The 72,089-nt window shown below is 41.8% G+C and overlaps 1 protein-coding gene across 2 annotated transcripts; it reads right to left on the minus strand.

The window, feature by feature from the left end:
- Window positions 1-26,204: 26,204 nt before the first annotated feature.
- On the minus strand, window positions 26,205-53,836 carry Tbx18 (T-box transcription factor 18). Of its 2 annotated transcripts, none has more exons than XM_051140470.1 (8): window positions 52,398-53,836; window positions 51,318-51,522; window positions 49,048-49,149; window positions 45,985-46,156; window positions 37,476-37,643; window positions 34,359-34,423; window positions 28,723-28,817; window positions 26,205-26,960 (listed from the first exon to the last, which is right to left on the minus strand). In XM_051140470.1, exons 1-8 carry the CDS (start codon window positions 52,705-52,707, stop codon window positions 26,266-26,268), a joined length of 1,812 nt encoding a protein of 603 aa, XP_050996427.1. In that variant the 5' UTR covers window positions 52,708-53,836; the 3' UTR covers window positions 26,205-26,265. The 2 variants fall into 2 exon arrangements, with proteins under 2 accessions (XP_050996427.1, XP_050996426.1); XM_051140469.1 differs by having other exon boundaries at window positions 26,205-26,990.
- Window positions 53,837-72,089: the final 18,253 nt, after the last annotated feature.

A 72,089-nucleotide genomic window follows, 5' to 3' on the forward strand; every position in this document is an offset into this window, starting at 1 on the left:
CTTACGGTGTTATGTAACATTTAAGCCATGTGTAGAAACCATAATGATTAGTTCAGAGTGATTGGCACACTCATCATCTCACACATGTATCATTCTTATGTGGTGAGAACATCCAAATCCTAGTCTTTTATTGACAAAAAGAGTTTTTTCTCTTTTGTTTTGAACCGTACATAGCCCGGCACTCATGACGCTCCTGTCTCAGCTTTAGAATGCTACAGGCATTACCAGACCTGGTTTGGTGCTCTCATTCTTGATAGATGAAGATACTGAGGACAAAATTAGTGTTTGGCTCCTAGCAGCACTTCAACATCCAGATCCTGGAGCTTCTGTTGCTGGCTTGGAGGCCATCTTTATTCTGTTGTCCTGCTCTCCGTGGCCTGCCCACTTTCCTCTGAATGCCCTCTGCACTTGCTTCTTCTTGTCCTGTGTTTTGAATTTTTTTCTCTGATGCATTTAGGATGGATTTCTTTTCCTTTATTATGATTGGGTGATGCCTTACTTATTGAAATGTACACTTCTACTACTTATGAGTTTTGTAGAATTCGTGACTGATCTTTGATATATATATATATTCTGCTGCTCCTTCTCTGGTCTCTTCAGAAACCCCTCAAATATGTGTTAGGCTGTGTCCATCTTCTACATGATTCCTGACATGCTTTATATTACCACTCTTCGTGTCTTCTGAGTAACACATAATTTTCCTGTGCACTCTTTTTCCATTTGTGTCTAGTGTATTATTTTCAATTGCCCATTGGGTCTTTGTAAAAGTTGCAATATTCTTCGATGTTGTTGTTGTTTGGAGGCAGGGTTTTTCTGTGTAGCCCTGGAGGTCCTGGAACTTGCTCTGTAGACCGGGCTGGCCTCGAACTCACAGAGATTTCCCCAGCCTCTGCCTCCCGAATACTAGGATTAAAGTTGTACACCAACCCACCTGGCTACATCACATGCTTCTAGAACTTAAAATTTTAGAGTTTTTGTTGTGATTCTTAAAGGTTCCTCTCTGTAGTTGCAGTCCTCATTTTATTAAATGTTTCAAATGTGATTGTTCATGGCAGTCCAAAAATGTTGTTTATTCTTCATCACACTTAACTTCTAGTGTGTTTGTAATCTTTGCATGTGAGCTTGTAGTATAACGTTACTCTCCACTATCTGCAGTGTTAACTGAGGAAATGGCCTTCCAGAGAATATTTGATCTGCTTCTGCCGGTGAGGATGGGCACCTATAACCCAGAAGTAGTTCAGTTCTGAAAAGTCTAAGGTCAGAATGAAACAAAATGCCCAACTATTTAAAAACAATAATTGAGGATATTATTTTGAGCAATTAATTATTTCAAAGTATATGCATTTTTATTTATTTATTTCAAGTCAGCATGGCACTAACTTCACATGTTTGAAGGCTGTATCTGTCTTTCTATTTGCTTCTAGAAGTCCTACAATGAGCAATATCTCTTCATTATGACCTGCGACCGTGATGTTCTGACTCACCAAAGGCCCAGAAACAATATTTCCAGATTTATTGGAATATAACTGACAGGCACAACTTGTTTATATTAAAGTTGGTGCTTTCATATACTTACAGACTGTGATGTGATTCCCATGAGCAGCCTAGCATCACCCTCGGTTTACTTTTAACCAAATTGTTTCAGACCAAATTAATCTCTACTCCTTAGCCACCACGGTAGATGTCACATGGTTGTTTGTTGTTTGCTGAGCCAGAGTCTTGCTGTGTAGCTCAGGCTGGCCTCCAACTGGTGATCAGCCAGCCTCTGCCTGCTTCAGTGTTGAGCTAACAGGTAAATGTTCATCAAAACTCTTCCTGATCTTACTTGCTATCACTGGGGACTTTTTTCATGAATGCCATCTTCCTCTGCGAGAAGATATTGCAATTTCCACTGTGTACTTCAATAACTATGTGGTTGAGTTTCAGTCTTCACTCATAATGATCCTACTTACCCGTTTTTTTTTTTTTAATTTATGTGCCCTATTAAAAGATGAGTGTATGGTTAAGTTCCTCAAAATGTATCTCACATCCAAAAGTGAATAATTTGAATTTCCTAACTATACATTTAATGTCAACAGCTTGATAAGCAAAGCTAATAATGACCATATTTGTGTGTGTCTCTTTAAGAGACTTGTCACCATATCTAAACTAAAATATCCAAATTATTCAATAGAAAAAAATATCATTAATATCAATCCCATTTTAGAAACAAAACACTTCTATTGCTATTGGTGTGCTTGGATATGAAGTGCTCTCCCCCAAATGACTCATGTGTTGAAGACTTGGCTGGTCCCCAGCTGGTGGATCCAACCATTAATGAATAGTTGGACCATGAGTAGTCTGACCTTGTACCTATGAATTAGTGGGTTAATCCTCTGATGACTTTATGACTTCAGTGGTATACTGGGAGTTATCGGAAACTTTTAGAGGTGGGGGCCAAGGAGGAGGAAGTATGTCAACAGGGACATATGTTTGAAGGCTGTATCTGTCTTTCTATTTGCTTCTAGAAGTCCTACAATGAGCAATATCTCTTCATTATGACCTGTGACAATGATGCTCTGACTCACCACAGGCCCAGAATCAATGAACTTAGCTGATAAGGTCTAAAACCTCTGAAACCATGAGCCAAAGTCAACTGTCCCTGATTTTGAGCTGGTTATACTAATGCTAAGCCACTGGTCCTTTAAAACATTGACACAATGGAGAAGTCCTGCTTAGGCTGTATGGCTATCACTAACAAACCAGTAAGGGAGGGTGACAGGTCTGGTCCTGCTAATGGACATGTTTCCTTTTTAGATGATTCCTGACTGGCATAAACAGAAGGAAACAGGTAGAAGTGAACATAAAGCCTCTAAGATTTATCCCTATACTTTTTATTCTTTAATACAGATGCTGAATGAAAGAAAATATGACAATGAAACCCAACATATAAAACGGTTCATTAGTAAAGTATGCCCTCTTTTCCCATGTATTAGAACTACCTACCTTTAGAATCTCAGATATCCTGTGTAATTTTAAATAAATGCCATATTTTAAGGGCTCGATGAAAAGTCACATGCAAATAAAAACTCCTTTACAATGAAAATACAGTGATTCTGGTACACACTTGACATGATGGCAGCTTTTTTTTTTTTTCTTAACTGAATCTATTAAATAACCCAGGGACCTTTATCAACACCTTCTAACAACTAATGTCATCCAACTTCTTCTTTGAGGGAATACTTTTGCATTTAATATAGTGATGCTGTGAATGCACAGAGCTAGTTCTATGCCTGGAATTGTCACAGTGCTTTGCATTTACAAAATGATTTAATATAGCAGCTTCTCTATGATGTATACAACATTATCAGCATCTTTTTGTCTGTATTTATTTATTTTAACAATATTTTTATTTTTATTTAATTTTTAAAGATTTATTTATTTGATGTATATGAGTGCTCTATCTGGATGTACGCCTGCAGGCCAGAAGAGGACATCAAATCACATCATAGATGGTCGTGAGCCACCATGTGGTTGCTGGGAATTGAACTCAGGACCTTTGGAAGAACAGCCAGTGCTCTTAACCTCTGAGCCATCTCTCTAGCCCTTAATATTTTTCTTTTTTTTTTTTTAACATATACAGTTATGTTATTACACATATGTAAAATAAACTACATACAGCAAGAAGAACCATGAAACAATTAGGAATTATATTAATGTTACATTCATAGTGTTTTGGCTATTTGTATTTGGTAACCTTGAAGAAAACACTTTCTTATCTTGGTGAGAGTTATGGGTTACTTTTCAGGCAGCAAACTGTCTCTATTATTGTTTTTCATCTTGGAAGTTGCTAATCTGAATTTCCTGTTTACTCAGGTATTTAATTTTATTGCTTCTCAAGTCTCTGATGGGGTTGAAGACCAAATAGTTTAGTTTCACAATTAAGCTTAGTTGTTTAGGGGTTAAGATGATTTTAGGTCTAGGTAGATGTTTTAACTTGATAGAGATGAGATGTGATAGATACTGATTTACATTCAGAATTTTAGACTCACTAAGATATCAGCATCTTATAAAGTTAGTAACAAGATACTTAGAGGTGTTAAGGAACCACCTATGGTTTTACTCTGCAAAGTATAAGAACCTGAGCTTATAAAATAGCCTCACCAGGCAGATCGCTGTGAGTTCTAGGTCATCCTGGTCTACAAAGTGAGTCCAGGACAGCCAAGGCTACACAGAGAAACCCTGTCTCGAAAAACCAAAAAAAAAAAAAAAAAAAAAAAGCCTCAGAATTCTTATATGAAAGCTGTAGAGAAAGTAATTGATATTTTTCTATGCTTGTGAAACTAAAGGAACTACCAACAAATGTCATATGCAAAACTGGGTAACTCAGGACATAGCAGAAAGTCAAATTTTAGTTTGACTCAGAAACATGTAAGTTTTCAGAACTATCAGCTTTTCTTCACTTCCCTTCTCTTGCAAAGACTCCTTGAGCCTCTATAAGAGGAGATGGGTGAGAGGGCACTCATAAAGTTAAAAACAGTGTGCACCTCTCATTGAAAGCCAGGGAAAAATCAAGTCATTAATATATCGTTATTAGATATATTAATAACTGAATCCTTGCAGGGATATTTCAGCATGTGTCCTATCTGACTTCAAAGTGAGCAGCACTTACTTTTCCCCCTTTAGATAATAAGTTAGAACAGCCACAGATCCCGCCCCCAGTCCATTTTCCTCACAAAGAAAAGATTTGAATAGGCCCAGAAGTTGTCTCTATACTAAGCCTTCCATTTTCTTTCCACCCTCTTTTCTTTAGCACTTTACTGTTTTGTTTGTTTCTTTGTTTGTTTTTTGCTGTCCACTGGGCAAGAGCAGTTAACTTAATTTTAAGGACACTGTAGTGACTTCAGAGATGAAGAACTCAATCACCGTTTAGTTTTCCAGTATCTTCCACATCCCGTACTGGCTTAAGATGTACCCCCACAAAATGTGGTGACCAGAAAAAAAACACCAGTGCATTTAAATACCACAGATATATAAGTCAAACACTAAGTCGATGGTATTTGTGGGTACAGGGTTAGAATAAGTACCCATATTGTCAACAGTTGTATTCAAGGTGAAACACCTAAATGTTTGGCCCTCCGGGAGGATAAGGCCTCTACAAGACAAAAAAAAAAAAAAAAAAAAAAAAAAAAAAAAAATGAAGTGAAGTATTTCTAGCTCAACAGCATTTGGAAACAGTTGAATTTGGAGAACAGACTTCTGATGGATTGGTGCTTGGGTCAGCCAGGCAATCAACAAGGGGTGATCTAGGGAGGGGCCGCATCCTTCATTCCACTGGAGGCAGAACGGTGTTGATGTATAAATGTATGTCCTGTTTTCTGACTGTTCTCATTCAGCAATGAGGCATGAAGCCTGGGAAACCACAGATACTTGGATCTAAGAAAGTATTTATTTCACTCTCTAGGGCTGCGGACTGGAAAACACACAGGGCACTTTATCTTAACCTTGTGAGTTCTCACAGCCTTACAACCTTCTTCCTCTGAGATTCAGGTTCACTAATTAGATCTGTACATAATTTCGTTATCAAAAAGTGGCTTCTATGCTGGGCCAGGCAGAAGACAGATGAGATGGCGTCCCTCCTCACATATGGCACACCTTGCCTTCCTGGCTTGTCAGATGCCTTTAATTCAAAGCAATAACAATCTGTGTAGTTACATGTTTCTCATAGAAAATGATTCTTCCCTCGACCAAGACAGACAGATAGATAGGAACACACATGTGCATGTACACACATACATACACACACACACACACACACACACACACACACACACATTTTCTCCTGCAATCCTCCATCGTCCTCTATAACTCCCTCAAGACTGAATCTTCTATCAGAGTAAAAAAAGACAGAGGGATGAATTCAGGGCTTCGCAACATGGAAATCCGTGGAGACCTTCCTCTACAACTTTTTTCCCAGCTGTACTTGGAAGCTGTAACAGATCCAGAGACCATTTTAGAACCCCATTTGTATTGGCCTGACACTTAGGAATCTAGTTTCTGTTCGAGAGATGTCATCAAAGTTGGTGGGCTCAAAACATGAACTACTTTTTAAAGCCCATCTGTTAGAAGCCTATAGATTTCCTTGGTTTGTTTGTTTCTAGCTGTCTGTTGAAATGGTAACAACAGCAGTCTCAATTTCCAAGCCCAGCCCACAAACAGCAGTAAACCGAATGCTTATGACAAGAGGCAGAATGTCTTCCAAATATGAAGCAGACATGCACCCACTTACTTACTTACATACATACATACATACATGCACTCAAAATAAACATATAAATAAATGTTTGATAAAATATTCTTTCTCTTTAGCCAACTCTCCACTGTAATCTATTCAGAGTAGACACTGTTGGGATCTCTCTAGCCCTCTGGGAAAAGCCCAGAATCAATGCTTTGACATGCACAGCCCTTGCCAACTGACTTAGGTCTTCAGTTTTAAATTTATCTTTACTTTGTTTCAACTATTTTGTGCTCACAAAAATAGTTCTTTGGTCTCTAGGATTATGGCTGTGCTTTAAGTAGAGAGAGCTGAGAAATAAGAAGAAAAACTAAGCACTTTAAGGGATTTCTAAATCACACAAAGGTGCCTCTACCTTGGGAGCTGGAAGTGTTCCCATGGTTGCCAAGAGCTATGACTGGGGTGTCTTCAAAGACACCTGCAGTACTGACAGTACTGACAGTAAGGAAAAGGAGAGAAAATGAGAAATCACTAAATCAAATACTAACATCTTTATGATCATTTTTTTCTCATTTATATGTCCTAAAGTCACAAATTGCTAACAGACTTGGGATAAAATGAATGGACTAAACTACCATAACATCAGCGAGTCAACTATTCTTCCTAGTTAAGGGCATTATAACTTTCTCCAGGTATAAAAATGGATATGGAGGTTGTCCAGTATTTTAGATGTCTGCATGTAGGCACATTAAGCTAATTGATATTTATTTTTAATCAGAAGAAAAAAGTGACAAATCTTTGCCTAAAATAATGCTGCTAATAGAAAGGACTATAGCAAAAAAAATTTTTTTTCTATATAAGAACCTTCATGGAAGGAACCAGAAAGTTCAGGAGCCCAACAAGGAGACCATCAAGGCTGGTGGATCTGGACCCAGGGGCCCTGCACAAACTGTTGCAGCAACCAAGGACAATGCATGCAGTGAACCCAGATCCCCCTGTTCAGATCTAGCCAATGGACAGCTCATTCTCCACGATTGTGGGGGAGAGTGGTTACTGCCTCTCACATGAACTCTGGTGCCCCAATTTGACCATTTCCCCTTGGTGAGGAGGCCCAGCAGTGGGCACACAGAGGAAGAGGAAGCAGGCTATGATAGGTCATACAGTGGGGGAGGAGGTCCCCTTCTGTCAGAGGTCTAGGAAGGGAATCGGGCAGAAGAGGGAGGGAGGGTGGGAACGGGAAGATACAAATGAGGGAATAACAATTGGGATGTAATCTGAATAAGTTATAATAAAAATTTTAAAAGAAGAACCTTCATGGAAAGTATAAATACCACTAGGTCATCTCTGTGAAGGTGTGTGGGTTCTCTAACATTCACAGGTCAACTGTAGAGATAAGAACGCACAGGAGAAATTGCCTCTGGGATCACGTCTGTGATTCATCATAGTCTTTATACTTCAGAATTTGGCAAAAATGTGTAGAACTGTTGCCAAGAGGGTGGAAATGAGTTTTCCCATAACCAAAGTCGACCTGAAGGGACCAGAAAAGAAATCACTGGACTTTGCTTCCTGTAGAGAAATGCCATCCCCTCCCTTCTCCTCCCTCCCCCCCCCCCCGATCTTTCACTTTGCCACCAGTACCTACTAACTCAGGATGGTCTTCTCATGCTTGAATTATTACTTGTGGCTTTTACGCCATGTTCACCTTAAAATGTAGGCTCCCAGAAGTCTGTTCCTTTTCTATCAAGCCTGAGTCCCATGCCCAAATCCAAAGAAAGCAGGCACAGTCCGAGGACTCAGCCTTCCTTCCGCATCAGGCCTCAGGCAGCTCATCTCTCTTCTTCTGCCTCCTTCATTTCTGAATGGGAATAACACCAGCCAACCTCACTTCCAGCACTGTTTCCTCTGCCATTACATATTTATGAAGCATCAGTATGCATGACACAAAGCTGGATTGTACAGGCTAAACCGACAGAGCTGCCCCTCACTTAAGGGAACATTTATGATGTGAAAGATAAGCAGTCTTGGGCAACATGAATAAAGGCAAGAGTGTGCAAACTCTTGTGTCTGCAGACCGAAGAACAAAAACTGGAAACGCATTCCATTTGCTGTTTCTCTGGGTGTGTTTGCCTTGATTTTAGATTATCTTTGGAGAGAAATAAATGGAAATAAATTTGAATTTCAAAAATATTGGGTTTCGTTCCAAGAAACGAGCAGATTCTACCTCCTTTTCTTTTTTTTCCCCAAAGGGCATTCACTAGCATACAGCCAAGCATATTCACGTACGAGCTACTCACAGCAACTCTACAGAAGAAGAGTGTGTCAATAGTTGAAGTGCCAGGGAGAGTCTGGGTGCCAGTTACCTAAGCACATAACGTTATGGTAGCATTTGTCCATTATGAAAGAGTCAACATGAGACTACTGAGAAAATACTTTCTCTGGAAGGAAGAATGAATTCCAATAAACTGGTAGCCCAGAAGGTGTAGAATGTTAAATATTGTGCTAAAACATCTTCATCCGTGAAGCATCGGCCTTTCTCACTGACACTGTGCAAAGCTGTAGAGTGAAGAGACAATGGTTTAAGCGAGATACCTTATAATTTCGTAAATGAGCAATGGCTGGAAGTGTTCATCTGGGCTCTATCTGTATTCCTCTTATTTGTTTAATCTAGGCTGGTTTTCCTGAAAGATGAAAGTCTGCCATTTTGGCCTCAATGCCTCATAATATATGTGTTAAACTCACCACTGCCTCATTATTTATTAACGTCAAGTTATTACACTTCAGTGGAGGATGGGGGCTGAAGCCACACAGTGACAGATGTTCCAGCAGATCAGCTTATATAATAAGAAGCTGGGCCAAAACTGTCGAAAGGGGTGTTTTTTAAAAAAACATACAGACTTCAAAGAAATGAGCGGTGGCATCTGCAGCATCTACAGAACAGTGCCAGGGGAGGGGGCGGGTCTGCAGGCATGCCGTCGGGTCATGAGATGATGTGAGCTTGCAGCCGGGGACTGGAACAACATCTGGGCTGCAGCAAGCTGGCCAGGACATTTAAAAAGAGCTCCTGTGGTGCCTCAAACTTTGATTTCACAGAGCTGACGCAGGGGGGGAGGCAGGCTACCCTCAAGAGCTCATGTGTTTTGGCTCGCATGCTTTCTCCTCAATCACTGCGGAGGGCCACACTCAGTTACAGAATTGGATGGACACTCTCAGACAGTCTTTCTCTAAGCACAGGGCTGTCACTGTGGGGTTGTGCCGAGGTCTGGGTAGGCCATTGCTGCAAAGAGTATAAAATAAGGAATGTCATCATAAAGCTGTAAAAGCTGTGCATGCCCTTTCTCAGCAAGGAGTTCCCCAAATTCCCAGAAGATGTACGCCCATGAGAACGTAGCACTCATCAGTTTGAGGTAATATATATGCCAATTAGAAACTAATTATGAGAGAGGGAGAGAGAGAGAGAGAGAGAGAGGATGCTACACACCACACGGGAAAATGAAGAGTTTCCTTTGCCAGCAGCACAGTGCTTACGTAGCACTAGCACCCAGGCTCTTCTCTGGAATGTTTCCTTGAATTGAACACATATTGAGAAACTGTATATGACACCCAGTAGAAAGTGTCCTGGGTGGAGAGAGGACTTGGTATCACAGCCCACCAACTCTTGAGTCTCACTGACGGCTGACAGGCTCTGCAGCCCCAGAACCTTATAACACGGTGAAGGTCATAGGGCAGAAGAGTGATGACAAGGTACTTGGAGTCCAACACTAGACCCTTGGGTGCAAATCTTGACTTTTGCTCTTTGTTGGGTATGTAACCTTGGGCACCTTAATCTCTCTGTGCTGCTCTGTGCCTGCACCTATGTGACAAGTATCGAAACAGTAGAATCCACTCTAGAGGCTTGTTGGCTTACAAAAAAAAAGTGTCTATCATGTGATGCCTTTAAAACCGTACTTGATACAAAGCTTTATACACATGTTCTGTTAAAGCCACTCTCCCTGTATCTCATATGAAAGATGATTATTTCACAACCCAAGCCATCAAACTTTGCCTTTTTTTTTTTTTCACCTTCACTTGGCCAAATTCTGTCTTGGATTTCCTGGTTCCTTTGTTTCTCCCAAACTTTTGTCATGATTTAATGAACAAAACTTATTCTTCCTTTTCAATTTTTTGTATGTATAAAGTTTATACATTTGCAAAACTCAGCAAGGAACCGGACGCAAGAGAGGGTGCTGTTGTGGTCCTTGTGACCTGAGGAAAGGTATAGTAAAGGCTGGGTATATGTCACTATGTCATGGAAGCTTTGCCTAGCATTCATAGTGCCCTGGACAGAAATAAAGGTGAGGAGAAGCCAGTCAGTCCAGAAGAGGCTGGTGGTATAGGGTGGCAGGCTTTTATACTCTCTTTGACTTACTTAACAACAGTCACATGCCTCTGATACAGCAGCTTTGACAAATCACAACCACAGTGGGAGAGACCAAGCCATGTGACTTTGATCCTTTCCCTTCTCTCCTTCTTTCTCTTCTCCTATGCTATAAGCCAAAGTGGAATCTATGCATGAGCACTTTCCAAGCCACAGCGTCTGCTTAAATCTAGGGAGGAGTCAGGGTGGGGAGCTTTTTTTCTATAGAATGGAGAAGGCGCAGGAAGAAGACCTCCCAGCTCTTTGACATTTTTCAGTTAAAGCCATGGGTGCTTACCTATCTCCAAGTGCCTACTCTCATTTCCGATAGAAACGTAGGTCAGCAAGACACCTCAGGCTACTCATTTGGGAAAGACACTTGTCTAAAAAAGGAGCTATCATGAATACCAAATTCCAGGTGATTTATAGGAAAAGCTACTCAATTTTCACATCAATGGCCCCTGTACCTAACAATGCAGCTAAATATGTCAACAGAATAAAGGATATCAAAAATAGCTTGAATGAGGTCATCATCTTTATGAGATATTACATGTGACTCGACCTCTAAAAGTGGCAGTCATCCTGATGGGACACTTTATGTTCACGTGCTGTTAAAATCTTAGAAAAGAGCCCCCAGTGTGGTAAGCCATAAATGAGTCAGTCGGAAGAGCACGGCTTTCTTTTTATAAACTCAGTAACGGCAGAAACACATCATGCTCTCTAGAAGCCCCAGTGGTAATCTTCCTCATCCAAACTATTTTCACTTCAGGATGAAAGATGGTGTTGGGGCCCAGCAGATTTTTCTTGAAGTTTATGGTGGGTCAACTAAACAGACAAGGCCGGCCTTCCCTTTGATATCATCCTTTTCCCCCTTATCTAAGCCAGTCCAACTCTGTGTTTTATTGGATTTCCATTACTTCAATGTTCTTCACAGAGTCTCAGTTCCTGTAACTGTTAGAGCTTGTGGTAATTTAGTACTTTGAACATCATTAATTAAATTATTGCATCATGCAAGCCAGGCATATTTCCATCAAAAGTTGCTGTCTTGTCCTCCAGTCTAGAAGCTTGGCATGGGGATTCCTGCAGAGCCTGGATTGCATCTAAAACCATGTGGCAAAGGAGAAACCAAAAGGACGCCCTTAAGAGAAGACTCAGGCTGAGACTAAAGTGCTACTCTCTGGGGACTTAGCACACACTTGCAAACCAGCAGTGCCGTAACTTCTCCATCAGTCAGCAACCAATGGCTGCATGTGTCTGAGCAATTTCACCTGCTGCATACCACCTGCCCAACTCATTCCATTCAATAAATCCAAACCATGATTTCAACTATGTCCTCTTCAAATATGTATTTTTTCATATATATGTATACCATATGTAAAAGTTGACATAGACCTAGTACTGCTAACAACACTATTACTATTAAGCCAAAATTATTTTCATGGAATATAAAAGAAATTTCCTTTTTTCAAAAATATTTTAAGGGTTGTCTTTATAGGAAAGCCCATCTTGAGTCACAGCCATTATTCATATATATGGATAAAGAGATTTGTTTTTATTTTAAATTGTGTACTATTCCACTACTTTGATAGAATCAGATATAATTTGTCAGTCATATTTTATAACTTCATAAAATCAAGGATCTGATATTTATATGAATAATATACACTACTGACTTCACAGTAGTGGCTGACACCTTTGAAGAGAGTGTATTAATACCATATTCTAGGTCATTCTTTTTTAAAATTTTTAAATAATTTAGTTATTTTTTCATTTTATATCCTGGTCATAGCCTCCTCCCTCTTCTCCTCTTATTTAGCTTATTTTTTGAGAATGACATACATGAGTAATGTATTTAAATTATTTTCCTCTCTCCATCTCCTCCCATGTCCTTCTCAAATTCATGACTTCTTATTTTACACACACACACACACACACACACACACACACACACACACACCTATTGAGATCACTTAGTGTTTCTCATTTGGGGATTGACTAGCCTGTTAAGGAGCTCATCCCTGGAGAAGACTGATTCTTTCTCTCCCAGCAACCATTAATTGCCCGTAACTACTCTTCTAGGGATGAAACCTTGTGAGAATTCTTCCATCCACCCCCATTCCAAGTCTGTGTTGTATGTGTACACACATATATAATATATATATGTATGTATGTATGTATGTATGTATGTATGTATGTAAGCATTTTTAAATGAAGTTAAGAGCCATAGACTAACAAACAAAAAATCGTTCCAGACATGGGAAACCTTCTTACAAGTTATTGATCAGAGGAGTTCAGAAGGTCCCCAAAGCCAAATGAACTAGCATCATTTTCCTTGGATGCCTCCCAGACACTTCAGACATAGGACTTGGAGGAACTGGGACAGAACTGACCTAGAAGTCTCCTCTCTGGGCACTAGCCCTCATAGCATCATGAGTAACTATGCAAGCTAGCAAGGGAGAAAAGCAAGCAACAGTCTTACCCAGCTGTAACAAACATTCTCAGAATGGTGCAGTAGTGGCACACATATCCTGGGAACAACCTATAACCATCTACATGGACTTAAGGCCCAGTCAATAGGAAGGAGTTCATGCCTAGTACAGGAAACCTAGACTACCACTCATGGAGCCTAGGAGATAACCTATTTCCAGCACTTTCATAGCCTAGCATAACTCCCAACTGCAATCCATGCCCACACATAAGTGCATCTCCCACCCTGCACCAAAGAAGCTTCTTTGGGCATCACTCAGAGACGAATGCGGGAAGCCACAACTGATCAAAATAAAAACAAAAAAACCCACAACAGATTGTGGGAGCCCAGCCGCCTGTGTCAATATGTCTACACAGCCGCTACACCTAAGGCTCAGGAAACATCTGAGACGAAGAAGTGGAAAGATTTTCAGAGCCAGAGGACTAGTGTGGAATGTGCCTTCTTTACATGACAGGGAAATTGCACCCAGGAACTCGCAACAAAATAGTTGCCCAAACAAGATCTTTAAAATGGCCATTGGCATGCCATTGTGGGCTTCTCCTTTCAGTCCTACTTGTCCTAGTTCTAAGACTCTATCGAGGCCCTAGAAGCCACAGTGTACAGATGTCTCACTTCCGCAATAATTTAGCATCAACACTGCACACGTTAAAATGTTAGAAGAATTAGATGATGTTCACAGCTACATAGTTACAGCACCATTTTCTCATTGACCCTTTAATTCTGTGTTGCCCAATATGGCAGCCATGCGGCTATCGAGTACTTGAAATGTGGCTATTGTAATTATAGAATTTGATTCTTGCTTATACTCAATCTTAATTAAATTAAGTTCACATTTTAAAGAACTGAGGGCAACATATTTTTCTTATTAAACACAACTTTACTGTTTAAAAGGGACTATATTGAAAATGTAGTGTGCAAATTAAATGTGCTGCAAGTGTCTCTGGAGTTCAAACTATGAATTTTTTCTCAATACAAAAAGCAAAACTATGTTTTAAAAAATCTCTCATTAATATGTTTTTCACTAATTTAATTCGAATATGCTTGGCTAAGTACACTACTAAAATTTATTTCACCTGTTTTCTTTTTTAAATATGCCATCAGGAACTGTAACATTGTGTGTGTGGTTCACTTTCTGTAACCAATTGAATAATGATACTCTAGAAGAGGAATTTTAAGGAGAAAAGAACATACCTTCCACATTGAAATGCAGACGATGGCTAAAAATGAGAAAATATTTAGCCCAGATAACTGAATGAAAGAATAATCTCACTTGAGACTAAATCATGGGCCTTTACCTCACCGTAGGGCTAATCTTTTATCAAAACTGACCTTGAGGAGCCTATACTGGCAACTTCCAGGACGAGACTGCTCTCTGAAATGCCGATCGCTCACTGTCTGGACAGGACATGCTCCCCGTCACTCATCAAAGGGCTTGAAATGGTGCAATAAACACATAGCACACAGACATAGTATTAAACGTCCTCCCCTCTGGTATTTGTGAGGGCCTTAATGAAATAGAAGGACTACAGGAAAAGTTTGTGTCAAAATAATTCTTTAAAGTGAAACCACAGATCAAAGTTCACCATTACCAAATATACAACTTGAGGACCAACTCAAGTGCTGCTATTAATCACGGATTCTCAGGATCTGATGACACAGATTAAACGGCTGTAAAGAACACTGCTGTGCATCATGTTCTTGCAACTGTCATCAACGCTTCTGCCAAGTGTCCACAGATCAGGCGAAAAAGGCTGCTCGGTATTTATTGAGGTGTCTCTAGCCGAGCCTAGCCAAGAATCTGGACACCAGGTTTAAGTTCATGACAACGCCTCAGAGGTATCTTCCAGACCTCTGCTCCCTTAGGAAAGAAAAGCCTGCAAAAAATGAGCAGAGTGTGGGGGTGGAACAGCGTGGGATCTGACAGCACATTAATTTCATTGACACTTATCTTTCAATCATGATATGACTTTCCATAAGTATGCCATAAAACATTCTAAGTAACTTATAATGTGCCAAAGTTCAAAGGTCTGCAGCTTTGTGGTTCTTTTTTTTTTTTTTTTTTTTTTTTTCATTAAAAAAATATCTCCCAAACAGAAACACATCTTAGAGTGGACAGCAGCTCACAAACACTATGGGACAGACAGCATGCAGCTCTGATTTTTATTGACTTCTTTGCACAATTGTCACAAGAACTGAGTTTAGCTGTCAACTGAGAACATTTACATGAGGACATAGCATGGAACCAAAGGCATGTACATGTGAATAAAAAGCTTCAGAAGTGAATAATAGGGCATGAATCTGACACTAATGAAGCAAATAGCTATCGTGGAAGGAATGGTGCATGTTGCACATTTTCTTATAAAACAGCAGTTCAGTACCAGATGGGACCAAACAGGAGAGGAAGGAAACTTTAATTCTATTTGAGACAGGCTCAAAGGAATGCCTACTTAGCATAAGAAGTATTTCTCGTCTTTTCTTTTTATTTATTGGCTTGCTTCTTGAGATGAGGTGTGGCCACACATGCCAGGTTGGTTGTGAGCTGATGAACCTAAGCCTCTGAGTGCTGGAGTTATGGGAGTGTACCACCGTGCCTAGCTGGTAGAACATGATCACCAATGTGCTTTGTTTCCAGAAAGAGGAGTTGGGTGGCTACTGTTTTACTAGCTATGGTAGGAGCTCCTCACTGTGTCCAGGACTCCAGTGTACACTTGGGAGATTCTGTGTAGTGTCAAACATGCATGCTCCTCCTTCAGTCACGTGCCCCCAGAGTACAGCATCACAGCTCACCAATGCCTTTCCCAGGAATCACTGACTCTGCAGTAAGTTCATACTTATTTGAGTCAACAGATGATTATTCTGTTTCTCTAATGGATTTCACACACTGCGTGTGCAGGGAAATCCTGTGCCTCCTTTGCCACAACTTCCCCAACATTTAGAAGTATGCCTGATTCATAACTCAACACATATTTTAAAGGTGAAATGAATGGACAACTAATGGCATGATTTAGTTTCTGAAAGCCATGGCCAGAGGTAAGAATCAGATCTCCCAGAGCTGGAGTCAGGAGGTGGTTATGAGCCCACCAAGGGGTCTGGGAACCAAACTCTGGTCCTCTGCAAGAGCATCAAGCACTCTTTCAATGCTGAAGCACATCTCCAGCCCCTTAATGATTTTAAGTGCTGTGGCTCTATGGAGTCACCTGGCGTACAATAACCACCTAGCTGCCTCCATCTCTAGAAACTTCACCTTCTGTCTTGGCCAAGGTTTATGTTGCTGGGATGAGACAGCATGGCTGAAGGCAACTTGAGGAGGAAAGTGTGTATTTAAAGCTTACGGTTCTTTATGGTTCTACATCACAGTCCGTCATCAAAGAAAGTCAGGGGAGGGACTGAAGTCAAAAGCCCGGAGGCAGAAACTGACACAGAAGCCATGAAGGAGTGCTGCTGACTGGCTTGCTCCTCATGGCTTCCTCAGCTGGCTTTCTTATCGCATGGAAAACTACTAGGTATAGGAAGCTGGTCCCACCCACATCTGTCATCAAACAAAACTATGTGCCACAGGCTTGTCTACAGGCCAATCTGGTGGAGGCATCTTCTCGAGTGAGATTTCCTATTCCCAGATGAGTGAAGCTTGTGTCAAGTTGACATCAAACTACCCATCACACCTTCTCAGACTGAAATTTGGAACTCTCCTTTCCCTTCTTGCAGCTCTGGTCACGACCACTCCACTTCTTATTTCTATGCTTTTCATTTGTCTAGGTATGTCACGTAAATGGAACCAAAATATTTGTCCTTTGTGTATACATATTTCACCTTAGCATGTTCCCAAGGATCAGCCATGTTGTAGTAACAACCATCAGAATTTTATTTCTTTATGAGACTGAAAAGATGTATCACTAAGTAATAATGCTTTTGCAAGCCTGTCTGCCCAGATTCGAATCCCCAGAACCTGCCTAAAAGCCAGATGCAGTAGTGCAAGTGTCTGTAGTCCCAGAATACTCCTATGGAGAGATGGGAGGTGGAGGAAGGTTGCAGACCTCCAGGTAGCCTGGCTATCTGGTGGCAAAGAACCCTGTCTCTAAAAAGAAAGAAAGGCAAAGACTGACACCAGAAGGTTGTCCCCTGAACTCCACACTTGCTCTATGGTATGTATGCACCCACAGTGGTCACTTTCACACAGCCACAGACATGCACATGTGCACATATATGCGAGCACTCACACACACACACACACACACACACACACACGCACACACACACAAACACAAACACAATTTTATGTATATGAGTGTCTACCTGTGTTATGTATGTGAGCCACATGTGTGTCTGGTGCCAGCAGAGAGCAGAAGAGGATGTCTCATACCTTGAAACTAGAGTTACAGATGGTTGTAAGTCGCTATATGAGAACTGGGAATTGAATTCACTTCTTCAGGAAGATCACCCAATTCACTTACGTGCTGAGCTGTCTTTCCAGCCCCATCATGGACCTTTTTGAAGGGACCTGGAGAAAAGAATTGTCTCTAAAGACTTCACTATTGGAAAGAACCTTCCCATAGCATTGTGGACTTAAATACGCCTATCTCCAAAGTGCCCAGTTTCATAGGAAAGAAGGTTTGCAGCTTCATTTCTCCTTCCCAATCTCTAATAATAAGCTCTTAACATCATGCAAACTTCCTAGTGGCAGCTATCCATTCAAGGGGAAGTATTCACTAAACTCAGGTGACAAGCAGAAAAGTTGTGTTGAAGGATATATGTTGATGACTGTCCCCAACATGAGCTTCCCCCTAAGAGGACATCAGTGGCTAGGTCATCAGGTACCCACTGGCCTCTCTCTAGCATGCTTTGGGTCCCCAGTAAGAAAGAAAAAAAAAGAGCAAAGAGGATTTTCTCCTGCTTTTTCTTTTGTTTTGTCTTCTTTTCTTTTCCATTCTCTTTGTTTTCCATCCTCCCTAAGGATTATTCCCCAAACTGATATTATTACTCTAATCAATCTCCTTTTCTTGCTGCTACACAGCATTTCGGCATCAGACAGCTTAGGCTTCATCCTAACTTTCATTAGTAGTCAAATGCCATTAATAGTTAAATGTCATTTATAGTCAAATGTCATTAATGATCAAACTCCTATAATTTTTAGTTCTCCTGTTAGTAAATCATGGGCAAAAACACCTCCCACAGTTGTTAGAAACAATAAATAAAACAATGTTCTATGCACTATCACTGTGTAAGCTCATGCTGCTATCTAGTATTAAACCTTCAAAATTGATCCCCCCCCACACACACCTTTTCTGTGAATAACTTTAATAGAGGAGGGCAAGAGGAACAAATACATTCGCAAGTAAATGATTGGTCTGGCTTGACATGGGAGGAAGATTTTAAAGTAGCAGACAAGTGTGTGTCTAATGTTTCAGCAGTGGGTGCTCTTTAGGGTTAAATGAACATGGGCTGAGGAAAAAGAAATTCAAGAGGAAATGTCACATTCCTGACATCAGGAACATGATCCAGAGATGCAGAACTGTGGGAACTCCTGCAACACAATATACCCTTCAAAGACCAGCTCCAGGGACGCACGTCTTCCATCCACGTCCTACCTCCTAGCTTACACTACCATCCAAAGTCATTATCAAATTGTGAATCTATTAGTGGATTCATCTTCCAGAGCCCTCATAATCCAAGCACCTCTCAGGGGTGGATATTACAAGCTAGGAGCACGTCTCCAACAATGTGCTGTTTGGAAGCCTACTTGCCATTCGAACTGTAATAGAAATTCTAGTAATTAACTCTCTAAATGTATATTTTAAATCTCTGCCTGTATGCTACTTAGTATTTGGTGATGATGCAAAAATACATGTTCATTAGCTTTGGATTCCAATGCTAGGTGGGCTGGTTGGCCTACATGAGAAGCATGCATTAAAGTATTCATATACTCTTTAGGAGAAATATGCAGGGCAAGCAAGTTGACTCAAACAGGTAAGGGTGCTTGGCCCTAAGCGTGACACCTTGAGTTCAGTCTCTGAAACCTACCTGTGGAAGAAGAAAGGTAGGAGCCACTCCTTCAAGTCCCCTTCTAGCTTTCACACAAGCAGCCATACACAGAATAAGCAAGCAAACACAAAACCACAAGTGGGCAGAACGCTCTTACAATGCTTCACAGGAAGAGCCATTGTCTCCTGGGGGACGTTTCGTATCTCTTGTTGGGAGGAATGGAAGTTGTGAAGAAGTCCCTGAGTAAGTCCTTTAAGCTGAGAAGGCAGCTGCAGAAGGACATGCAGGACAGAAGATGGCATGGAAAGACAAGGAAGACCGGAAATGCTGATGGAAGCTGTCAAGGAGACTCGCTGAATTTATTCAAAGCTTTCCAGTATTTGCAGCAGCTGCGCACAATGCATCTCTATGCCTCTCTGCTATCGGATCTCTAAAGGGTCTTCCAAACAAGAACTTTTGAGGTTTTCTGGTGCCCTTACTGACCTTGGGGTAAATCTGAGCAGGCAGCAAACATTCTGATGTAAATGACATCACAGATCCTTACACCAAGGTTATCAAGCTTAGGAAATCGAATGCCCAAGAGCTTCAGAGGGTTCCAGTGTGTGTCCATTCCTTGCCAAGGCCTCCTGGCTGTTTTCATTTTTTTTATGGCAGCCTCTTTAAAGAGTTCCTTTCCTGCTGCACAGTGGGTGCTTCTATTTTGTATGAAAGACATGTGGCTCGACTCATTTTGCCTTGAAACTCAATTAGGCAAATTAAGAAAAAGGAATCTGTAAGTCTCTGCAATCCATTCCACCAAATACCTTTAAGAAAAATGTGCAGTTTTCCAAAACCCTAAATAAGCAGGGTTTTTTCCTTTCCTGCTAATAATGGAGAAATATCCTGTTACTATTCTGTAAATAAAGTCAATTGGAAAAATGAATTCTAAATGATGCTAGGATTTCCAAAGAAAACCACAAAACAAACTCTCGGAGTTAAGGCGATAATGCATCCCTCTTGTACCTTGGTGCATGAGCAAGCAGTTTTTGGTGCCCATCTGGGATCTGTAATGTCAGGACAAAGGCATCAAATCATAGAAAAGTCAAGCAGCAATACGTCTTTCTTGCCAGCTGTGATATATTGAAGAGTATTGTTTCTTCAGAAACCATTTTTGCAAGGCATTGATGGCACCAATGGTGCCATTCACAGCTGCTCATGTCTAAAATAATGCCAGGCAAATAGTTAAGGCTTAATAAACAGTCAGTGATTGAATATATATTGGAAGTGCTGACTGTTTCCTACGGTAATAAAAAGTCCATGACGCTTTAGGATCCGTTTATCAAGATCCTGAAAGGAAGATTTATTTCCTTAAGAACATTTCAGACCTGTTGGGAGGAGAGGTAATTTATCAAGTACTATTAAATTTACCTACTCTAAAAGCACTTGTGAAATGTGTATCAGTTATCACCACTGCTAGTATTGAGGATGATGATAGCACTAATAATAATAACAATAATATAAAACATCAGATTAAAGGAGTTCATCAAAATATCTTGGTCTTAACATCAAAAGAACTATCAAGAGAAGAAAAACAAACTGGACCTCCCAAAATTAAGGGTTTTTTGTGCTGCAAAGGACACCATTAAGAAAGCTCAAAGACAACACACAGAATGAGAGAAAATATTTGCAGATCATATATCTTATAAGGGGCATGGATCTAGTTTATATGCAAAGAAAACTTATACTACAAATAAAAAAAAGCAACCCAATTAAAAAGTGGGCAAGGAATTTGTATGACTATTTCTCAAAAGAAGATATACAAATAGCCAATAAAGCATAGGAAAAGATGTTCAGTATCATTCTTGTCACTGAAGAACTGCAAATCAAACCACAGTAAAGCAGCACGGCATGTCGACTGGGCTGACTATCATTGGAAAGACTGATAATAACAAGGTCAGCAAGGATATGTGAAGATCATAGCTCTGCATTGCTGGCAAGCGTGAGAAGTGGGGCCTTCAAAGAGAGTAAAAGAGTAATTCAGCATCTCCTAGCTCCACCCCCAGCTATACACCCAAGGGAAATGAAGGTGTGTGTCCTCACTATAATATCTGCAGAGTTTACAACAGCATTATTCATGATAGTTAAAAGTAAAAAGGGGTTCAGCATGTTAATTCACACCTGCAATTTTAGCCCTTATGAGGCAGAGGTAAAAGAGAGACTATTCCGAGTTTAAGGCTAACTTGGTCTACGTAATGAGTTCCGGGACCTTGATAAGGCTGCACAGTAAAACTGCCTCACAAACAAACAAAATGTAACAATGAATACACACATGGTGGTTCATCCATATAATAAATGTATTTGTCATTAAAAATGGATGAATTTTTAAAATTTGAAAGATATCAGCCCCAAAGGACCACACGCTATATGAATCCACTCCCATGACATGGTCAGAATTAGGAAGTTAACAGTTGCCTAGGACTTGGTAGTAAGAAAGGCATGGAGGAAAGGGGAGAAATGTTATTAAGGAACAAAATGTGATTTTAAAAATGTTTAGAATTGATGATGGTGATAGTTTTACAGTCCTGTAGATATACTGAAAGTCTTGAATTGCTCACTTCAGAAAGATAACTTGTACGATATGTGGACTATATCTTAATAAAATTGATATGTGGAAAATGTCTTGGTATTAAGAGAAAGTCTTTCTAGTGACCGTAATAATAGGATTCAAACATGGCCATGGAATGTCTGTGTAGATTTATCTAGTCTTGTACAAACTCAGCAAATAAACTGCTTGATATTATTGCATCTGAGTTTTGGCATGAATGAAATGTCAGAAAGACAAGTTGAAATGTCTTCCCAAGGACTTGAATGGGCTTAGAAAGATGTCTAGACACTTTAAAAGATTTCCATGCTTGTTCCATGTGATGATGTAGGCCATGCAATTTGCAATTAAGGGTAATATGAAAGGGGATATATTTTATGCATTATCAAATACATTACTAAATATAGTTTCATTAAAATGTGAAAACATTAAAATTTGTCCTATATGTTGTAACTGAGTAAAGCTCCATGCCATTTAAAAGCCATCTTTAATTAAACCAGTATACTGAAAATAATTCTGACATTACTATGTTCTTTGTAAAGATATAGATAGATAGATGTGTATATGTAGCCCAAAATAAAGATAAACACACACACACACACACACACACACACACACACACATTTCAATAGAACAAGCTTTCTGACAGTAAGCTAAGTAGTAATAAATAGGTATTACATTAATTCATACTTGAAAGAAGTGGTCAAGATTCTCCTTCTAACTATACTTTTTACACACCAGAAAACTGAGACTCAAAGTGATTTTTTTGCATAAAATTTCTATTGAGACATCCATGGTGTGCAACCAACTTATCCAATTAACAAGACAATCATGTTTTCACTCTGCCAAAAATCACAAAGATAACAACTCACCTGCAAATCTACCAAGCTCAACATCTGTTGGAGGCTTCTGTACTTTGATTACTTATATTATCTACTTCTTATCTCAGATTGTGTTGATTTTAATCTGTCATAACTACAGACATCAACTTAACTGCTCACGTATTAAACTCCATTCCCAACTTATCACTTATTTTCAGAAAGGATGATGAAATTAAAATACCAGCATGGTAATCATTCGAAGAAACTCTAATTGCTAATACAAAGTGTGGGAAATCCTCTCTGTAGCTGAGCCAGCGAGCACTGATGAGGAAACCTGCTCTGAAATAAAGTATTCTTTGCAAACACCTACCTAGAGCACAGCAAGGCCCTTTGCAGATCTGAATCCCCAATCTCATGGGTGGTTCCTTTAACGGTCCTACACTAGACTGAGGAGAATCTGTGATTTCACTAAGGATCTCCTCTTGGACTTTCTTTTTTCCCTCAAATATTCCCAGAAGGGACCTGCTGCAAAAGTTACTCCTCCTCTCCCCCCACCCCCGCCCCAACACACCAAACATCCAGTCATCTACTAAAGCTGCTGTTTATTATTTCAGCTACTAGTAAGTTTAAACTTGGGAGTGGACAATGAAGACCTACTTGCGTTTTTAAATGTCTTTTTTTTTTTAAATCTCTCACAAATCCATGAATCGACTAGTGAGTCCTTCCTTATATAGGCCACACTCCGCCTCCTCTGGGAGGCAGGAAGATCTCCTGACCTGCTACATTCCAGAAATCAGGGGTCAGCCATAGTGTGCCCCACTTGTGAAAGGCTGTGACCTCTGGGGAGGGGGCTTGTATGGACGCAAGTATTAATTTTCAGAATGTGACTGGTCTTGATAACGACACCCTCATCCCATCTCCATGTGCCCTGGAATGTTTTCCAGTCAAGAGGCCTTGAAGTAATCTGTCATCACTGGTTAGCGGCTCAAGCAGACCATTCCTACATCCTTGCCTTTCTCCCTGGACCAGAACAAAGCATGCTATTCCACCTTCTCCTCTCACATCCAAGCTGTCACGTGTTCAACATTTGTCAGGGCCTTCACCCTCAATGACATGGTCACCACAGCGAGACAGTATATTGGACACAGGAAAAGTGATCGTCAGACCCATTTCTCCAGGCTTTGTAGTTGAGAGCTACAGAAATTGTGTTTGGGGTATGTATGAATATCTTTATTCTTTAAAAACTGCTTATAAGCAACTAAAAAGATTACCCTCCAAGACAGTAAAAGGGTTTCATAATGCACTTTAATATAATTTCTTAAGCACTTCTTAATAAAATACAGATACATAATTATAATAATCAATGCATGTATGTCATTTAGTACAACAATAAAAGGTTAGTATTTGGAGTGGCATGGTGATTGTTATTTACAGCAAAACCTAAAAAAACAAACAAACAAACAAACAAAAACAAAAAACCAGCATTTGTACAATATCGCTAATTTTACCAAAAGTGATTAATAGAAATGTCTACTTGCATCATGGTGTCATCTCAGATGACTAACAGCAAAAGGAGAAAGGCTCCACTTGAGTTTTTCTCAGGATAGAAAACTATCCACCATGAATTATAATAAGACAAAGGTTGGATGCATTCTTAAGGTCTTTATTTCCATATCTCTGCCAAGTTAATAAGGCCATGCACAAAATCTTACCTAGATCTACCTATGGCAAACATTTCACATCCCCTTATGCTAATCTTAGACTGTAAAATTGTTATTATTTGATGACAGTCTTACAGAACCCATGGGGAAAGTTGCCAGTACGTATAAACAGAGACAAACCCAGAATGCATTCTGTTTATGCGGAACGCTCCCCTGAATACCCAACAATGGCCCTGCCGATCCAAATTAGGGATCCGGTAGAGCAAGTCTGTGGATAAACAGAAGGAAACCGTTCTCGGCATTGTTGAACAGGAAATGTAAGGAACAGCTGGGCAGACACATTGCTTTAGCTTCTCAGTAGAAGGAGCCATCCCTGCATGCCTCACTTTTTTCCTGTGTATCTCAAGACCCACAAGCAAAGCTCCTCCTTTTTGAACTCGTAAGTCACGTGTTCATTATAGGCACTTTTAGAAGCCAATCCTGTTTTCATTTCTTCACTTCCATGGTTAAAATGCTGTTGAGGTTAAAAGTTTTATAGCTCACTTATCGTAATGAGTATCTTCCTCCTTGGTCCTCCTAGGAGGCCTTTCTGGTAATGTACTTTGGCCTTTGACTACAACCACAAGACAGATTGCTGGAGATAACCCTCTAAAATTCCTTGCAGCGCTAGCACCATAAAGGCAAGACCTGTGTGTTTTGGAAAAGAGTCAGACAGGGAGATAAGGCTGAGAGGGGGGAGGGGGGAATGGTTCAATTTGTAGGAGTTATGAGACAGAAATAAGCAGTAGAAATGTGTTTCCATTACTCACAGACCAGGGGTCAAGCAGCTCAAAGATGGAAAAACCTTCCTAAGTCTAAAAAAACCAAGCCTAAGGGGTGGTTGACATTATTCCTCTAATTAAAAATAAGTAAATAAACATGACTCATTGGGACAAAAGAATCTGAGCTGTACTTAATTTTCTTTTTCACAATTTCTCATAGCATACAATCCAGTCCCTACCATAGTGAAAATTGGAATTTAAAAATGTTTACAGGACATTTGTAATGGCCTTCTTGATGGATTAAATGAAATGAGTAACAATTTCATAATAACAAATATGTATTTTTTTTTTACAGGCAAATAAAATTTTCTGTCCCATGGGAAGTAAAAAGGCACAAAAGCTCTCCTCCACCTCCTTCAGAAAATAAACATCAGTACAAGCTATGGGTTTCTGCAGACCCAATGTCTGAGGCAAACAAGAATAAATGGGAATGGCTGGGTGGTGATGGCATCCATCTTTAATTCCAGCACTTGACGGGCAAAGGCAGGTGGATGTCTGTGAGGTTGAGGCCAGCCTGATGAACAGAGTGAGTTCTAGGACAGCTAAGGCTACACAGAGAAACCCTGTCTCAAAAAAAAAGAAAGAAAGAAAAAGAAGAGAGAGAGAGGGAGGGAGGGAGAGAGACAGAGAGAGAGAGACAGAGACAGACACAGACAGACAGAAAAAGAGACAGAGAGAGACAGAGAGAGGAAGAGAGGGAGAGAGAGAGAGAGAGAGAGAGAGAGAGAGAGAGAGAGAGAGAGAGGAATAAGCAGGAATGAAAAGCTAAGCCTTTATTGTTACAGGTACCACAGAAACGCACTAAGATTTAACTGGCTTTTGCGCCTGAGGTTCTCACATCATGTCCAAGAGTAATAGAAACCACAGTGCTATCAACACTCAAATACAAACCACTCAGAGCACTCTTCTGATGAGCGAAGTTACAAATCTTTGGTTAATCACGTACAAAACCACTGTGATGAGCCCCATCACTTTGCATGTGAGCATTAGAAAAGTCTTTGGTTACTATCATTACCAACTTTCAAGTGTACCGTTTTGCTCTTGGAGTCTGGTTACTCTGGATAAACACAGTACATGCAGCCAATACTCTGTATAACTAGATAAACAAGGCAGAGAGGCTTCCGTATGCTACATGCTATGTATACACAGCATACACGTACACCATAGATAATTACAATCTTGCTGTGAGAAAGTAAAAATCCTCAGTGAGCCTGCATTTTCTACTATATGCACATTTTTTCCCATAATGCTTAAAAACAAAAAGAACAATCCATTAGATTCAAATATAGTTTAACTTAAAGGCTTCATCAGACCATGTGTGCAGACACTTGAGAAGATGAGAGAGTTAAGCTTCCTAGGGTCCTGGAGTCAAAGAAACTCTGCTGGCTCCCACTGCTCAGCAGGTGCACTCCTTCCACAGGGGGCAGCATCTGCCGGTCGGTCATGGTCCCACTTGGTGAGGACCCCAAGAAACTTCCTTGGGAAGAGACAATTTTCTCAGGACTGGCAGCCAGTTTGGGGGATGTGGAGAAGTTGTAGCCATACAAGGCGCAGGGACTGTGTAACCGGAAAGTGTTGTAGGACCCCTGATGGGTCTGGTTAGCAGCAAAGGCGTTGCTGGATGGCGACGGCATGATATACTGGAGTTGAGGGGACATCCCTGAAATCTGCATGGATAGGCTGGTCTGCGGGCAGCTGAAGGTGTCCCCGTCGGCGCCACCCATGGCCATGTTCACAGAGGGGCTGCCGCTCACACCCACGTAGGATGGAGTCCTGGGTGGAGCGAAGGTCTCGCTGCTCTGGTTGGTAAGTCTGTTGTAGGTCTCTGCCAAGGACGTGCTGTAGCGGTTGAGGGCGAGGCCCGAACGGGCGCAGGCAGAGTAGTCAGCTGGAGCCAGAGTACACAGCTGGCTGGTGTTCGGCCCCAGGTGGAAGGCAGGCGAGGAACAAGAAGAGCCAGACAGCAGGTGAGGGTGTGTGGCAGGAACACCATTTCCAGTACCTTGGAGAAGAGCGGAAGAACTTGTGTTTCCTATTAAAAGAAGTTGCAGCATAAAGAATCTTTTCTCTTAAGTTTGGTAAGTATACGGTATATAGGCCTTGGTACGAGGGGGAAATTACAAAGGTGAAAGAAAGGTGGCTTAGCTTTCAATGAATTTATCTCACTGACTTAAACAAGCATACATGTTTTTAAGCCATGGACTGGTAAGGTGGTAATAACACCTGCATTATTACAACCTGTGTTCAGTTCCTGGGACCCACAAGGTGGAAGAAGAAAGTGAACTCTCAAAAATTGTCCACTGACCTCTATACATGTGTTCTCCCTCTCTCTCTCTCTCTCTCTCTCTCTCTCTCTCTCTCTCTCTCTCTCTCTCTCTCTCTCACACACACACACACACACACACACACACACACACACAAGCACAGAGTAGTAATAATTAAAAGCAAAATAATTAATTAAATGGGATGAAATCTTAGAGGAATATTTTTAAGCCAAATTATCTCTCCAAGTAATGAAGAGGTAATGAAAACAGTAAGACACTATCACATGGAATTTTTATGTTCTATCTCAACTTGCTTTCTCATAATTTTCTCATTTGCAAAAACAAATATCACAGATGCCAAACTTGCCAGGAATTTTACAAAATTAAATTTTATATCCTTTTGCCTCTTGTCCCAAAAGTGTAATAAACTGTTCTTTTCTACCTGCGTTATTTCCCTTCCCTCAACAGTCCTCTTTCTTACAATACACTTCCTTACAGAAGGATAGAAGCAATTGGAAAGAAAGCACAGGACTGGCGCAGGATGTCCCGCCTCACATACACTCGTAGCTTCTCGCTGAGGCTTGTGAGCATCGATGACGGTATCACTGGGGTCTCTGCTATGCTATCCCTTGTCCCTCAAAAATCTCAACCCCATCTAGAAAACAGGTTGGCAAATCACAGGCAGCACAAGAGCCAAGGTCTAACAAATAAACAATGCCGTGAAACTCAAAGAGGGTTGTTTAATCCTGCAGACCATCACTAGAGATGATGGTCGCCAACTCCCTTCTCTGGGTTTGCTGGCAGATTGATGCCTGCAACCTTGACATAACTTAAGAGGGATGGAGAATTCCAAAGGGCTTGACAGGCTGTAAAGCCGTCATTATTCTAACAACAGTATTTCATTCTGGTTCTTTAAATAACCTAAATCCCCCCCCCCCACCCCAAAACAACCAATGATAATAAACTAAACCTGAGTATGTGAAATTCTCTCTGGGAGCTGGCAGGATCCTGGTAAAGTTTGCCTTGATGGTGACCTGAGAGTCTACCTACTGAGTAGACCACGGTGTCCCTAAAGGGACAGAAGCCCTGAGCTTGTAAGAAAGGAGCTCAAAATAGTCTAATCCAATGTTCCTGATCTCATCAAGGACCCAATATGAAAAACCCTGCAATGAGGCTATAGATGAGTGAGAGGAACAGACATGGGCAACTTCTGGTGGAGTGCACCCGGCTTCAGGGCCCTGCACCCCATGTCTCACCCCATGTGAGATGTTCAGGTAGAGGCAAGCATTATGAAATAAACAGCTAAACCATGCAAGATTTAACCTCTAACAGCACAGGAGAGCCATCTTCCCCAGCCCTGTCTCCTGCCGCACGGAAGAGGAATGGGTCCTAGAATTGGAGGTGATAAACTCGGCATCAGAAGTGTAAACAACAAATGTGCATTTCTTACGCCTTTCCTTGGATATTTGGCTGTATGCATTACCCAGGAGACTAAATTACCTTGCTTTGGAATCCCAGGGATATCTTCAAAGGTGAGAGTCCGTAGGGACGGTCTCCAGAATGCGTATGACTCCACCAGGGCTTCCAAGCCCATTCTAAATGGAAGGGGTCAGGACAAATGGAGTCTAGTTAAGAATGGTTGGCGTTTTCACTAATAATAAGCATCTGAGTGAACAACATGGTATTGGCAATGCCCCATCCTTTCCACACTTAGTGGCACGATAGGAGATAGCCACCGGTGAGGAGAAATGCTTTGGACATGGATGTAGGAAAAGAATGGAAACCTACCATGGTGCCTGCCAACATTCTCAGGACTCGAAAGCTAACACATGGGCCCAAGGAGCTGAGCCCATGCTCACTACTGAGCCCCAAGGCTCTGCGGTGTTAGGTGTGCTTTCCGTCCCATGGGAGTTTGCCCTCTGATGATGAAGGCGATAGTTACAAAAACATCCTTATGTCAAAGTTCCTTTTCTAAAGAACATTTCTGCCCATCACTCAGTATCTCAGGAGCTAGCTCAGAGTAAGAACCACTCAAAGAAAACCAACTTCTGCTCTGAGACACAATCAATCTCCATTGCCAACCAGGCGAGGCCAGTAGGGGGCAGCACTGACCTCCCGCTCAGCTTTGCAGTGTGCAGGAGGGGAGGAGGTGATACATAGCTCCTATACAAAGCTCTAGGCAGTCGGTAGAAATGTTGTAAGCTACTACACAGCCTCACCAGACATACTTAATGAACTGCTGTGTAAAGTAACAAAGTTGGCTGCAGACTATTTGTCGGCCTCTGTGTATTTTAAAGCGAAAGCGACGACTCTAAATGCAAGCATAAATAACTTCCTCCCTTAAGTGAGTCAGTCTTCCTTCCCTCTTAAGAATACTATTCTGGATCCGGGGTTGAGCCTTTCCCTCAATTAGCCATTCTCAAGTCATCCTGAGGCCTCACTTCACATTTTCAACACCCTAAGCAATTTGTTAAAAAGATAACATGGTAGGGGCAGGGTGTGTCTTGGTCATTTACCACTTACCTAGGATACACAAAGCACTGGGATCATCCTCAACACCACAGAAACAGAAAGCCCTCTTCTGTGTCAACTACTACCTGGACATTTCTTACTGTGTTTGACTCAGCTGATGCCTCCCGGTATCCCCAAATGATGAATTAAAAACTAAGGGCTAGAGAAAGCCACCAGCCAGTCATATGACTTCTTCAACACAGTGAGAGCTACTCAAAGGGCAGGAATGATTTGTGTGGCCAGGGGTAGGGGTGGAGGTGTGTGGAAGCTCACATTGCTGTCTTTGTTCATCAAGGTTTTACACCTCCTGTTGTCATGAGGTCACATGGGGACCTCACTCATTTCTTCCATCTCAGAGGAGGGCAGACGTGGGAAGGGTTCTGAGAGGCGTCACCAGCCCATAATGATGCTACCAGAGGCTGTCATAGGGAGAACACCTGTTTCTGCTGGGCTATTCAGGTGTGAAGAATGGAGTCTGACCTCTGACATTATTGTTGTGTCACAGAGAGGACTGTTTTGGGTAAAGATACTAGCCTGGAACCAGAAGAGCCGAACTGTGATGACAAGTCCCTCTAGCTAGCTGTGTGCCTTGACCTCCCTGGGTTTCAGTATCCTGAGACAGGAAGGGTGGATTGCGCAGCTCTCAAGTCCTGTTATAGTCAAATGGAGTTCACTTCATTTTACCTGATTTTTATTTTTATTTTTCTATTCATTTGTCTATGTATTTATTTACTTACTTTTGTAAATCACACATCATACCTGTGGCCAAACTACAAGCTAAATCCTCAAGATCATAGTACTCAGCAATATTTTCTATATGGTAAAAATATTCCTTTCTGTGCAGCCTGTGGGCCTGACCCATCTCAATGTTGGGTTGCCTGAGGGTTGTATTTAATACTGGACTAATTAATGCTGGCTATTGCTTTGATGGTCTCTCTGTATTTAGCTTAAAATAATACTGAATATTTACTACTTTCAATAGGAAAAAAATTTATGTTAAAGAACACTAGTACACACCTTTTTAAAAGTCACTTTTTATTCTCACACATGTGAACTTTAATAAAAGATCTTTATCTTTACTTTGGGATAGTAAAGATACCGATGTAATTATGGAACAGTTTTATTAAAACCAGAAGTTTGTAGAACTACAGAGATGTGCTCTGCTGCTTTATTTGTGTTCGCAGTGGAAACTGAGTTATATTTCAAATCTACAAACCAAATTTGTAGGGAGCAGTTACTGAGCATAGCAAATACATAACCCTAGGCTTAAAGCAATGGCTCGGAGGAGACACATAGACTAAGCATTCTCATCGGGAGCTCCTGATATGCTGCCCGGGGCGTCTACTTCACACTGCCAATTCCACAAAGGATTTCAGATATTTTGCAGGAAACAGTTATAAAATATTTATTAGCTGAATGTGGACTTTTGTTTTTAAAAAAAAGCCTTCATTTTACCCAGTAATGGAGACTTTTCCCATCTAGTTAAAAGAAAGATGAAAGGCCCCTCCTGCAGGAGAGTAGCCAAGGCGATAATTTATACAAGGTGCCTCTGAGCAACCTCCACTGTTTCCAGCACCCTCATTTATGCTATCAAATGGCCGAGTTTATTTAGTAAAATGGTTATGCTTTTCTTGAAGTATTTAAGGGAAGAAATTTTTGTACCTTCCTGAGTAAAAACTTTTATAGGGTCAAACCCAAGGCCTAAGTGAGGAACGGGGCTATTCTCAGCACATAAATTCACTCTCACATAGCAAATGCCTGCAGGAGGGCTTCCAGGAGTCCAGGCTACTGATTCCTGTAAAACAGGCTGCAGAGCTGCGAGTAGCCAGGAAAGGATGCTTTTTTAATTAAACGGTATTGGTTTTAGGAAAAATGTAAGCAATCACATGGCCGTGTTTATCTTGTGTTCTGATCGACTTGTTTATTTCATGTATGAGGAAAATAAAAATAAAATTTTTATCTTAAAAAAAAAACCACAAAACTGCATGAAGCAGAACCAAGAACAATAAAGGAAGATTGTGGCCTTTTCTCATAGACTTTCCTCTCTATTACTATATGAAAAAAAAATGTTATGTCCTCAAAGCTCTATACCTTCAATGAAGCTGCACACATAACATTTTTAAGGAAAATAATACATACATTTTAAATGTTTAAAATTGACAGAATTTTCCCACAGTGGTAAGATCAGATATTTTTTAAAATGAGAGCAGCATTTCATAAGAAAAGATGGAAACTTTATTTCACTTGCCAGAAAGCTTTAGAGCAATGTTCCTCAACCTTCCTGATGCTGAGACCCCTCTAAACTCAGTTTCGTTGCTACTCTATAACTGTAATTTTGCTACAGTTTGAATAGTAATGTGACTACCTGATAGGTGACCCCCCTGTGAAAGGGTCGTTTGACCCCCGAGCCCCACCAAGGGGTTGGGGCTCACAAGTTGAGAAGCACTGCTCCATACAGACACCACGCACTTCACCAGTGACAAGTGAACAAAATAAGAATTTTGAATTTTAACTAAATTCAGAGTGTCAAAATAGAATTGATTGTTTCTGTGTGTGGATTTAAAACGTTACAGGTTTTATTCGTCTCAAAAGAGATAACACAAAGCACCATTTGACGCTAAGGCTAAATATTTCCAAACAACCAAAAGTGAAGGGAACCCACGTCAAACCTAGTCTGTGGCCTCTAAACTGGACAACAGGCTTTGTGGTTTATTTTCACCCGTGGCACTGATTAATTTTAATAACACAATTTAAATAACCCAATATTTTCATTGTGCTGGCATATCTAGAATTCTTCCTCCAAGTTTATCCTATAAACCGGTCATCTGGCTTCTTATAGAAGGCCCATTTATTGCTACTTTCTGTACAAAATATATTTTAAGACTGTTCATAAGTCAGTGCCTCATAAATGAACTACACCCCATGCCAGTGTCAGTAGCAATGAGATTTTTTCCAGACTAACCAGAAAGTTGGACATGGTTTCTGGTATTGACTCTCAAATCTGCAGTGTGGCCCTCCTATAGGCTTAATGAGTTTTAACACAGTGTTTTTCTGCCTAAGAAAGAAAATTCACTGAAGCCAATGCAAGACTCTGAAATGTTGTTCAGGTGTAACCCAAGTCACAAGGGTTCAACCAAGTATTTGCCGAGGTGAAAAAAATCACCGGACAGGTTCCCTTGGGCCACTGCACTCATCATTTTAGGGCTTAATAAGTTGGTTTTTCACTCAACTTTCAAAAACATCCCTGCAGAGCAGAATAACAAGGAGCATGACCAAGCAACCTCCAGGCACAGCTCTCTACCACAAAACATGTCTAAACAGGCATAAAGCAATTTTGATGCAGGAGATAATTTTTTTTTTTTAAATATTTGCAAAGCTTCCCATAGAGGGAAGCACTTCAGAAGAAGCTCTCCTATTGGTCAGTCCTACACTAAACATCAAAAGAAGCTCTCCTATTGGTCAGTCTCGTTGGTCCTCCTACACTAATTGGTAGTCTCACTGCATCTTAGTTGCCTTTTATGAACATTAACTGTGTGCTGTTTAGGTAATGCCACTGTATATGAGGGTGACACCAACTCTCTTTAGCAACAGATCACATTTTGAGACTTGTCTGTCACCTGTCTTCACACGTAATCAGCTGAAAACACTAGAAATCTGGGCTATTACCTCATTGCCTTTTCTATCTAAAGTGTCAAGCGAAATTGTTTCTTGATAACTGACGACTCTCACTTCATGTAGACAAATCCAGTTCATATCAGTTTCAAAACATATCAGAATACTTTGGGGAGTGGAGTAATAAAGAAGTTCATACGTCTCTTATCATAAAATGTCTCAGAGGCATGCATATCAACGTCTCACCTGAAAGGACATTTAGAGAAAATTTCTCTATTTTCACTGTCTATTGCAAAGAATTATATATATATATATATATTTTTTTTTTTTTTAGAAAATTTAACACTGAACTGTACTGGAATAGAAACATTATCAATAAATCTAGAGATTTGCAGCAAGCAGACTGGATGATCTATTCCTTGATAAAGGTAACAGAGTGAATTTATTTGCTGTAGCCATCCCACTTGATGCAAACATCGTAAAACACAACACAGAAAAAATAAACAAGTGTGCAGCTGTCAGTGAAGCCAAGACAAATTTGGAAACTGAAGAGCTGGGTTTCTTGGCAGCGTGAAATGGTTTCATATTCCAGTTGGAAATCTGAGTTAACAAGAGACTGTGGCATACCTTCCAGAGGGAATCAATACACAGTGTGTCATCACTAAGAAGTTTCTAAACCAAAAGCAGAGGCAGAAAACACAGTTTTTTGGAATATGCAAGCCCATGGGCCATAAGGGGCAGGCTTCTCCATGGCTCCTCCAGAAATAACATACAATCTACATGCCAAGAGCTTATATCTTCACTTCAGCCTCACACATAAAAGTTCATCTTAGGGCAGGCCAATGACTACGCTCTATACCTAAGGCTCCTCCTTAGACACAATAATGTTTACCAGCCTAAAAATCTCATCAGACGTGATTCCAATGCTCTGCTTCTTAAGTTAACCTTTAAGCTTGTAATGGGAAAATCACATTAAAATGTCAAATGTATTTACTAGAGCCACCAGGACTTACCTGTTCCTCCCAGAGTCTCGGAAACCTTTGGCAAATGGATTCCTGTCTATCTTCAGGCGAGTAATCTGCAGAGGAGAAAAGAGATGACACCAAATCATATATAAGCATCACGGAACACTATTTCAAGTTAGGAGAACTACAAACAATCCAAAAATTAACAGACAGAAGAAGGTTCTGTTGTGTTCCTCTCTTGTATGTTTTACTATCCTGACAGTGGAGGTTAAAAGGTTTCAGAAGTCATCTAGAACTTCTGCTGTGAAACAGATACTTGCTCACTGTTACCATCTAAGAACACAGATAAAGGTTTGTTTTGTTTTGAATGTTCCTGGAGAGGGAACCTGAACAGCCTCCTGCTGCTTTGATCATCCTCTCTAGCTGCTGAAGTTGTGCCCTTCCATTCTAGGATGTGGTTCAGCCCCCTGGGGGTGAAGGGTCATCCTGCAGCCTGCATTTATTGCCAAATCATGAGTTTGCTTCCTTTCTTAAGCCGGGCATGGTGGCCCACGCCCTTAATCCCAGCACTCGGTAGGCAGAGGCAGGTAGATCACTGTGAGTTCGAGGCCAGCCTGGTCTATAAAGCAAGACCAGGACAGCCAAGGCTACACAGGGAAACCTATTTCAAAAGTCCAAAATTAAGTAATTAATTCGTTTTTTAAAAAAAGAATCAGGAGTCACTGGACAAGCGCAGTGGTGCACATCTGTAATCCCAGGGGTCTGGGAGGCGGCGGCAAACGGGTCTCTGTGAGTTCGAGGCCAGCCTGGTCTACAAAGCGAGTCCAGGACAGCCAAGGCTACACAGAGAAAGACTCAGGAGTCCCCAACCCGCACTCCCTAACCTCATTGCCACACCATGACTCTCCCTTACCCTTTGCTTCAGTCTTCCATCTCTTATCTATACAGTACTAACTGGTCACAAAACTATAATGAACATCTAACCAGAGGTAGCTATGATTTAAGTTTCTAACAAAACAAAATCACATTTGAGTATCAGAAATAAGTGCTAATTTAAAAGTACTTAATTTTAAGTAGTTTCAAGTTATTGACTCAAAACCGACTTCTTGTCTACTGGGATCTCAAAGTTTACAAGAAAGGAGCTTACAAATATCTTCACCATCCCCACTAATTTTGGTTTTGGCTCATGCCATCCTAAACTTGACATTTTAAGCACCACCCTTCTGTTTCTTAGTAGATCTGTTCTTTACACAGAGGAATTCAGAGCCTTTTCCTTGTGTTTTGCTTTGTTCCTTGGCTTAATGAAATCTATGTGGTTAATGAGCATGTTTGTGATTGCAATAACATGTTAAGGATGAGACAGGCTGGGTAGCATGATGGAGAAGGAAAGCCTCTTTGGAATCTCCCTATTTGATATGTGCATACGCTCAGCCCCGTCAGCCCTGCAATACCCAAGACACACGAGTTCCATATTGTCTTGGTGTGTGGATAAAACTACATTATAAAGGATGTTGCAACCATTTGCTGACTATCTTATCATATGCCATTTTATCATTGAATACAATTTTCCACTACAGACTATATTAAAACTCAACTCTTGGGCTGGCGAGACAGCTCAGAGGTTAAGAGCACTAGCTGCTCTTTCAGAGGTCCTGAGTTCAATTCCCGACAGCCACATGGTGGCTCATAACTATCTATGATGAGATCTGGTACCCTCTTCTGGCATGCAGGCAGAACACTATATACATAATAAATAAATAAATGTTTTTTAAAAACCTTAACACTCTGTTCACTTAAGTAGTGTTTAAATAATATTAAATAATTTAAGTATTTTGGATCTTAGTTTTAAGAGTATAAATTTATATAATAGTGCCTTTCTAAACAAAATACATCTTTATTATTATCATCATCATTTTAATACTAATATTATCAGATTTATTCAACATAGATTACGTATGGCATACCGGGTTATATGCAAATCCCCACTTGATTATCATAGCAACTTAGATGCACTTTTAAGTTTCTTTTAAAGCAACAACACAGCCGACTAAAGAGTAATAATGCCCCTGAGATGTACACAAGTGAGGAAGTAACCTAAACCAGTCTGGCTGGCCAATGAGTGAAACCGAACAGAAGAGACTCAAACACAGACCACATCAGCCACCGCGACAGACCCAGGTCTTACAAAGCTCAACGAATTGGCATGGATTAAACATTTTTGCCTCCAATTTAATGTGCCCCCTTCTCTTGATCTCTCTAGCATTTGTCTGTGTTTTAAATTAAAATAGAAGCACATCATTTCCTCCCTCCTTTTTTTTTCCTTCCAGCCCCTTCCATGCTCCTCACACTCTCAGGTTGATAACTTCTTTTTCTTTCAATATTGTTACATGTGTGTATAAATTATATGAGTGCATATGTACACACACACACATATATATATGGGTGTGTATATATATATATATATGTATATATATATATACACACCCACACACAAACTTCTGGGTCCATTTTTTGTTTTTCTGTGAGCATGTGGTCTCAGAATTGATCATTCTGCTTTGGACAACCAATAAAAGGGCTCAATACCCACTCTCCTGACTCATGTAAAACAACCTTAAAGAAACACAGGCATTTGCCCATATTGAAAGGAAGCATTTTACTTCTTAAACTATTTAAACTATTATAAAAGCATCACTTTAAAACTGCTGGACTCTCAGGATGTCAGGCATATCAGTACCCTGCATAATAGTTCAAATCAGAGCTAAAATAAAAGGCCCTTTAAAAAGTATACAAAAGGAACGTATAGGGTAAATCTTTCTGAAATTTATCTTACAATTCATGGGCTATAGTTTTTAAACAAATCCCCATGGCTCAATATACAACTAGCTTTTCGTACTTTACATGCCTGTTTTCTAGGCGACCTACACAATTTCTAATTTTAATTACGGCAGTTGTATGATAGGTGCTCAGCTAAAGTCATCACCATAGGAGCCCTGCTTGGGAATTTGTGGACCGGGAGTTGTCACTGTGTGCATACACGCATACTGTGGATACCGTGTAGAGCAAATGTTTTGTGGTACTTTGCTGGCGTTGGGATATAACAATAAAGAGAGCTGGCTTTCCTTTTATACCTGAGGAGTCTGGCAAAAGGGCCACTGAAAACAGTACCTGCTGATTCTGATAGGCAGTGACAGTCGTGAAAACAGTTTCTGGAAAGGAGAATGCCTTCACTCCCTCTCCTGACGGAACAGGCTTGACAGGGGACAGATCGTCCCCACAGTCTTTACGAATCACGTGCACTCTCGGTTGGTATTTGTGCATAGAATGAAGAATAATCTAGATCAAGGGAAGAAAACCACATGAAATGGGAATCACCCTGCATCTTAATGGTGTGAACAAATATGTAACATGGAAAATAAATCCTTGCAGCAGAGTTACATTTCTGAAGATACAGGAAATTAACAAAACACAGCAAAGCTGCCCGAAAGGCCAAGAAAGACAATTGTAACACATATATAAATATACAAATCACTTTAATTAAACCCTAGGTACAGCCAAATGAAGTCAACATCAAATTTCTGTTGCTTAAAATACAATAATATATTCCTAAATTTTATTTATAGTGAGCCAAATAAAACCAAAGTCAGTACCAATGACGCTAAAATTGAAATTGGAATGACCACTTGAACTGCACCAAATCCATCTCCTAAAAGATGCACACAAGAATTTGAACGCCAAGGAATTAGACTTTTGTAGGCAACTGTGCTCTGAGGGCACCCTGATGCCTCTTGTGTTTGTTTGTTTTTGCAAAGTCTCTGGTTTGTCAGAGGAGTATAGTGGCCATGCCCTGTTCAAATCTCAGACAGGAGGATGGAAATCATCTCTCACATGGGCTCCAAGATCCCACTAAGAATCGTCCTAAGGAATGGCTCCAGATTCCGAACAGCTTTTTCTCCACAACGATGTGCCACAAGTAATGTATAAGAGTAGAAGGACCATAAGCCAGCCACTCACATGCCCAGCATGAGTTGATTAGTTACCAAGGGAAATTTACATTGTGAGGTGTGACGTCACCACACTGTTGCTCATGCTATCCGGACAAATTCCAGCCATATGATAAAATGCTTGTTTTTAATCTTAAAATGATAAAACTGTACCTAACTGTCTAAATACATTTTATGGCTTATTTAGACAGACTGCAGTAAGCTCAGGCAGAGATATGAACAGGGATCACCTCTGATGACAGCATCACAGGTAGGTGTGTGGCTTTATGTTTTAATGTCTTAATGAACATGTTTTGTTTGTTTGTTTCTCAGATCCTATATTCATAAATGACTTTAGAAAACAAGGATGTAACTTTTCTGAACCCTAAGCTTTAAATTTAAGGTTTAGGTTATATGTCTAGAATGAAAACACTAAACAAAGTCATGGGAAGCACGGTGTTTGCTGGGCTTCATGTTGTTCCAGATGCAGGCAGTTTAATAAGCCAACTTCAGAGCCTTTGGTCAGCTCAAATGCAAGTATCCCTGTGCTCAGAGAATGTGCCTGCTGTCGTAAGAGCATGCCTTTACTTTGGGGCTAGCCAACACCGCACTTAGGGGCTCTGTTTCTGTTTTTGTTTTTCCCTAAGGTTTTGTTTTCTCTGTGTCAATGAAAGAAATACTTGGGAAGCAGATCTAAAGGGTTTTGTCAGTCAGATTTAGGCCTGAAGGAGGCAGCATGAATACAAGAAAAAGCAAAAGGGGCAGTGGTCCTCATCCTCACCTGATTGCTGCCTCTTTCTAGAACTAAGAAAAGGACAGAATTTGAATGAACTATTAGTAGCTTTTACCAGAAAACTTTTAAATCAATACAATTACAAAACATGGTAGTTAATGTGAGGACTGTACCAGAGATATGTAGTCTTTAAAAACAAAACAAAAATAACCATAGTTTCTGTTAGCATTGAGTAGGTGTGTAGACTGCCATCATATGAAAGGTATGCCTTGCTGTAAACTGAGATAAGAGAACACAGAAATGAAATTTTATTGGAAGAGTCTAACATTTATCATAGCCTAGTAAACATAATTTTTTTCTTTTTCTGTTTTTTGTTTTTGTTTTTGTTTTGAGATCAGGTTTTTCTGTGTAACCTTGGCTGTCCTGGAACTCTCTCTGTAGACCAGGCTGGCTTCGAGTTGCGAGATCTCCTGCTTTTGCCTCCTGAATGCTGGGATTAAAGGCCTGTGCCATCACCACCCAGCTAGTAAACATATTTTCAGTGGATGAGAAATGTCTTTTGCTCATTTCCTTATTACTAGATTATGTTCATTAATTCTGATTTTAAAGGATCAAAATCTAAGCTTCTATGTATCCTTGGTGAAGTTTATATCCTTGCAGAGCTTGGGTTTGGTTGTTGTGGTGATTGGTTGGGTGGGTGGGTGGGTGGGTGGGTGGGTGGGTGGGTGGTTAGGTGGTTGGTTGGTTGGTTTTCTGAGGTGTACTAGTGGGAGGAGACCAGCTAAGGAGGAAGCTGGGCTTTATGCTGACTTCCACGTAGGAGCATGTCTGTTTAATAGTTAGGATTCTACACAACTTTTCTAAACCTCAGCCGATTTTTTTTTTTAAGTTGTAGAAAACCTAGGGACTTCTGAGTCCTCAGAGCTCCCTAGGCCCAGGGCTAGTTTCCCTTCCTGTCTACACACCTTCCTTATGAATTTACACTTCATGTGCAGGCACAGGCCCTGGGCCAGGCCCAGTACAGGAAACACAAGAATGTTTTTGAGCCTGAAGATGCAGTTAATTAAGCCCTAGCTTGTGTCTCAGTCCCCACCTGCAAACCTGCCCCAGTCCTTTTCCTATGATTTATTATTGCAATAGCACACTCTTTCTAATGTTAACGTAAAATAGCAAATGTCCACTTTTAATGTAATAACTTTAATGTCAGCTCAACTTTTCTTTCCTTTATTTTGCTCATTTTATCTTTAGAAAACTGTCTTGCAATGCATATCTTCTAAGGCTGAAAAGTTTGAGAGAAAACACTTCTTCTTCTCCAAGCTAAGACTCAAATTACCTGGGGCTGGAGAGATGGCTCAGTGGTTAAGAGCTTTGGTTGCTCTTCCAGAGAACCTGGGTTCTATTCCCAGCACCCACAGGGCAGCTCAGAACTATCTGGAACTCCAGTCTTAGGGGATCTGACACCCTCACATAGACATGCATGTAGGCAAAACACCAATGCACATAAAGTAAATGAATTACTTTTTTAAAAAAAGATTTATTTATTATTATGTATACAGTGCTCTGCCCATACATACACTTGCAGGTCAGAAGAGGGCATCAGATCACATCATAGATGGTTGTGAACCACTATGTGATTGCTGGGAATTGAACTCAGGACCTCTCGAACAGCAGTCAGTGCTCTTAACCTCTGAGCCATCTCTCCAGCCCATGAATTACTTTTAAAAAGAATCAAAATGTCAACAGCACACAGACAGCAGCATCTGTAATTCCTGGAGGGAATCGGCATCCCTTTAGAGGTGATTTTCAGAGAAAAAAAAGAAAAGAAAAAAAGAAAGAAAGAAAGAAAGAAAATCAAAGACAAGAAATTCCATATATATAAGATAAAAAGTGCACAACCAGTTTCAGAGCATCAGAACGAAGTGACTTGGAGTGGAGGCAGTAAAAGTTTCTTTTCTGTTTACAGTCCCAATTTATGAAGACTCCATTTGCTCAAGGACATCTCTCCATTCAGTTTTAGGCATGATACACTTATTTGTTCTATCTCCTTACCATATTTCTAAAAGTGAATTTGGGTGGAATATACTGGAATAGAGTGAGAAAGAAAAAAAAACAACTAACAAATGCCTTTGTTTGCACATTATTTATTTGGTAAAATAGAGTATTTTAAATGTCTATAGAAATGTAATGTATCTCTGGAATTTTGAGAGAACACTAAGCAAGCTCAGTTCTTCTTTATAATAGTATCCTTATTTTCTTCTTACTGAAGTCTGAGATCTAGAGCTGGAAAGGTGGCACAGTAAGGAGGCTGCTTGCCGCCAAGTCTCACCACCTGAGACCCATCTCTGGCCTCCACAAGGTGGAAGGAGACTTTTTCAGGGTGGACTCTGAACTCTAGACTTGTGCAAATGCATGCAGGGACCCACAGCTTCCCATACCCACTAAATAAGTAAACCTAAGAAGCTGTCCTGTCCATAATAATAGTAAGCAAGCAACATTTTGCTTATTTAGTAGGACATGTGGGACGACTAGCCTTTTAGAGAACATAATTATAGCCCAAATAATCATACCTTATGTGTACTTTCTACACTGTCTGTTCTGTTTAGACAGTATCTGGGCAGGGGACTAAATATCATATTAGAAAAGGCATACGGACCTATGTCCACAAACACAGAGTGCTCTCATTCATAGGCTTATACATGATTTTCTACTGTAAAAACTAGTTTGAGGGGCTAGGGATGTGGCTCATTTGTAAAGCAGGTCCCCTAGGCTTAATCTCTAACACTGCTAATTGGTTGATGATTGATTGATTGATTGATTATAAACTAGGTTTGCATCAAAAGACACATACTAATTTATCTGAAAAGCTAACCGTGTTTGAAGTCGAACAGATGAGGTTTCAACTTTTACAACTTGATAGCGGAGCATGTGAATAACTGATTTTTTTTTTCTAGATGGCAAACTCTTACAATTGGATTAAGCCAAGCAAAGGACCTACAAGGGCCAAAAATCAATGCCCCTCCCCATAACTCCCACCCCACACTGCTTTCTGCATGTATTTTAACACAAGCCATGCCTCACTTTAAACAGTGTTGGAACTTTAGCAGTCAGTCACAGGCAGAGTAGGAGTTCCTCTTTGGTTCTTAGGTGATACTGTGTCTCAGGCCCTCCTTAGATACCTGCTTTCAAACGAGCCAGCTCCCTTGGGTGTCTAATTCCAATACACCCATGAGGAAACAAGGCCTGGGTGAACGGAACTGACTTTCCCGGGGTCACAGATGCTGGTGTCCTTAACCACTTCAACCTCCCTCCCCATGAGAGAGCTCAGCCATGTCTCTCGCATCATCTTGCTTCCCATATGATTTTTTTTTTCCCAAGAAGAAACAGTAAGAGAGTGTGGCCATGTGCGTCACTAAACTGTCAGCAGTGGAGATACACACACTTCTACAAGCCCTGGACTATGTATGGCTGCCTGACAGGGTAGCATCCCTGGCATTAAAGCTATGAAGCTGCTGCAGTTCCAGGTGCACCATCAGTGTCTTCTCCTTCCCAGAGAGATGCTCATGGAAATATGGTCCCTCAGAGGACACATGGCAGGAAAAACAGGAAACATGCACCTGGTGAGAACCTGTCACCCAAGCATATGGACCTCCTGCACAAGGGCAGCCCAATAACCAGCGTTGGCTTGTACCAAAGCTAGCACAAGGCTGCCAAGAATCTCCATGGACCAAATAGGACCTACAAGGTCACAAGGTCATCATCACTTTCAAGGATTAGTTGTGGCTCTGAGGGACATTGCTACCTTGAGTCTTTCTCAGTTTCCTTTTCTGAACCAAGTTGACTATTTGGGAAGCTGAAAAATTACTTTGGGGAAAACAGATCATCTCGCGTGGTCACTAGTCTAGTAACAGGTTACAAGACTTGGATTCCTGTGATCACCTTATACTAACTTAGTAATCACACGGTCCCGGGGGCCACAGAGCCCTCACATCACAAAGCGGCATATGTGTATATCTCTATGTGTGTATCTTTAGCACAGCAAAATGGAGATGGGGAGGCTGAGAGATTAAAGCATAGGGAAGGAATTTGGGGAGTTAAACTCGGGTGTATACAGCTTCATTAGGTAGAGGCGACAATGACTTCTTTTAGAATTGGTGGAATGATTGGAAGCAAAAGCCCCCGAGGGGCTCTGCTGAGGTCCGGCCACAACAGGACAGCACTGCCTTCTTAGAGTCACAAATGGCACAAATTACAAGCATATCCCCAATGCCTAATCTGCTTTCACTTGGACCCTTGGCATAGAGTGCACACAGCGAGGGCTTCTGGTACTCCTCCTCAACTCTCTGGGGCGAGGCACCTCTATGGCCAGAGAAGACAGCGGTCTGTAAGGCGTCCTTCTCATTCCACAGAGGCAGGAACCTCACAAAGCCACTCTGCCTTCAGTGTCCTGGGTCACATTTAGCAGTCTTCAAGAAGACATTTTTTAAACGAGTAAGGTTAAAAAAAAAAAAAAAAAAGCACTTCCACCTACATCCTCCTTCTCCAGTCGGCTGGACCCAAGCACAAACATTTGAAAAGCAATGCTCTGGCTTCTGGATTTCACACAGTTGTCTCCTGCTCCCCCTTCAAATTCATTATGTCCTTGATCAACAGTACATCCGTCACAACCGTATAAGAAAAATTTCACCAGTAGACAAAATGCTTTCTTAATCTATTGTTCTTTGCTGCATTTATAAATTTTCCCGATGGTGAGATTCTTTATTTAGGTGCAAGTAGCTGAACTTCAAGTTGGAGCCTTTCTTTTATGTTTTAGACAAATATTTTGTCGTGGTTAATTTTATCTGTTAACTTGGCGAGGACACAGAATCCATATTTTTGGCCAAGTAGCAACAAAGATGTTGCTGTGAAAGTATGGCTCAGAGATAAATACTTAATCAGTAGACTCTAAAAATCAGGTCTCTGTAGCAGTGAGTGGCAATCATCTAATCAGTTGAAGGTCTTAAGAGAAATCAGAGTAAGGTCCCAGGAAGAAGAGAAAATTCAGATAGCATATTACCTGCAAATTTAAGTCATAACTTCAATTCTTCCTAGGTTTCCAAAAGATAAAGCTGGCCAAGTCTTCCATAATCACATGGACCAACATTCATATTTATTCTGTCTCTCTCTCCTCTCCCCACTCCTCTCTCTCTCTCTCTCTCTCTCTCTCTCTCTCTCTCTCTCTCTCTCTCTTTCCTCTCTCCTACCTCTGTCTCTTTCCTCTTTCTGACTCCTCTCTCTCACATACACAACTATTTTCTCTATATGTATATGTTATATATTTACACATATATATATTATATTTTCTGGAGGATGTTCTTTTAGATAAAAGCTGTTAAAATTAGAACTCTAAAATCATAGATTACTAAGTCTATATATAAAATTTGCTGTTTAACATACTGTATATAAACCTGGTACTTGGAACTAAAAGAATTAGGCCTGTAAGATTATTTTATCAATATGAATTATTTATTAGTATATGTTTAAGGACACAATTATCTCTTTAAAAATATATTCTTAAACTGTAGAATTCAGAAAGCAGTGTACTTTAGGTTTTGAAAGTAAGTAGCACATGAAACCTGACGTGGTGGCACACGCCTTTAATCCCAGGGCTTTAGGAGGCTGAGGCAGGCAGATCTCTGTGAGTTCGAGGCCAGCCTGGTCTACAAAGTGAGTCCAGGACAGACATGCTACACAGAGAAACCCTGTCTCAAAAGAAAAAAAGAAAAAAGAAAGAAAGAAAGTAACACCAAATGATGTTTAGTCTAAATTTCCTACTAAAAGGGGGGGGGGGGAGGAGTTCTTCAGATGGATGTACCAACAGTTCAGTCAGAGGAAACTGATATTTTTTTTTTCAGCACTACAATCAGGTGAACAATAGTCATTACAATTTGACTGTGGACTTGTAAAAGCAAGGATAAGGAAAATGAAGACATCTACTAAAATACACGAAAAAATAAAATATCTTCTTTCTCTGATTAAGTTTTAATTAAAAAAAAAAAAGGCAAGTACAGAAGCATCATGGGAAATCTTATTAGCTGTGTTTTAAAACGTTTGCCACTGGAAGGTTAGTATCCTGAGGGTCTCATCACGGTGGAGAACTTAAGATCCTACCTAGACACCTGTAAGCCACAGCACACACTCTGTTCTGATGCTCACTACAGCTCAGAGTTTTACTTTAAGTGGCTCGCTCTTGGGAAATAAGGGAGTTGATATTTCTCTTCTGTACAATGTATTACTCAAAAGACATCTTCACTTCTTCTTAATCAAAACTGTAAACAATGGACACCTAACAGAAGTGCTAGCTTGGAACAAAAATCAGCATTCCCCAGAGTTAGAGAGTTATTAAAGTCAGCAAGCTGTTAGCAACGACCGTCTTTTTGGAATGGCTAGACTGGACCCTCATATCAGGTTTCAGCCGTTTTAAGAGTAAAGGGAATTTTAGCACACTTCGACACATTAGATGTCATTACAGAACAATTGGGAACTTGCAGATGGAACACACAAACAGAGTAAGGCCGGGTCATTGCTGCAGCAAGCCTCAGCTGGGAAAAGAGCTAGGTACATAGAGGACACCATAAATCAACCCTGTTACCAAATTTCCAAGCCCAGTTCAAGTACAATAATTAGCACCTCATGGGATTTCACATAAATATTTTCGTTAATAAAAAAAAAAAAAAGAGAAAGAAAGAAAAGAAAAAAGAAAAAGTCTCTGCCTTGGCTCCTTTCACTCCAATATAAAACCAGTGTCTGGTTTAAACTTGATGTTTCATGGGACATGTCAGTTATAGACGCAACCTTGATTTGATTTGACACACGCTGTTCACATACTGACCAAACCGAAAGGAGTGGTACTGATCTTAGCAGCTTTTAGCTAGGCACTGGGCCATGTCGCCTGGTGGCTCATGGCAGAGAGGCTGGTACTTACATGGCCTTGGTCATCCAGTTCATTGTTGGTAAGCTTGAGCTTGTCAAAGCTGATCACTTGTCGCATCCAAGTCTCCCCAGAGGCAGGTGAGTCTGGATGAATATATACTCTGGGTGGCACAGGCGAATCAGCATTACCTGCCACCATCCACTTAGAGCTGTGGTAAACATACCTACAAGGCAAAGACAAGACTGTCAGAATACAGACTAGCCATTTCTGAGTATTACCAACTCAGACCAGATGTGCACCCTTTCCTAAAAATCCAAAGTAAACTTATTTCTCCATACACCCAACGGACCCTTTAAATATACTTTTGGGTTTGTACTGTGGGGCCTTGTATAGCTCAGAGTAAACATCATATGGATGGTTTAGTGAAAATATACAGCCTGTCTCTTCCCCCAAAACCACCAAATACTGTGACTCTAATGCATTACACTTTACAATAGACATAATTTATATTCTGATGTTTTTCACCTGTATTGACATGAAGACACTATGAGGTTGACAATCTCACCTCTGAGTAAATCTCAAAATATTTCATTATCTAATTTTGAGGGTTTCTACTTCCTGAGAGATCATTTCTCTTTTTGGGCTGGAGGGACAAACAATTGAGATATGGGAGAAACTATTACATTGGGTGTTTTGGAAGAAAAATTTATCATTTTAAAATTTAGTATCTTTAACATTAGATATCATTACAAAACAATTAGGAACTTGCAGATGGAACAGTTATAAGTAGAGGATAGAATAACTGAGGTTAATTTAAATTTTGGGGGAATCATAAAATGTAGACTATCGTTAAATCTTTCATGTTTTTCTTTCTTGGCCTTTCCAAGAGAATTATTTCAAACAGTTAGAAGATGCTAATTTACAATTACCAATACTCAACATACAAAGCATGCCGGTAATAGCAAAGCCAATTATTGTTATTTTCACAGTTAAGAAACACAGTAGCCTCTTCCTTTTTTTAATACACAAATAAATTGACTCAGCAAAAAATTTAAATAAGGAAATTTTCAGGAATAAATAAAACCTTAAAATTTAGTTCTATATTCAGATTAGCACTTGTCAATATGAATTTTAAAACTAGAAAATAGTATACTGATGAAATGATAAAATGAGATTGTACCCTAAGGTGTTCTGCCTCCTGTTCACGTTTTAAGATGCTGCCCACAATTTATAGTGATACTGTTCAGGTAATGTCAGAAAGGCCTATGTTGTAAACACACATCTTTTAAAACCAGCATGAAACATTTTCTTACATCTGTCTTCGGTGAGGCTCAGTGCCTCAACTATGGTTAACACATTTCAGTGCACTCAATTTTAAGATCAATATCCCTTGTAGATTTTAATTCCTTTCCTTAAACAAAATACATAAACATAGCATTTAAATTAATTTTTAAAACTTTCCTTTAATTGGAATAGTATGATTTTATACAAATAAATTTCTGTGAGCTTTTGTGACTATTAATTTTTCAAAATGCTTTTAAGTTGGACCAAATACCATCATTCTTTGACAGAGAATAAGTCAAAAATAATTTCTTTTTTTTTTTAAATAATTTCTGATGCTGACAAAAGAGTTGAAAATTAAAATGGAAACCTTAGAGATTCATGAAAAAAAAACTTAGTTCAGATAAGACTTGGGTTATTACCTACATAAATAAGAATGTCCTATCAAAACCTCGCAAATTGTGTGTATTAAATAGTTCAAAATCCACCATGCTCTAAGAGAAGTTGTGTGTCTCAACATTCCCCATAAAGTATCCTAAATACTAAAGCTAACTATTTCCTAAGAAGCAATGGGAAAAAAAGGCAAATCTGTGTGTTTATGGTTTGATCTATTAATGTATAAATTTTCATTGCTTTCTGTAAGGGTGTAAATCATGTAAAAATTTTAAAATTCTAAGGTATATAGAGAAAAAATGGAGGAAGAAACAGAATAAAACTTGAGGAAGAAAGGAGTAATTTAGAAACTCATTAAGAATGGCATTATCTTCCTCAGCCCAACTCAAATTAGAATATTTAAATAATGTGCTTTGTGAACAGACTTAATGCCCTCTGCTTTGTGCTCCTTAGTAGACAATGGTATCAAAACTTCTCATGACTTACATAATTACAATAAAAAACACCAATATAACTATTATATTTAGCAGTTTTAGTATTTCCTATGCTCGTATACAAATTTAAATCTGGATACTTTTGACATCAAAAAACTTGTTTTTACCAAAACAAGCAGCCAATTTAAAAAAAAAAGTGGTAGAAACCAAATGATTTCACTTACACATCTTCTAAAAGACAAAGAAAATTTCAGAGTTCGTCTAATCTCCCAAACTTCCCTTTAAATAGATAAGCATTTTAAACTCTTCAGATAAACAAAAGGCATTGTCATTGAAAAATTACTTATCAATTTCTTGCGTAAGTAAAAGCAAGGACAGTCTGAAACTAAAGAAGACATCTTTTCAGAGATTACTTGATGCCTAGACAAAAGTATTGTTGCAAAATCCAAATATTATAGAAATTTTTAAAGAATTGCCCATTACCAACCTAAAAAACAAGCCAGTGATAAAAATTCATTACAAGTTTAGAGATGATTTAAAGTCACAATAAATTATGAAAATTTATTTTTCTAACTTGTAAACATATTTTCAAATGGAAATTTCACATATATATATCATTTTTAATATGACAAGAAAATTAACATAAGATCAAAAATAGAAAAATATATCACTTACTATAAGGTGCATATGCAAACTTTGCATTAAACACTTCTTATCAAAATTCTAACTGAACCGCTAACCAACATTAAAGATACACTTCACGCAGCAATGCCAGACTGTCTCCAGCTAAAGTCTCAATGACCGAAGACATCTCTTTATCTATTAAAAGCTGAGAAAACACTGAATTTCCACATAGGCTGGGGCACAAGGCACCCACTGGGCTGCTAGAACTCATGGGTGTTAAGATCATGTGTCTGGAAAAGTTGATCACAGTGCCATGGATGAGGCAGGCACTGGTAGCAGACTCCTCCTTGTGTTGCTATCGCTCTGATGGCAGTTGTCCTACCTGTATCTTTTGTTGTCCACTGGCACAATATCCATGGCTATGTAATATTGCTGGTGAGGATCTAATCCAGAGATTTTCACTCGCATTGCTGGAAACATGCGCCTATTTGTAATGGAAGGGGGGGAGAAACAGGGCTTGGGTTTTTGTTTTGCTTGTGATTAAGAATAGAGACCGAACAAAGGCAAGAAACCCCATTTTTAATGTGAACGAACGTATAACATTCACTTTGATAGCATAACTCTAGGTATCGGAACATAGGACATGTCAGAACTATAGCTTTAAAAATGTGATCTGTTGCATCGTATACACATGTTCTGTATTTACTGAAACATCAAAATAATTAAATGTGAAAAGATTTTTACATGAAGGAAACTTTGCTTTTGAAACAAAATCAGCAAGCCTATTTACCTTACTACAAATAATGAAATACATCAAATGATAGAAACTTCAAATTGCTGAAAGTGATAAAATATCTTATAATGTGAAATTTTAAAGGGGGTTATAAAAAACCCACAAGGAGCCAATGTGCCATGCTATAACCAAACAATATGTTCTTTATTGAGACAGGGCTTCCTGTCTGCAGCCTGGTCTGCAGCCTGGTAAGGTAAAGTGCAAAAGGCGCTCTAAATTTGAAAGGTATAGTAAAACTTCTTTATTGGAAGCAGAAACTAAACACAACGTATATTTACGAATTTCCTTCCCTCACCGTAACCCCCTAAATGTTTTCATTTCTAACCACAAATATTGCTAATTAAAGCAAACGAAAATTCCATTTTCCCTTGACTTCCCAGATATGCGTATCAAAGGAGATGCTGAAGGAAAGGCACATAATCCCTTTAAAAAGAGAACAGAAGCAAAGAATATGCGCATTACTGTGCATTAAAAGCAACGTAAGTTTCACCCTTAAAAAAAAAAAGAAAAGAAAAGAAAAACACTTTCTTCTAATGATTTATGTCTAGAACCTTCCAACTAATCTCATTTTTGTTAATTTAACCTCATAACACAAATTTATTTACCATTTTTTTTTCTACAACAGTAGTGCTATTAAAGACCACTGCCAGCGAAAGGAAAGTCCGTAAGTTTTAACTAAGCCTGAGAGCAGTTTAATGTGCTGGCTGTTTAAGTGTTCAGTGCACCTGTAAGATAAAGAGTAAAGGTCTTTAACTACATCATTTATAAGACAACTGTTGCTTTGTGTTGTTGAAGACCGCATTTGGATCATTAATAAAGACGAAGAAGAAAAAAAAAAAAAACTCCTTGAGAATGCAGAAGGTAGCATATGGATTCAATAAAATATGTTTTTGTAATTTCTAATAAGTTTGGATACTTTTATGTTATCCAGGTTTTTACCATGTGTACTCCCTGAAAGAGTCGTGTGTGCTTTTTAAAGGACCTTTAAAAGTATCATATTATTCTTAGATTTCATTACACTAAATGAGCTGAAAACTTGAAAGTGCAAATTTCTCTCACCGACTTGAAATTAATATGATGTGGCCATTTACTTGACTAAGGAACGATGCACAAATTGTATAGTCCTAAACAAAACAAAACAAAACCAAAAACCAAAAACCAAAAAAAAAAACCAAAAACAAAAACAAACCAACAACTTCATTCCAAACCTTTTTGTATTCAGTAAATTTAAGGCAGTGGACTGGCTTTCGTGTGTGTGTGTGTGTGTGTGTGTGTGTGTGTGTGTGTGTGTGTGTGTAGTTTTTAAAAATCAGGGTAATGATTCTTATAGCAAAATATCATCAAGCGTGATGATAGTGACTTATCATAGTAGCCTAATAAATACCAAAAAAGCACACAGCACCATGGACTCATGTGCTAGGACCAACTTGGAAATGTTGAATTTTTAAAAAAATAAATCAGAGTTTGCTAAAAATAATAATAATAATAATAATAATAATTAAGTTAAAATTAAAAATAACTAAAGCAGGAGGAGTCAATCTATGGCCAGGTTCAGGGCTGATAACTAGAGCCTAAATAAATGCACAGACTGACTTCCTATCTATAACTAGCACGCGTTCCCTTACTCAAAACATTGAAAACTATGACTGTAGCATCCGTGTTGACAAAGATCACTCTGACTTTAACAAGACTGGGCCGCGCTTCGCCCTTCATCGAATTCGCTTTGGGAAAGAAAGCAACGGAGGTGTAGAAACAGAGCTTCTGTCCGGGACTCAGTTGGGTGGGTCACAGCAGCAACCAGGCAAGGGAGGGGGAGGGTTTTGCCAGAGTCGAGGAGCACCAGGGGAGCTCAAGCTTACCTGCCGGCTTTGGTGATAATCATCTCTGTGCCTATTTCATGAAAGCGCTTCCAGAGCTCCGCTCCTTGCAGATCCACCCTCGGGGCCTGCGGCGCCGGCAGCGGAGTCCCAGGCCGGGCCAGGCCAGGTACGGGAGAGCCCTTCGGAGAATCTCTCGGGGACACCATCGGGGAGGCGCCCTGCAAGAAGCCGTCCTCACAGCTGCCTGGACAGCAGAGGGCAGAGACGGGGAAGCAGTGAGGCAGAGAGCCGGCCTTGGGGCCAGGCCCTAGGACAGCTGCCCTGTCGCGGGGCATTCGGAGCTGCCTCGAGGCCTGCAGGGTCCAACTGAGTCCCCATCTCCGAAAGCCAGGGCCGTGTCCTCTCCACGCGCCCGGCCTGTGCGTGGCCTCGGCTCGCGGACGTCTCTTAAACACACGCTACCCAGTCTGAGACCGGTTACAGAGCGCACAGTTCCGGGGCGCAGATCCCGCCGCCGCCTCCCCAGTCCGCTCTAGTCACCCCTTCGTCCCTCTGCCCCAGATGGCCATCGTATCTTTCTCAGTGCCCGGCCCTAGGCGCCTTCTAGAAACCTCTGCAGACCCCGCTCCCGCCAATCCTGCCTGCTGCTGGCTCTCCAGGCCGCTCCGCGCAATGGCTAGAAGAGGGCAAAAAGCCAGCCCTCCGGCGCCGTGGGTCCCAGCGGAGGAGCAACCGGCATCCCGGGGAAAGAGTGTGGGCGAGCTCGCCGCCACCTCCCGGGTTGGAGCACCAGGCTTCGGGCGTCCAATCCGTTTTCCGCGCCCTAACTGGCGCCTTTCCGTACGCGCCCCTGGGCTCCTAAAAGTTAGGCGAAAAGCAGCAGCCCCCTGGACTGGAACGTGCCGGCACAGAGAAGAGGCCGGAGGCAGCCCATTGGGCGGTGCTGGGAGCCGCGGATGGACGGTTCGCGGTGCCAACGGGTCAGCGCCTGACACCCGGGGCTTAGCGGCAGACAGCGGGGAGGGTCCGGCGCGAGCACAGCCTCCCCAAAGCTCAGATTCGCGGCACCCGAGCGGGCACGCTCCAGGAAGCCACTAGGGCGAGAAGGGGCCGACTCACCCGCCGCTCCGCGGGAGCCGCAGCTTCGCTCCACGTCCGCGCAGTTCCGCGCCGGCCCGGAGGCCGGCCCCGTTGGCGGTGGCGGGGGAGCTGCGTCTTCGTCGGCCTCGGAGCAGCCCTGCTCGCCCGCGCCTCCGCCGCGGCTACAACTCGCGTCGTCCGCCGCCCCGGCCGCCTCTTCCGTGGCCAGCTTTCTCCGCTTCTTTTGCAGCTGTTGCTGCTTCTCCGCGCCGATCAGAGCCTCCACGGAGAAGGCGTGCGCCTTGAGGCTTAGCATGCTGCACGGCGAGCCTCTCCGCTTCTCGGCCATCCCCACCGCCCCGCGCCCGTCCGCCCCTCTCTCATATACCCGAGGCTGGGGCGCATGCAAGCGCTCGCCCTCCTGGCCCCGCCAAAAGCTCCGCAGCTCCCGATGCCTCCCGAGATCTGCTCCCTTCCCCGCTGCGGGCAGAAACAAATTTGCCGTTTCCTCTTTCTCTCTGGCGTTGGGATCCGAGGAAGTAGGAATGCGGCCGCCAAGTTTCCTTCCCTCTGTCTCTGACTTGAGCTCACTGAGGTACTTCTTTACTCCCAACCCCTCCACCTCCTCCTGCTGCTCCAAGATCTGCCTCAACTGATGCGCCAAAGAGGACTAACACGGGGGGAAAAAGAGAAAAAAAAAAAAACACTCTGCGGACACAAATTAGGGATTGTAATTGAAATTTGTTGCCTTGATCTGTCAGCACTTCCAGGCAGGAGAGCGGTGGGAAGAACTTGCTCATTAGTGTCAATAAAGCGGCAGGGGCGGAGCCTACTGAGCTGTCCATCACCAAGACGGCTCACCAACCAGAAAGTCCGACTCCGCTCAGCCCGCGCCCACTTCCTTACAAGGTCGGAAAATCTCGGACAGAAAAGCGCCGCCGTCTGGCTCATCTGTGCCAGCCTCGGGAAAGCTGAACCCTTTTCCGCTGACACCCACCAATTCTTATCAAGACCAGGAAAGGCTGAGCCTCCTGGTTTAAGCTAGAAGGAGCACCAAAGTTAGTTAGCATCATCAACGATCTTTTAAGGAATCTTAAAACCCAAGGTTCAGCATCCCAATCGATGTGGCTACAAAGTACAACTTTTGGAGTCGGCAAGAACTCAAAGGCAACATGTTTGTGGCTTCTCTTTTAAACAGTCCTGGTAACGCCCACTCTTCGCAGAGCATGACCGTGGGCTTAAACCTTACTCCGTAGATTTATTTTAGGTGAGATAAGTTTAAGCATATTTGGCCTTTTACTTTAAATTTTTATTATTGTATTATCGCTCAGTCTTTCATATAAACTACCCAGGAAAAGAGCCTACTTTCAGGAGACTCCGTTTTATTTCGGAGTAATTCTTTTTAAAACGTTGGTTGTGGATTTTAATTCTGTATGTCTTTAATGGTACGGGCGTAACTTTAAAACGCCTTACAGTAACTTGACAAAGTACGACATGTTTTATAACCCATTTGTAGTGCTTTTTTATATCTGCAAGTTAAAGTAGCTTCATATTCATACTGGGTTTTTTAAGAATCAGTGTGTTCCTTTAGAATAAATTAAAAAGAAAGCAGAACTTTAAATTTTGCATGCTAAAGCAAACAGATATATATGTCATTCTGTTGTTTAAACTCAACATTTTTCAGTATTAACAGGATGTGAGTTTGATGTGAATTTTTAAGAAAGGTTTTATAGAATAAAATTCACTATGCATACAAATCTTTAGTATAAGATATGCTACAAAACGATTAGTTTTGTTTCGTTTTTCTTTCCTTATTCAGTGTTCATTTGAACACTCAACCTTCTACTTTCTTCTGGCTTCCCTTTAACTTTCAGGAGAGTGGCTTCTGAAAGTAGCATCACCTCTGGAACCGTTGTTGTTGTTGTTGCTGCTGCTGTTGTTGTTGCCTAGAAGCACGTGCAGGTCCTGAATAAGCTGAGTAACAGTCTTCAAAAGTAAAGGATTTAGTATTATCTTTGCTGAGGATGAAGATTTTAAATGCCTGAGAAACTCGTTCAACTGAAAGGCATTGTTTTATTTTGGGAGGGGAACCTGTGCCATTGGCTTGGAGCTGTCTCGATACCACCCCCCACCCACCCACCCACCCACCCACCCAATTCAGCAGTGTGAAGGATGACATTGTATTCTAAAGAAGTAAGTTCAGCCCGTTTGTCAAGTTTGTGAAGAAAGCGGGATCCCAGAGAGCTTGGAGTGGCGGCCTGCAAAGTCTGGGCTGGTAAGGAGGGTTGGGGAAGAAATGAGATTCAAATGTCAATGGAGTTTACACTGGCAGCTCCCCACTGTGAGTAAAGCTCCGGTGTGCACATTTGAAGCCACCTTCAGTTGCCAGCTAGGCTAGAGCAGCCAGCCCCAGGCCCTGTCTCACCAGACCCTGCAGTGGAGTGATCTGCTGTGACTCTCCAAGCAAACCCTAATTTTAGCCTAGGAGGTTCATAAATTCTGTAGCCCGGGGGTGGGGAGTCACTAAGGGTTTCTAGCCTACTTGACTAGGCGACTCCGCGCAGGAGGAGGCTGAGCAGCTGGTTCCAAGAAACCACCGGGACTTCCACACCGGAAGCCTGGAAGCTTTGTCGTTATGATATTGTCCCCTTAGATGCCACAGTTCAAACTGGTTTGGGATGTTTAAACAGGCCTTCAAGGGTGCCCAGGAGATCACAGGGCCCCAAGCCTTCCTCTGTCCCTCTGCCTCTTCTTCTGACTTTACTCCTAGCCTAACAAGAGGAGACGCAGGCCACAAAATTTGGACTTAGGTTCAAATAACAAATAAACCGGAAAGCCAGACTCTAAGGACATCCGCAATATTACAAACTAGCAACAAAAATAAAAGTAGCCCCTATGCTTATAAGAGTGCACAGAGCTCTCCGGGGGGGAGGGGGTGAGAAGTGGGGCAGAATGAGGGCTAGTTTACTTAGTCCTGGTCCAGGCAGGGCTTGGAGTACAGTCACTTGCAACCTCCCGCGGCTGGAATCCCACCCCAGCTCTAGGACATAGAGCAAACTGGTGCCCCACTGGTTTGCAAACTGTCCACACAGAATGTTCCATGTTCCGTAGAAGCTGGCAGAGAACTTCATTCTGGGCTGGAGAGGGAAAGTAACCCTCAGTCCGCTGAAAAGTTGAAGAAGAATAAGAAGAGGAGGAGGAGGAGGAGGAGGAGGAGGAGGAGGAGGAGGAGGAGAAGGGTCTCAGAAAAGCTTAGACTGCCAGTTTGTGCTCAGAAAGGGCTCTTTCTGTTGTTTGAATGAGAGAAATGCACCGCTGCTCTGCAGGACCCATGCCCAACCTGGGATCTCATTTACAAGGACGGGTCTATCTTTCTGCATTTGTGCTTGTGTTCTCCCGTAAGAGGTGTTGTTGTGTGCGTGTGCACCTCAGCACATGTAAACATGGACTAGGTCCAAGCACCTGGAGCGTGTGCCTATAACTCACGGAGAGAAAATGTCTTTTCCCGTGTATTACTGACATTGAAGAAGGGTAGAGGCTGAAACAGTACACAGCCAGGCCTCTCTCAGCACCAGCTGAGCACTATTTCAAATGAAAGCCTCTCTGAAGATGTAGTCAGCCTGAGCCAAGTGAGAGGAACTGAAGGAGAGGCTGAAAATCCGGGAGTATCCAGAATTCAGAATTTGGGGGTGGGGTGGGGGTGGGATGATGTACGCTGGAATCAGGGTCCCAAAGGACAGCCACTGTGTGTGTGTGTGTGTGTGTGTGTGTGTGTGTGTGTGTGTGTGTGTGTAGGAATGGGTAGACTTTTAAAAAGGATATCTGCTCTCTGCTTTTCCTGATACAATTCTGAGACATTCCTATCTATCTATCTATCTCTATCTCTATCTCTTTCTTGTTTTTCAAGACAAGGTTTCTCTGTGTAACAGCCTTGGCTGTCCTGGAATTGCTCTGTAGACCACGATGTCCTCGAACTCACAGAGATCCACTTGCCTCTGCCTCCCAAGTGCTGGGATTAAAGGGGTGCACCACCAAGCCCAGTTGAAATACTCCTCTGAAAAGAAAAATAAATGAAGAAAAACATTCTGTCTGCTTCCATGATGCTTTTTTTTTTTAAAGCTTGGATCTCTCTCTCTCTCTCTCTCTCTCTCTCTCTCTCTCTCTCTCTCTCTCTCTCACCCCCTCTCTGTGTGTGTGTGCTGTTTATTTTACTTGATTGATAAGACATCTATTTTTATAAACAATTGATGGTTTTCTGAATTAGGCTGTTGAGACTTTTTTCTATACTAGGCAGCCTTCTCCTCCTCCTTCTCCTCTTCCTCCTCCTCCTCTTCCTCCTCTTCCTTCTCCTCCTTCTCCTCCTCCTCTTCCTCCTGCTACTCCTTCTTCATACTTCACAAGCACTGTAAAATATTCTAACCTTTACATTTGATTTCTTGGACTAGAAACCTGATACACTGATACAGGGAAATGAACAGTCAGCTGAACTGGAGGTGCTTGAGGTAGTCCCTGGATCCTTTCTACACTTTAAAAAGATATTTTACTATTAACCAAAAGATCACCTGAGGCAGAAACACAAAAGCGGGCAGCGAGACAGTGGGGTGAACATTGGTAGAAGACAAATACCAAGAGTGTTGGGTGTTTGGTTGTTACTTTGTAACTAGATCGCAGAAGGAGATGTTGGCTCCTAATTCAGGACTGTGAACATCAATGCCTCTCCCAGCTTACTAGGCTACAGAGCCGGCTTCATGCTCTTGGCCCTTCTTCATTCTAGGAGCAAGCTTCCTCGCTTCTCCCTCTAATCTAGACTAACGCAAAACAAATCATAATCCGACTTAGTTTACCAAGGCTTCAGGAGTAAATTGGGGCAGGCTGTGCTGCAAGTCTGCTTTAAGGAGACACCCTCCTAGCAGGCAGCTGCAAACCTAAGAGGAGCAGAAAGATCCAAAGCTGTGATTCCTTTCAGCTGGCTTCAGTTACTGACTCTCAACCCACACCAACTCCCTAGAGTTGCATCCCTCTCCCACTTCTTTTACTGTCTCCTAACCATAGGTCTCCTCTCAGTTCCAATTAGCTGAGGCTGAGACTCCAAACAAGGAGACCAAGAACCAGCTCAGGCAACACTTTCAGGACCCCCCCCCTTTTTTTTTTCGAGACAGGGTTTCTCTGTGTAGCCTTGGCCATCCCGGACTCACTTTATAGACCAGGCTGGCCTCGAACTCACAGCGTTCTGCCTGCCTCTGCCTCCCGAGTGCTGGGATTAAAGGCCACCACACCCAGCTACATTCAGGACCCTTTAGGACTCAGAAGGGTTTAGGCCCAGGGAACTTCCTGCCCAACTTTGGTTTCTCACCACAGGCTTGTGAAGAGGTATGGTTTGGGAGCCTTGTGAAGAGTAGGTAGGTAGGGTGAGTGCAACTCTACCTACCTCCCTTCTTCACTCCCCCAAGCTAAGGGATAAGGAACCTGGGGCACATGCCGAAGAAAACCCTGGTAAATAATCTTCCTATCTCATCCAAATTATTTCTAGATATATCTGCTCTCTCTCAGGCAGCAATTTTGGAAATACACTAAAATGTGTGAAATATACTGACTGTATCTGCTAATGCCTGATCTAAAATAAGATACCTTGATGGAGGCCATGCAATTAACACTGGAGGATGAATGACTGGACGCTGCTAACACCAATATAGCAATGATTTGGGCCAAAGGCAACAAAAGAACCTGAAAAGTAATATTTATTCTCTGATTACTGGGCAGTAGTCTGTGCTATAAAGTCTCAGTTTAGTTTTTTTTTTTTTTAAAGGTAATTTCAAATTCTTTGAATTGGTACCATTTGTCCCTATAAGCAAAGCTTAGCAACATTGTGGCTCCCAGTTTAACAAATGAATTCAAAATGGAACTAAGCACAGGCCTCATTTAAGATGTTTGCTGCTTTGGTTTTGTTGGAGGTGGGAGGGTGTGTCATCTAGGCTGGCTTCTACACCCAAGTGACCCTCCTGCCATAGGGCCTTTAGGGGAGCACAGACTCCACCCACTATGCCAAGCTTGTTTGGCTTTCTATAAAAGTTATTATATCCTCTATTGAGGATATAATTTGTACCTTATATTAGTTAGTAGCTGCCCACCATTTTTAAACAACAGAATTCTTGTGCATGTCCACGTAGTCTATTGAAAGTATCAACAACAAAAAAATGTAAATGGAATTTATTCATATTTCATACTGGCAAAGAGACATTCACTTTTAAAGAATGGCAGGACTTTTGACAGACTAATTTAAAGCTACTACTGCCATTGTGTAAAACAAAAACAAAAACACATTAAACTACTGAAAAGGAGCATTGGGAATGACTCCTGTTCTTTAGCACATGACAAAAACTGGACCAAAAGCAATGACCTGTCTACATAATCCTTTGTTTTGTTTTTATTTTGAATTGTACAAGAACAATTAAGTAGTCAAAAATAGAAACGACTGTATTCTTGCCCTTTCTATTTAAAAAATTAGAAAATATCTCAAATAAAACATATTGAAATATAGAGATATTCAAATTGAATTGTCTCTTTTTGAAAAGCATTTCAAACATTACTTTTCGTTGTGAGTGTGGGCACGTGCAGGTGAGTGCAGATGTCCAAGGACAGAAGCGTTTGGCTCTCCTGGAGATCGAGTTAGAGGCATTGTGAACTGCCAATCACCACTGCTGAGAACTGCTGGGCCATCTCTCCCACCCCCAAAATGGATTTTCAGGTAGAGTCAATGAAAATCTTCAAGCGAAAGGCTAAGTAGAGATAAGTAACAAGGGGACCTCTACAAAGATGCTCAGGAAGTGCCTGCAGAAAAATCATCAACACACTCACACCACGTTTCTCAACTCTGTCACATTCTAAATTCAGTCACATTAATAAGTAGGCAAAAAACACTTATCTCTGACCATTCTTATAATAACTAGCATTTCTAGAAAGACGACCTTTTTTCCATGTTCACCTTCACTTTTCAGTGTGGTTCCTTCTCAAATTACACAAAACGTACTTTAGGAAGCACTCAGTACCTGCTACAGATGTTCAGGAAAACGGACTCACGGCAGTCGGAAACATATGGCGGTTGCCTATTGCACAAGGAAGGTACATATGAAAGTTATAAATTTCTTTTTTAAGTCAGCATTGTAAACGCATTTTATAGGGTTCACGGTATGTATTACATCTGTAGATTTAATTCTTGAAATATATGGTTTCTAAAATATTTGCGTTTTGAAATTCTAAGAAGAAGAAGAAGAAGAAAAACAACTCATCTTCATGTTTCCTTAGATGTAGAGGAGGGAAAAGTCCAATAGGAAAAAAATAAAATAAATGTTTGGAGAGACAGACATTTTTGTTTTATTTCCCAGCTGGTTATCTTGAAAAGGACTACAGGTTACTCTCTAGCAAAAGATCATTCGCAACACAGAAAAAAGTGCCCCGTAGATTCTTTTTTAAAAAATCAGATTAAGAATTTGGCCTTGCAAATGTCAAAACCGCACTACCTTCAATTTGCGAGGAGAAACAAAACCCAACTTCTTTGCCTACCAAAATGTCTTTTAATCTTAACTATTTTATTTCATAATTTTGGAATGTGCTTTGATTGCCACAATGGCCTTAAGTTGCACATTCAACATTATCAACAGACACTAACTAGCATCTACTACCATGGGCTCTTCTAGTGCAGTTTCAAAGCTACTTTAAAGTGATCTTTTGTGGGCTTTTTTTTTTTTTTTTTTTTTTTTTTTGTACCAGAAGTCTCTGTGTTATCTTTTAAATTAAAATTTAATTGTGAGGATATTTTTTAGAAAGTCATGGATTTCAATTCCAGTTTATCTGAAGATATTTCATAAACAATTTATGAGAATGGCTTTGGTTTAAAAAACGAATTTAAACAAATATTGACTTGCTTAAATGTCTTTAAAGTGGAGCAGGTGCTTACAGACGCTATGGGCTGTGTGCTAGCATGGAGAAAAACAAGTTGTATCCGCGTCCAGGCTGGAGCTCCAGTGAAACTTTCTTGGGGGTGGGTGGCTAGGGGAAGCCATAATGCAAAATAATACCAGATGCTTCCTTTCTGGGAAGTTCTATTACGATTGAATTTTGCATCCTCCTTTGTGATCGGTTGTTGAGTAGCTGCCTGGATGGGTTTTCTGTTGTGTGGCAGGTAAGACATCTAAGCATTTAGTATTCCAGACTGCCAGATAGATGGCGGAGAAGAAATCTCTGAGGTACAGAAAAAGCTCAGATTTCGTTCCCAGGATCCACTACAAGCTGGGAACCATGGAACTGAAAGAGAAATTTCTCCTTATCAAAATGTAAGTCGCATCCCAGAGATCCTGCCCAGTCCCATCCTAGGCCATTCTCTGTCTCTTTTGTTTCTATGTCTAATTACAACTCTAGAAAAGGACCTCAATTTAGACTCAGATTAAGCTTAATTGCGTGCTTTGTTGGTTAGTTTGGTTTTTTTTTTTTTTTTTTTTTTAAGGTATTTATTGCTTGGTATTGATACAAAAAGGACGAAAAGTTTTTTGTTTCTTTGTTAAGTCCAATTTCCTGGGGTGTCGTGAAACTGCAGAAGGATCTCGCTGGCAAAACATTCAGGAATTCACATTTTCGATGAGGTTCCACACCTGAAATTAAAATCCAGCCTGGTTTTCTGACGGCTGAATTGCTGGGGTCAATATCTGCATTTTCTTTCATTTCGGTTTCCGTTCTTTCTGGTCTTGGTGCCTCATCCCACCCCCACCCCCCATTGCTGAAGACAGTCTGATTTACAGTTTGACTGAGAGCTGCATTTCTGTTTAGAAGGTGAAACGTCCAAGTCAGTTAGCCAAATTATCCCCCGACGGTTCCAATATTGCACCACAGTCCCAGAGTCGGTTATTTTTATGTCTCACTGTATTTCAAAGGTGCGGGGTGATAAATAAAACCCGCCTCAAACTTCAATCTATCTCAACCCGATGAGAACAATGACAAAAATTAACCCAGCCAAAGCGTTGGTGTTCTCGCTAGCCGCTGGTTCATAAATCAGAGTTCGCGCTGTGCGCCTGCTCGCAGCTGCGCCTCTACAGAAGCCAGACTCTGCAGAAGCACGCCTCCGAAGAGCCCTGGCCCATCGGACAGGAACCCTGTTCACGGAAGAACGGTGACGCGCTGGGGGCGGCTGGCGGGGGAGAAACTCCTGACCACGCCTAAAGGAGCCCTTAGTAATTCACCATTAACAGTTCTCCCAGGTGGTGTGTGTAAAACCAAAACAGGCTAGAAAGGGAGCGGCGGAGGGGGAGTGTTCAGGGAATGCAAGCTGGAACTCCCCACGTATCCCTTGCCTGCCCCTTGAAAGGGGTGTTCGTCTCTGCCCTTTGCTAGGAAGCCCTTTTAGTGAAATCAAGGTGGAGGGCTGAGTTCGGTACCCGCTGTCCCTGTGCAGCGCGCCGGAGTTTCCGCTCCATCAAAAGACGCGTTCCATCCCTGAAACCAGGTTCCCAGTTAGCCCGCATTCCCTCCCCCAGAGCTAGAAACCAGCCTCGGAGTGTTGGGCCAGAGGGTAGTCCCGACCCCCCGGCTTTGGCACGCGCACCTGTTAGAGAGCTGAGCTGGGGAGCTTGGGCGAGCGGCAGCCAGCGAGGCCATTGGTAGCCGCAGGGTGCCTAGGGTTTGGGTCGCTGTGCCGAAGCGGCCCTTTAGGTGCGGGGCGCACACCGGGCGTAATGGGTATAGGCTTCGTCTTTCGCGGCGTCTGTCACTAGCTCCGGTTTGCCTTCTGAACCTCAAAGCCAGCCCTGGGCTGCAACTGCAGTGCGGCTTGCCGCCTCCCTAGCCCTCAGGCAAGGGCACGCGGCTAAAGGCGCACAGCAAACCGTCAGAAAGCTCTAGATCCCGTGAAGCCGCTTTCCTTCGCCTTGCTGCCACCTTTCCTAAGAGGTGGCGGTAATTCAGTAAACAGAGCTGAGCGCTGGTGTGAGTGCTGTTGCGGATTCTCCTTAGGTTAACCTCAGTGACCGCGGGAAAGTGGGGAAGAAACGCAGTACTGGAAAGAGGCTGTTGTGCCGTTGCATATTTAAACCAAGACTTCCCTAAACATTAAAAAAAAAAAAAAAAAAAAAAAAAAAAAAAAAAAAAAAAAAAAGAATAGGTTCAGAATGCTGAGTGAAAACTTAAGGGAATTGTTCCAGTGGTCGATCCAGGCGACAGGGCCTCCAGTGGTGTTCCGGCAGCTCTCCTCGGTGTACGTTCTCAGGGTCATCCGCGGAGGTCCGTGTCTGGGACCTGAGAGCTTGAACCGCGCGAGGCAACTCTGAATCCTAGGGATTGACGGCCTTAACCGATGGCAAAAGGCGCGCCACCACTACCTCCTGGGGCAAACAATAACACCCTGGCCTGGGGGCCTAGCCCCGTCGGCAAGAGGAGACGGAGATGGTACCCTGACCTCCTCGTGTTTTGTGTTTGTGGCAAGAGCCAACGGCGTCCCAGCTTTAACCTCTACGTACATCCTGGATAATAATTCCAGCTTGGCTAGCCGGCGGGGCGATCATGAGACAATATATGCTGGTGGGGCAAAGGACGGGGTGGCAGAGAGTCAGTCAACTACCCTTCTGGGTGGCTTTTTCCCACTCCGTGGCCTAGGGCAGTAGCAACGAAACGAGGCCTCCTTCAGAGTGTGTATCCTGCCCACCCCCCGCCCCCTTTCCTATTGCTACCAGCGGGTGGGTCGGGCCTAAAGCCAGGGTCTGGGCCCAGGGCGCCCTCTGGGGACCGTTGGCAGTGCAGTCAGGAGCCCGACTCCTGGTAAAGCCGCTTTGCCAGGCACACCCTGCAGACCCAGGCTCTGCCTGAGTCCACTCCAGGAAAGGTCTTGGGGATTGCCGCCTCGGAAACCCAAGCCCTGCTAAAAGTGAAGCTCTACAGGTGGCTCTCTTTTACCAGAATGGAAAAGGCTCCAGTTCTTAGGAGAAGCAGCCCAGACAGAGAAGGCCCTGGCCTCTGACTGAAAGAAAGTCGAAAAATCTCCCATCCTTTATGAAAATGTAAAGCTGTGTTGAAACGGACTCGTCTGTGTGGACGATGGGGAGGAAGACGACGGTGGGGAATTAAAAAGGTAACCCGAGGCGGGAACCTGGACACACGTTAGCACGTGTTCCTTACACTTGGTGTGAAGGCTAAGCCCCGGGTTAATTGAGCCTGACTGAGACTACCATCGGAGGGATACTTCTGGTGACGTGGCCACTTCATACCCTGGCCTGTGGGTTTGGCCCAAGATAGGTCCCAGCCACTCATTCACTTCCCATCCTCCACACAGCAGCTGGAAAGAGCCTGTTGCTCGCCGGCCCGCCCTCATTTCCATTTGCAATCCCCAATGACCGTTTATGCTTCTCTCAATAGTTAGGTTCTCCATGTCCCTCACCCCTTTCCTTCTTCTTCTTCTTCTTCTTCTTCTTCTTCTTCTTCTTCTTCTTCTTCTTCTTCTTCTTCTTCTTCTTCTTCTTCTTCTTCTTCTTTTTTCATAGTCACATTCACAACTTTATTACCAGGTCAACGGGTGACCTGGTCTTGAATAATAAACATGCTAAAGAGCGGAGAGTAACCTGTCTACAGGGTGGTGGCTTACAGTGGTTATGGACTCTCCAGTGCACAGTTATTTCTGATACTTTACTTAAAAAAAAAAAGAATAAAACATTTCAGGGCAGTTACAGTTGCATTAGTATATGTTGTGGAAATAAGCTCGCGTTTAAAGGACTTTATTAGAAACAGCTGTGACGTGAATGTTTCAAATCCAGAGTCTCCTCACGCTGCTCCGTATCTACTTTTCATTCTGAGTTTCCCCGTGTGCATCCACATAATGCATGCTCTCTGTGTGTAATACAAGACACTTGTTTAATAAAGCGGGCGATTGTCTGTGTCAGGGAGATTGGTCCTCTCTCCCTATTCCAGTCCATGTGCACAGCAGATCAAAGACCTGAAGTACCTCTGTCTTCCTAAAGACAGCCAGATGGTGTCTTGATTTTTTTTCTTCATTTTTTTTTTAAGCAATAGAATTCAAAGCACTAAAGAATCCGTATGGTATAACAGATGAAAGAGCATCCCAGGTAAATTACTATTATTTTTAATGTCATGCATGCCTTGCTTTAGTCTGCTAAGGTTTGGAGATGCTTTGTGAGAATACTTAACAACAAGCATGTAAATGCTGTGTGAAAACTTGAGGCTGCATAAAATTGAAATCAGCATCCACAGCCAAGATGAGAAGAAAACAAGGGCTCTGATGTGCATGTGAGACAATGGGCAGTTTACTAAAGAGGAGCTTTAAATTTGCCTCTGAGCTTCCTAACAGCAAGGGCAAACAGTAAAGCATGGTCCTCATTACACAAGGACGAAAATCAAATCATTTCTTTATAGTAATGAATATATTCCCTAAGTTGACAACGATGCTGAGGTCAAACACAGCAAGCGCAGCAGCAGCAGCAGCAGCAGCAGCAGCAGCAGGAGTGGTGTGTCTTATATGCTGCTCCATCAGGGAATCACCTGCCCCTGTCTCACCCAACACTTCCTGGGCTGTGGTTTTAGTTTGCTGCATATAACTCAGAGCTGCCATTCTATAGGAATGCAGTTTATCTAGGGATCATAGGAATCAATCCTGAATTCAGTGCTGGCTTCTTTTCTTGGGGTTCAAACAGAATGCAGCCTGCAAACCCCAGCAAAATGCCTAATCTCCCTCCCTCCACCCTTCTCTCCTTTCTACAATATGGAGGCATTTGGTTTATAGGAAGGACATTCGAGAGACTGACACCAAAGGAAATGGCTCTTCAACAGGGTCTTCGTAGCCCAGGCTGGCCTCAGAGCTAGCATCCCTGCCCCCATGCTGGGATTATAGGGCTGAACCATTACACCTTGCCTAAGAAGCTTGAAAAGTACAAGCTTGTCCCTGCTGTTTTAACCATCCTCTTTGTCCCTCAACTATTACTTTCCACTTTTCTTTCTGGCAGCTTCAAAGTCTTATGGTATTTCTATGTGCCTTGGAACAACAACAACAAACAAACAAACACACACACAAACAAGACTTGACCTCCAAGTCCTGTCAGTACAAAGGCTGCAGGCCCACCTTGCCTCTGTGTGGCAGCCTGTGGGGTGATGTGGATTGCCTTCCTCCCCACATTTAGCATGCGTTACTGCATAATGAGTTCCAACAGTGGCTAGGAACATTGGAGTGTTCTGGAAGGACAGCCTGTCACTGTGGTGTTGCAGGTTATTATAAACACAACAGTATTTTAGAGATGGAAGACTTGGGGCCTCAGGGGAAGGAGAAGGGGACGTTTTCTTTCTCTTGTTCTCTCTAGCCTGGCTCCTCACTTTGAAATGCTGAGTCAAGAAGCAGGTGGAGTTTTATGAAGACAAGGTCTGTATCCTGGATCCATCCATTAAGATTCACTGGGAAGATACTCTCTTCAAGAGTCTTTCCTTCCTTCCTTCCTTCCCTCCCTCCCTCCCTCCCTCCCTCCCTCACTCCCTTCCATCTGTTCAGCACTCACTGGAGACTCATCTTTCTCCCCTTGACCCTGGCAGGTTAAGACTAGGTTACATATTCACCTGGAGTATTTCAATCTATCTCCAGAGGTCAACTGAACCTTACGCTTAAAGAAATACATGTACATCTTCCTCTTCAGCTAGGTTGTAAAGGCCCTGAGATCTGAAGCCTCCTATGTGTGTGCATTGATCTTCTGAGTATAGAACAGCAGATGATTTGTTTCCACTTCAGGCCAAGGGGCTTGCTGGAGGAACTGTGTCCCCAGAAGTGGGCTCTTAGAAGTTTATGGCCTTGCTTCACTTCCTCTTCCCCACCTCCACTAGGATTACTATATAGATGACAAATAGGATCAGCCAGCTTCTAGGCTGGGCAATCTACTGCCTTGCTGCCCCCAGTATTATGCACTCTCCTGGACCTATAAGCTAAAATAAACTCTCTTTTTCTTAAGTTGTTTTTGGTAGTGGTATTTTACCACACAGGAAATTAACTAAAGTATGGGTTAAGGCCCAGTGGCCATCGTTCAGTAAGTCCCACCTTGTTCACTGGCTGATATACTTCTTTGTATGGATAAGAAGTCTAGATGAATCCATGTATGGAGATTGGTCTCTGTTCTTGCTCAGGACCCTGAGGTTCCCTGAGCTCACCTGGATGCATATTCATCTCTGTGCTTTTATGGTACAGTTACCACAGAAGCTTTAGTCTTGCTGGTTTGAGAAAGCCAGCATTCCAAAAGTTATTCATAAATGATGCAAAGAAATGCTAAGCTGTATCCAACAGGTTCCAAACAGCAGCAGTGTAACCCGATACTGCTGGGTCCAGTAGCTTTGGGGGGGCATCTTTCCTTGACTTGGTGATCTAAAGGTTAATTTTTTGTACCTGTGCCATCTAGAACTTGACCTCTAAGTTCTCTGTGAAAAGGGAAGTGCATATGGGAACAACACATTGCTTCTCCATCACTTCCATCCTGAATAGATCCCTGTGACTTCTGCTCAGTCTCTACTGATGAGATGTGAACTCCTAAGTCTACTTGCCTGCTGAGGTACCAGAAGAAATGTATGAATTTCCCTCTGCCAGGAAGATAAAACTAAAAGAATGTGATGACTACTTAGCTTTGTCCTTGTCATTAGCTTAGAATGGAAACTCTAAAGCCAGTATGCCCACAGGACAGAGAGAGTTGAATCTGCTGTTTAACTGGAGGGAAAATGGAGTAATTGTAAACCAGTGTTTGGGTTTACTCCTGCGGGGGCCATTTCAAGGACAAAGTTCTCTTGGAGGTCAGGGCAAATCATACTCCATGGAATTGAAACAAGATGCTTGGAAGAAGATAAGGGTGTGAGGAACCAAGTGATACCTACTTGTTCTGAAAATAGTCTCATTATTTCAAAGCCCCAAAGCTTTCTATTGAAGATTCCCATAGCTTTGGTTTTTTTTTTTTTTTTTTTTTTTTTTTTTTTTTTATTGAGTGTGTTACCAGTGATTTGGAACTTGGGAAGGCTCAGCCAACGTGCTTAGTGGTATTTTTCAAATCCAGGAGTTAATCATCCCTGGCCTGTCCCTCTTAGTCTTAGTGCATGTCATCAGCACTTTCTTTTCCTCCTCCATCTTGGTTAACATTTTATTTGTATCTTTAATGATTTAACAGATGTCAGACCTTCTATTGGCTTGACAAGAACTGACATCGCTTGAATGTCTCTGCCTAGGTCTGGTTCATTTATGAGGGGAAGAACAGACCACTGATGTCATTTTCATGTGCTTTGGTAGGAATTTCAGGGTCCCTACTCCCCAATGGAAGGAGTTTTACACATGTAAAGGGGTTGCAATCTTCTTGTTAAGGTTTTTGCAACACACTCTTGAGATTTACCTTTTGGCTGAAGAGCATATTGTGAATATCACTTAGCACAGGTCCAACAGAGTACAGTCAGATGTTCCCGATGAGAGGTGCAGCAGAAATCACAAGAGGATGTCTCCTGCCTCTGAGCCACACAATGGGCATTGAGAGCTGCCTGTGATGAGGCAGAGGCACTAAAAGGAGCTCTGTGTTACCTTTTCTTAAGTGACCTGACATTGTTTTCATTCTTGAATGTGTGTGGGTCTAAGAAGTTCAGCCAGGACCTCAGAACTGTGTGACAATTGGTGTGATAGGCTGCTGCTCACTGGCTATATTCAAAGCACTCAAAGGAAGCCCCCCCCCAAGCCTGAGGAAGAATTAAATGGGGTAGGGGGGTCTTATAAGTGCCAGAAGACATATATTATAAACTGCATGGAACATGAAGAAGACCTGGCCTCTGCCTTTAAGACTTTATAGTGGAATGAGCTATATGGAAAAAAATTTTAAAGGTCATTTAACTATATGAGTAGAGCAGAGAAGCCACGGCTAGAAGCAAACTCATTACATAAAGGAAATGTTGGTGAAACTATTCTGCCAGTATTCTTTTAGGCAAAAACATTCAAAAGCAACCATGCGGAAGTTGGGGCCAAGCGAAGGAGTCTAAGTTGAGAGTTGCTTTTGGGGGCCCATTCTTTTCTTCACTGCTTCTATTCTATGACTTACAGGATGTTCCTTAACTTTTATGAGCCTCAGTTTCTTTAATCAGAAAAAAAAAAAAAAGAGTGTGGGGAAAGAATAAACTGGGGCCTGAAAATGCATTAACTAGTGGTGAATGCTGGAAGAAACTGTACACTTGAAAGTGCTTTGAGATGGTCAAGTGCTGAATAAAGGTCAAGGCAGACAGGCCTTGCACTCTGTCCTCTCACTGTCTTCTCTCTACTTCTCCCCTCCTGTCCCTATGCAAGCTGCTACCATCCTTCAAAGCAACACAGGGAAAGGATCCAACAGGAAACAATACATTGGGTGGAATAGTGGTCCTGTAGTCTTTCAGGACACACTCTGACACCATAAGCACATGTAAAACCAGACATTTCATTGTAGACCAGCTTTTTCCTCCAGGCTTTGCTAAAAGTGTATTTTCCTCATGATCAGAAACTTGGATTAATTTCAGGAAGGATACCTACTTGCTGATAGCTCTGCATCTCTCTGAAAAGTGAGTTGCCAAAGCACCAGTCACAGGACATCATGGGTGTGTGCCATTTCTTTATAAAGGTGGAGAAGAGTTTTAAGAGCCTCCTCGTCTGCAGAGAAGAGAGAGGCAGAGAACAGCCCACAAAAAGAAGGGCAGAGGAGCCATGTGAGGGTGTGATCATCGAAGGAGAGCTCTTCCACTCACATCTTGAATGTAGAGTCCTAGAAAAAAGCTACAGCAGCTGTAATGCAAACCAACTACACAGGAACCCAACAGTCAGCTCACAGGATGGAGCATCTAAGCATGCGGCAGGCCTGACTTGAGCAACCACCAAAAGTAAATGTTTCAAAAAGGACAACTCCATGAATTGGCTGTTCAGCAGTTCTGTCAAATATAAGGTGATTTGTAGGTGTCCATACCCTGAACATCTCTTAGAAAGCACAGCAGGAGTGGGGCCATTCCCTACCCAAATCAAGCTCTGGCCTACTCAACTTCATGAAGACAAAGGCCAAATCGTGATGAAGTCAGTTAAGCTTCTGTCCCCCGACTCCCAGAGAACTGGCTTCTCAGAAATCATATGGCCAACAGCCTGCTATTCTGACTGTTAGGCTTGGAATGTCCCTCTCCCCACCACAACACTACCTCCCTTGACCTTTTTCCTCCCCTCTCCCTATGAGCTATATAAACTAGCCCCATCATTTCAATAAATGAGCTGTCCTCTGAGTTTGTTTATATCTGGCTTACTCATCACCTGAGACCCTGCTCCCCAGCTCATCCTCATCCTGAGACAGGCTGGTGCCTAAGGGACAATCAGGGTTGAGAGACCTACAGGGATTTGTTTGTTTGATTTGAGTTCTGAAATTATAGTCATGAGTTAATGCATCTAGCATGCACTTATTGATTGATTGACTGGCTGGTTGATCTGATTGGTTGATTGATTGATTGATTTATCAATTGATTGATTGAGATGGTCTCACTCTAGTGCAAACTTGTCTGGAATTCTAGAACTCACTATATGTTGAAAACAGGGCCTCATGTAATCCAGGCTGACCTCTAACTTTCTGTGTAGCCAAGGCTGGCCTTAAACTCTTGATTTTCCTGCCTCCATTTCCCAATTTCTGGAATTACTGATTTACACTACCACAATGCCTGCCTCTGGTCATCATTGATTCAAATGAAAGTGGAATGACTCCAACTTCCTTTGTGTAGCCACACACACAGACACACACACACGTACACACACACACACACACACACACACACACACACACACACACTTATGGTTTAGGCAAAAGCGAACATGCACAGATGACCTTTGGGCAAAACAGATTTCCAAAGTTGATGAACCTTAGGGTGGAAGATCCAGAATGAGGTTGAGACCAAGAGCTCAGAGAGTGGAGGCAAATACTGGAAGGAAGGGCCCCATGGAACTGTGATGTTCAGAACCTGTTCTAAAGTCCAGGACCAGTCCAGAGCTAGGGAGATTTCAGAAGTCAGCACTGTGGGCTTAGCTGTAATGAGGAGTGGCTCCGGAGTCCTCAAGGGGTCAGAGATGTTGGATGAAGCCCTTCAGTGCCATCATCTGAGAGGTGTGAGGAAGCCAGTCAACTGAGGCTGAGGCTGAACCGGAAGTCAGAAACTTCAGGCTTTCGCATTACTTCTTCCCTTAACTTGACATAGTCACAAAAGCATCAAGTGCTCTGTGAAAAAACAAACAAACTGTTTTTTACATTTTCCCCCTCTATGGGACTGGAGAGATGGCTCAAGGGTTAACAGCACTTGCTGCTCTTGAAGAGGACCTGAGTTTCGGTCCTAGCACCCATGTAGGGTAGCGCACAACCTCCTACACTCCCAGTTCTTGAGAATCTGATGCCCTATTCGAGCCTCTATAGGCACTTGCACATATATGTGCACACCTACAGAGAGACACGCATACCACATTTCCCTCTCTGGTTTGGACTGACACACGGTTCCTGTAGGCATTTGTGACTTCACATTGTCTGTGCACCACATGACTTACAATAAAAATCAAATCACACCAGACCTGTTCTGCACTTTGCCCAGTGAGGTCAGTACACAGGGGAAGGATGGGGCTGCTGCAGAGATGCAAAACTACTGTGGATTTTAAATGTTCATTCTCATTTTGTCTTCTTTCTTCATGGTGAATAGTCTGTGTAACATATAAAAAGATGACATTGGCAGGGGGTAGTCTATGCCTTGAATCCCAGAACATGGAAGGCAGCAGGGTAGGACTCTCATGGTCCAGAGTTACGGAGGAAGGGTCGAAGGGTCAAAGAAGCTTCAACCTTGAATACCTCAAACATGAGGACGGTTAAGAGTTGGGTACTCTTCCCTCCAAACCTGGCTCCTTAAAGCCAGCTTCCCCACCACCAAACCTAGTAAGAATGTACTACCCTGACAGTTATCAGGCTTTGCTCCTTGTTTCACCTTATAAGGCCTACCCACCCACCTCAGTATGCAGATGAAGCATCCTCTAACACCCCTGCCCTGACCAAAGATGCACAGCCTCACAAACCTTGCCCTAAAGACCACTTGCTACCTCCTCAAGGGCATAAATACCCACTCTCGCTCCAACAAACCAAACCAGTTCTCCAAAGCTGTGCCCAGGGGTGTTTTTTACTCTCTTACTCACCTACACCTTCCTAAGTTTCTTCCTCCAGTAAGTCTCCCAAAGGGAAGCCCTCAGGGTAGCCCAGGGGTTGGCCGATCTCCCATTAGTTCAAAGTCAGGCTATTCTACATAGTGAGTTCCAGTACAGCCAGGGCTGTGTAGAGAGATGCCATCTCAAAACAGACCAATGAAAACAAAACAAGCAAACAAAAACCTCAGTTTAAGAAAAGATTAATGTTTTCATTTATTCTTAAAATTTTTTATTAGAGTATTATCATACAAAGTGATGTTTTGTAATGAATTACAGCTTCATCGAAGTATATGATGTACCCTGACAATGTGCAACCCTATAGCCCTTTCTTGACCCTTATTTTAAAAATCAATTTTATCTTTATTGAGTCTTTGTGTGGTTTAGGTATCAGAGTAACTGTGGCCTCAAAAGAACGAGTTTGGTGATGTACCTTCCATCAAAAATATGGACTGAGGAAATAACTTGCCAAGTAAAGTGCTTGCTGTGCAGGCATGAGTTTATATCCCTAGTACCCGTGT

The sequence above is a fragment of the Acomys russatus genome, chromosome 32, assembly GCF_903995435.1.
Source record: "Acomys russatus chromosome 32, mAcoRus1.1, whole genome shotgun sequence".
NCBI lineage: Eukaryota > Metazoa > Chordata > Mammalia > Rodentia > Muridae > Acomys > Acomys russatus.

What these genes read in the sequence shown, in the direction of transcription:
- Tbx18 (XM_051140469.1), bottom strand. Translation starts at nt 52,707, where the DNA reads ATGGCCGAGAAGCGGAGAGGCTCGCCGTGCAGCATGCTAAGCCTCAAG. An exon ending in CGGCTCCCGCGGAGCGGCGG is followed by an intron (nt 51,523 to 52,397) that starts GTGAGTCGGCCC and finishes TCTGCTGTCCAG; the next exon opens with GCAGCTGTGAGGACGGCTTC. An exon ending in CCCTGGGATTCCAAAGCAAG is followed by an intron (nt 26,991 to 28,722) that starts GTAATTTAGTCT and finishes TTCTTTTAATAG; the next exon opens with GAAACACAAGTTCTTCCGCT.